This window comes from Ylistrum balloti, unplaced genomic scaffold, assembly GCF_031769215.1.
Source record: "Ylistrum balloti isolate Yb309-2 unplaced genomic scaffold, AGI_CSIRO_Ybal_v1 Utg369754, whole genome shotgun sequence".
NCBI lineage: Eukaryota > Metazoa > Mollusca > Bivalvia > Pectinida > Pectinidae > Ylistrum > Ylistrum balloti.
In genome coordinates, this window is record NW_026781956.1 from 772,709 (window position 1) to 844,797 (window position 72,089).

General features: G+C 34.9%; 3 protein-coding genes across 3 annotated transcripts; 2 read left to right on the forward strand and 1 right to left on the reverse strand.

Moving 5' to 3' along the window:
• Nucleotides 1-36,323: 36,323 nt before the first annotated feature.
• LOC132543365 (uncharacterized) lies at nucleotides 36,324-37,064 on the reverse strand. The gene has a single exon (XM_060206856.1). The coding sequence runs from the start codon at nucleotides 37,062-37,064 to the stop codon at nucleotides 36,324-36,326; it is 741 nt and encodes a 246-aa protein (XP_060062839.1).
• A 2,010-nt stretch (nucleotides 37,065-39,074) lies between these two features.
• Nucleotides 39,075-60,269, forward strand: LOC132543366 (putative mediator of RNA polymerase II transcription subunit 26). Its single transcript, XM_060206858.1, has 3 exons — nucleotides 39,075-39,159; nucleotides 40,770-42,842; nucleotides 59,971-60,269. The coding sequence occupies exons 1-3, from the start codon at nucleotides 39,075-39,077 to the stop codon at nucleotides 60,267-60,269; spliced, it is 2,457 nt and encodes an 818-aa protein (XP_060062841.1).
• Nucleotides 60,270-62,384: 2,115 nt separating this feature from the next.
• Nucleotides 62,385-70,687, forward strand: LOC132543344 (ATP-binding cassette sub-family G member 5-like). Its single transcript, XM_060206836.1, has 9 exons — nucleotides 62,385-62,552; nucleotides 63,058-63,190; nucleotides 64,951-65,220; nucleotides 65,421-65,640; nucleotides 67,639-67,838; nucleotides 68,159-68,297; nucleotides 68,483-68,668; nucleotides 69,071-69,192; nucleotides 70,518-70,687. The coding sequence occupies exons 1-9, from the start codon at nucleotides 62,385-62,387 to the stop codon at nucleotides 70,685-70,687; spliced, it is 1,608 nt and encodes a 535-aa protein (XP_060062819.1).
• The last annotated feature ends 1,402 nt before the right edge of the window (nucleotides 70,688-72,089 follow it).

Below are 72,089 nucleotides of genomic sequence, written 5' to 3' on the forward strand. Positions count from 1 at the left end.
ACACCTATTTCATTAATTGTATACCGATAATATCACACCCTGTTTTGTCATTTGCATACCGATAATATCACGTCTGTTTTTCATTTGTATACCGATAAAATAACACCTATTTGTTTTTTATATACGGTAATATCACACCTGTTTTGTCATTTATATACGATAATATAATACATGTTTTGTCATTTATATACAATAATATCACACCTGTTTTATTAATTGTATACCGATAATATCACACCTGTTTTATTTATTGTAAACTGATAATATCACACCTGTATTATTAATTGTATACCGATAATATCACACCTGTTTTATTAATTGTAAACCGATAATATCAAACCTGCTTTATTTATTGCAAACCGATAATATCACACCTCTTATAATTTGTATACCGATAAAATAACACCTGCTTTATCATTTATATACGATCATATCACACCTGTTTTATTAATTGTATTCCGATAATATCACACATGTTTTATCAATTGTATACCGATAATATCACACCTGTTTCATTTATTGTATACCGATAATATCACACCTGTTTTATTTATTGTATTCCAATAATATCACATCTGTTTTATTTATTGTATACCGATAATATCACACCTGCTTAATCATTTGTAAACGATAATATCATGCCTGTTTTGTCATTTATATACAATAATATTACAACTGTTTTATTAAACGTATGCCGATAATATCACACCTGTTTTATTTATTGTATACCGATAATATCACATCTGTTTTATCATTTGTATACCGATAAAATAACACCTGGTTTGTCATTTATACGCGATAATATCACACTTGTTTTATTTATTGTAAACTGATAATATCACACCTGTTTTATTAATTGTATACCGATAAAATAACACCTGCTTAATCATCGATATACTATAATATCACACCTGTTTTATCATTTGTATATCGATAATATCACACCTGTTTCATTAATTGTATACCGATAATATCACACATGCTTTATCATTTATATACTGATAATATCACACCTGTTTTATATATTTATTGTAAACCGATAATATCACACCTGTTTTATTAATTGTATACCGATAAAATAACACCTGCTTAATCATCGATATACTATAATATCACACCTGTTTTATTAATTGTAAATCGATAATATCACACATGCTTTATCATTTATATACGATAATATCACACCTGATATATTTATTGTAAGCCGATAATATCACAGGTGTTTTATTATTTGTATACCGATAAAATAACACCTGGTTTGTCATTTATATACGATAATATCACACCGGTTTTATTAATTGTATACAGATAATATCACACCTGTTTTACTAATTGTATAGCGATAATATCACACCTGTTTTATTTATTGTATACGGATAATATCACACCTATTTAATCATTTGTGAACGATAATATCACACCTGTTTTGTCATTTATATACAATAATATTACAACTGTTTTATTAAATGTATACCGATAACATCACACCTGTTTTATTCATTGTATACCGTTAATATCACACTTGTTTTATCATTTGTATACCGATAAAATAACACATGTTTTGTCATTTATACACGATAATATCACACCTGTATTATTAATTGTATACCGATAATATCACACCTGTTTTATCATTTGTATACCGATAAAATAACACCTGCTTTATCATTTATATACCATGATATCACACCTGTTTTATTAAATGTATACCGATAATAACACACCTGTTTTATTTATTGCAAACCGATAATATCACACCTCTTATAATTTGTATACCGATAAAATAACACCTGCTTTATCATTTATATACGATAATATCACACCTGTTTTATTAATTGTAAATCGATAATATCACACCTCTTATAATTTGTATACCGATAAAATAACACCTGCTTTATTATTTATGTACGATAATATCACATCTGTTATATTAATTGTAATCCGATAATATCACATGTGTTTTATCATTTGTATACCGATAAATAACACCTGCTTTATCATTTATACACTATAATATCACACTTGTTTTATTAATTGTAAACCGATAATATCACACCTGCTTTATCATTTGTATATGATAATGTCATGTCTGTTTTTCATTTGAATACCGATAAAATGACACCTATTTTGTTATTTATATACGATAAGATCATGCCTGTTTTATTAATTGTATACCGATAATATCACACCTGCATAATCATTTGTAAACGATAATATCATACCTGTTTTGTCATTTATATACAATAATATCATACCTGTTTCATTTATTGTATACCGATAATATCACACCTGTATTATTAATTGTATACCGATAATATCACACCTGTTTTATCATTTGTATACCGATAAAATAACACATGTTTTGTCATTTATACGCGATAATATCACACCTGTTTTATAAATTGTATACTGATAATATCACACCTGTTTTATTAATTGTATACCGATAATATCACACCTGCATAATCATTTGTAAACGATAATATCATACCTGTTTTGTCATTTATATACAATAATATCATACCTGTTTCATTTATTGTGTACCGATAATATCACACCTGTATTATTAATTGTATACCGATAATATCACACCTGTTTTATCATTTGTATACCGATAAAATAACACATGTTTTGTCATTTATACGCGATAATATCACACCTGTTTTATAAATTGTATACTGATAATATCACACCTGCTTTATCATTTGTATATCGATAATATCACACCTGTTTCATTAATTGTAAACCGATAATATCACACATGCTTTATCATTTATATACGATAATATCACACCTGATATATTTATTGTAAACCGATAATATCACAGGTGTTTTATTATTTGTATACCGATAAAATAACACCTGGTTTGTCATTTATATACGATAATATCACACCGGTTTTATTAATTGTATACAGATAATATCACACCTGTTTTACTAATTGTATAGCGATAATATCACACCTGTTTTATTTATTGTATACGGAAAATATCACACCTATTTTATCATTTGTGAACGATAATATCGCACCTGTTTTGTCATTTATATACAATAATATTACAACTGTTTTATTAAATGTATACCGATAACATCACACCTGTTTTATTCATTGTATACCGTTAATATCACACTTTTTTTATCATTTGTATACCGATAAAATAACACATATTTTGTCATTTATACGCGATAATATCACACCTGTTTTATTAATTGTATACCGATAATATCAAACCTGCTTTATTTATTGCAAACCGATAATATCACACCTCTTATAATTTGTATACCGATAAAATAACACCTGCTTTATCATTTATATACCATGATATCACACCTGTTTTATTAAATGTATACCGATAATATCACACCTGTTTTATTAATTGCAAACCGATAATATCACACCTCTTATAATTTGTATACCGATAAAATAACACCTGCTTTATCATTTATATACGATAATATCACACCTGTTTTATTAATTGTAAATCGATAATATCACACCTCTTATAATTTGTATACCGATAAAATAACACCTGCTTTATTATTTATGTACGATAATATCACATCTGTTATATTAATTGTAATCCGATAATATCACATGTGTTTTATCATTTGTATACCGATAAATAACACCTGCTTTATCATTTATACACTATAATATCACACTTGTTTTATTAATTGTAAACCGATAATATCACACCTGCTTTATCATTTGTATATGATAATGTCATGTCTGTTTTTCATTTGAATACCGATAAAATGACACCTATTTTGTTATTTATATACGATAAGATCATGCCTGTTTTATTAATTGTATACCGATAATATCACACCTGCATAATCATTTGTAAACGATAATATCATACCTGTTTTGTCATTTATATACAATAATATCATACCTGTTTCATTTATTGTATACCGATAATATCACACCTGTTTTATCATTTGTATACCGATAAAATAACACATGTTTTGTCATTTATACGCGATAATATCACACCTGTTTTATAAATTGTATACTGATAATATCACACCTGTTTTATTAATTGTATACCGATAATATCACACCTGTTTTATAAATTGTATACCGATAATATCACACCTGTTTTATTATTTGTTTTCGATAATAACACGTGTGTTTTATCATAAGATTACCGATTATATCACCCGCCTTTTTCATTAAATGGATTATTTCATATATTCTTATCTGAACACCGGTAAAAGATTTTTGTCTATCCAATTCAGAGCTTATTTATAAATGAAAGCCTTATGTGTTTGATATTTCGCGGGGATTATGTTATACCAGTATGATTTTTTAAAAAAGTTCTTTGTTTATAAACGTGATTTTGTATTTCAAGATAAAAAAAGATGACGACTATAAAAGAAAAGTGCCATTAGCGAAAAGATGAGATGTCGAATCATGAAAATCTACATGGTTTGTATATAGCAAAGATAAAAGAGGCTTTTTAAATCTGTCAGCAGGCCAATGTGCAGACATTCGATCAAATGCTTTGAGATAACATGAAAAATGCTATCTACATGCTTTAATACGTTTCAGTTAATTGATATATCGTTGATGCCCCGTACAAATGTGAACAAATTAAATATAAAGATGCTTATTAACCTATCCACAGTGGTCGATATTTGGATTGAAGATATATATTATAAAGGGTCATTTCAAGTATTAGGGGAAGCAACTGGAGATCAGTATAAAGGTGCGTGTTGAAGGGTTCGACTTTCCATTTCTAGAATTTAGAACTTAGAGTTGACTTTTGAAAGAATCAAAACTTTGCAACATTTTTTGGTGTCATTAACTCTGTGAGTTGTTACCGAGGAGTGGCCATGTGACGGTGTGTACGTCAGAAGGTACCGCCCCTACCAATAAACACGATATTTTAATTAGCGTACGAGGAGTGTGTCGCCAGTGGAATATCAAGATCTAAAAATAAAAAGGAAGGCTACTTAATTGTTTCAATTAGTGTAAGTGAACTAACATTTTCCGGTACAGTGTTTATTTTGACCATTGGTAACTATATACGTCCTAACATCAATTAAATAATGTAATATTGTTCCAAAATAAAACTTCACAGCGACAAATGTGTAACTCTGTCATCTATCTGACGAAGGCAGGCTCAGTGATTACACTTTCATTTCGAAATTCAGGCGAGAATGTTTCTGCGGAAATCTCTCTCCCAACTGATATAAAATTGCTATATCTTTGTCACCAGGTTTGACATACACCGATGAATGACCGACTAAAATGGTATTTACATGGTTTTTATGACTCCGAGAGACTTAGAATCATTGTACTGTGGGGGTTTGAGGAGGGATCATGAAGGCGGACGTTTACCTCCCACTACGACAGGAAGCAGCTGTCAGTAGGTTCAGGACAGATAAAGCACCTTGTAGTTTTACTCACGTAATTAACGCCGTTACTAAATACAACCATGTATAATGTTGTCAGTGATGAGATGTACTGAGGGAGAGTAAAATGATATACAAGGTAACTCGCTTTTAGCAAACAACGACATATGATGTGTATTTTGGTATAAATTGATTTTGAATAAAATTGAAACAATAAACCGTAATATCTCATCAAAATTAATTATTTATAATGTGTTCAGTATCGAAATAGGTTTAACCATATGATCAACTTAACGTTGTACATATAACAACCTGATAAACTTAACATTGTAGATAAAGCAACCTGATAAACTAAACATTGTCGATAAAACAACCTGATAAACTTAACATTGTCGATAAAACAACCTGATAAACTTAACATTGTAGATAAAGCAACCTGATAAACTTAACATTGTCGATAAAGCAACCTGATCAACTTAACATTGTCGATAAAACAACCTGATGATTTATCATTATAGATAAAACAATTTGATAAATTTAACATTGTCGATAAAACAACCTGATAAATTTAACATTGTAGATATAACCTGATAGATTTTACATTGTCGATAAAACAACCTGATAAATTTAACATTGTAGATATAACCTGATAAATTTTACATTGTAAATAAAGCAACCTGATAAACGTAACATTGTCGATAAAGCAACCTGATAAACTTAACATTGTCGATAAAACAACCTGATAATTTATCATTATAGATTAAAACAATTTGATAAATTTAACATTGTCGATAAAACAACCTGATAAATTTAACATTGTAGATATAACCTGAAAAATTTTACATTGTCGATAAAACAACCTGATAAATTTTACATTGTAGATAAAGCAACCATATAAACTTAACATTGTAGATAATGCAACCTGATAAACTAAACATTGTCGATAAAACAACCTGATAAACTTAACATTGTAAAGCAACCTGATAAACTTAACGATAAAGCAAAAACAACCTGATAATTTATCATTATAGATAAAACAATTTGATAAATTTAACATTGTCGATAAAACAACCTGATAAATTTAACATTGTAGATATAACCTGATAGATTTTACATTGTAGATAAAACAACTTGATAGATTTAACATTGTAGATATAATAACATCATAAACTTAACATTGTAGATAAACAACCTGATTAATCTACTGCTGTAGGTTTAAGATAGTTAGAAACTAAACATTTTATGTTATACATAATGATAAACCTTGAAATACATGGTTAACATAATGAAATAATTCCAAACTTGATCCTACAACAACGTGACAAACTTCCTGACTATCTATTGAGAACTACTACTTCTCATCAATATGCCTGGTGGTTTGTGGTGTGAGACCATGACATCACACACTTTGATTGACCTAGATTTCCCGGCCCCTTTTCTATTGTTCCCAATAGAAACATGTTGTACAGGTTATTTTAGTTTTCATGAAGACCTTGTCAAGGGTATCCTCAAATTATATTCTTGGTGTTTGAGTCTTAAGACTTAAACAGTAATCAGTGAACGTTTTCGAAATGCGAGGGCGTCACTTCTTGATATTCTTGTTTCTGCTCTCGTAAGACACTTTGACCCATTAACATTCTAGTTTCTGCTCTCGTAAGACACTTTAAATGGGCTAGTAGGGATATCTTTGGCTGCCACATGCGGTCAGGTTTACATTTGTTTTTAATCTGCTCACACACTTTTGTAGTCATTTAAACATTGGATGTCTTTGTGTGGCATTTATAGTGATTATAAATGACACAGATTATTAGGCTTATACCATATTGAAAACTAAGTAATAACAAGACATTTTTAAGCATACGTTGTCTCAGATTATAACTCTATATCCTTACCAACAGTGTAATCCGACAAGTAGAACAGCTGATTTCACAGTATATCGTCGCATTTGACTGTGTAACTTTGCATCGCGGTAATGGCAGGTAAATATAAGTATAAGTTGACTTTAATTTCTGATTATATATTCTTAAAAGAATTAAGCATCAATCTATATTCCTTTACACGACCTAAAAATCACTGACTGATTTGCACAAGAGAAACCTGACTTTGTCTGCAGACAAGACATACTAATGATTTTCTGAAAGTACATAACAAAAGAACTAAGCTTGCTCAATGACCGGGACATCCTATCTTCACTTTATCCAGTCATTCCAATGAAAATGTACTAGCTAATCATTCTTAAGTATGATGATGATTTAGATGACCCATTTATGATAAAGATAGGGACCTCCTTCGTTTATTTTGGATTTGTAAACTTTACAAGAATCAATATATGCAACATTCTACTGCTGGCTCGACCGGTTGTTCAACAAAATTTTCAGTTAAGATATTTACCATCATTCTAAACAATATCAAATCCGAGTTTTATGGATAATGTGTTAACTCGAAATGTGGAATGTTCTGTGAATTTGAATAAGAGTTTTGACCAATCTGTGACATCCTTTATTCCTCTGTAAGAACATATATTTCCTCCACTTTGTGTATTTCCATAATTAGTCCCCCTTAACGCCTTTACTTCGTGGTTATGAAAATTTCAATTTTGAAAAGAAGTGTATAGTTGTGAACTATGCTGAATGATATTTGTGGACAAGGAGAACTATACAGAGGATGGAATTAAGAACATGATAGAACTTAAAGTTGACACTGTCTTCGTTGAGTTCGGTGGTAAGGTCTTTAAACAGACTATTGGCACACCTTTGGGAACTAACTGCGCCCCTCTGTTGGCTGACTTGTTTTTGTTTTTATACAAGAATAAATTTATAGAGGGCTATTAACAATAGAGCGAAAGAGACCTTTCAAAACCCTTCAATTTCATTTTCAGATATGTTGTTGTATCTTGTCTTTGACCAACAAGACATTTATGGATATAAAAAATAGCAGTACGTACACACTGTAATACTACTTCTGTACACAGCAGTACATATACACTGTAATACTACTTCTGTACATAGCAGTACATACACACTGTGATACTACTTCTGTTCACAGCAGTACGCATACACTGTGGTACTACTTCTGTACACAGCAGTACGTATACACTGTGATACTACTTCTGTACACAGCAGTACGTACACACTGTGATACTACTTCTGTACATAGCAGTACATACACACTGTAATACTACTTCTGTACATAGCAGTACGTACACACTGTGGTACTACTTCTGTACAGAACAGTACGTATACATTGTAGTATCTACGGACCAACCGTTGATACCTCATTCTGACTCATTCACAATCCTGTCCGGCTGTCATTGATCGAGCTCCAGAGATAGACATGGCCCACATTCTGACTAAGTCGATATTCCTAGGTACACCAGGTAGAATATACAGACTTCATTGAACAAACTCATTATTAATGCATAATGTTTTAAAGAAGTATAATGTATAGACACACGAGCTGGAGATGTAATCTTCCTCTCCTCATGTCTCCTATCAACAGATTGTTCTACCTCTCTTTGTATTGTGGAGCACTCCAAACTAAACCATTCATCCTTTCTATGTAGTGATTCACTGATTCACTAATCTATCCAGAATACTAAATATATAAAGGCACGGGTTTGTGATGACATTGTTGTACATTGACATCGTACCGAACTGTCAGCACATGTTACATAATTACCAGGACGCATTATGTACTCTTACATCCATAGGTGATTTCTATGTACCACATGTCTCAACAGTACATATCACTTGACAGTGTAGTCTCCTAATTACGTTATACAAGGTGCTAATACTGAAACAAGAACACGTTATTTACGGGGAATAATTTATTCAAGTTTAGATTTTTTTCTGGCATCGACGACATGGTATGCTTTTTGACCGACCTCATTTTATGCTACTTTATTAGCTTTATGAATGTTTACTGTCATCTATTTATCAAATATTACTACTATTTTAGAGAGCAGAATAAAGTTGCTGCGAATAGATACCTCGGAAATGATAGCACTTCATCAAAATTATGACGGCAGGGCTACAAATTATGACTGCATTGAATACAAATTATGACTGCCATGACTACAAATTATGACTGCATTGAATACAAATTATGACTGCATTGAATACAAATTATGACTGCCATGACTACAAATTATGACTGCATTGAATACAAATTATGACTGCATTGAATACAAATTATGACTGCCATGACTACAAATTACGACTGCATTGAATATAAATTATAACTTCCATGAATACAAATTATGACTGCCATGACTACAAATTATGACTGCATTGAATACAAATTATGACTTCCATGAATACAAATTATGACTGCCATGACTACAAATTATGACTGCATTGAATACAAATTATGACTGCCATAACTACAAATTAACATTGACTACAAATTATGACTGCATTGAATACAAATCATGACTTCCATGACTACAAATTATGACTGCCATGACTACAAATTATGACTGCATTGACTACAAATTATGACTTCCATGACTACAAATTATGACTGCCATGACTACAAATTATGACAAATGCATATGACTACAAATTATGACTACAAATTATGACTTCCATGACTACAAATTATGACTGCCATGACTACAAATTATGACTGCATTGAATACAAATTATGACTGCCATGACTACAAATTATGACTGCATTGAATACAAATTATGACTGCATTGAATACAAATTATGACTGCATTGAATACAAATTATGACTTCCATGACTACAAATTATGACTGCAATGAATATCATTTATGACTACAAAAGCGACCGTAACAGTCTTACATGAGGTAGACTCTTAACACTTTAACATCGTTAAATTGACTTATAGCAGCTTATCAACACTCAATTGTCATCAAAAGTGACTCATACTGAAGTTAATGTCTCTACACGTTATCGTCGTTAATTGACCTAACTCCTGACGTAACAACTCTCACCGTTTTTAGTTAAACAAGGTTCGTGGCGTGTTACACCATCCTTCCTTATCTTGGTTTCGACACTGGGATTACTGGAAAATTTGGATTTACTAATATTTCAAAAATAAGACGAACAAAGATGTGCTACCATAATGACCTTCATCAAACATAATTGTTCAACTCACATGTGTATTTTATCCTAAATAAAAAACTCATTCAACCCACACAATTTATCACGAAAGCAACAATACAGGTCAGGAGTACCTGTGAGAAGTAATGGTGTAGGAACACATTTGATTATTTAATTCATTCTATGGTCAAGAACTACAGTATTCTTAGCTCCTCCTAGGAAACCACACGCGCAGCCAAATAGAGACAGCGGCCTTTCCCCAGTTTGGTGTTTAATATACATATAATGCTTCAAAACATGAGTCCGGCGCTTTTTTTCATAGAGGAAAACACATTTAAGTCATGATTGAAAAAAGTGATTCTATTTTTAGCCAAAAGCTTTGTGAGACAAGTGATTACAGAACGTATACGTGCATTTTTTTAAACTAAGTCCTTAACTGGAAAAAGGAAACAACAAACCTGCCCCATATCTTGCCTTAAAACAATACAATGTTGTATAAACAACCAGAAAAACAAGGTTTCAACTCGTCAGAATATTCTTTATTCTTCTTTCTGTTGTAAGTGTTAACAGTGAGAGGCAGATATTGTGGAAATTTGGTTAAACAAGACAGCAGTATGATTTAGAAAAGATATATTAAAGTCTGCGATGAAGTTGTCTACACTTTGGGAAAATCGTATGCAGCTAATCACAAATACAACAGATTTACGATGTCTCTATGTATGAATTACATTCACAAATGTCACACCTTACTTCAGTATATTTACAGATGTCACAACTTACTTCAGTACATTTACAGATGTCACCTATTGATTCAGTACATTTACAGATGTCATTCCTTACTTCTGTACATTTACAGATGTCAATCCTTACTTCAGTACATTTACAGATGTCAGTCCTTACTTCTGTACATTTACAGATGTCACACTTTACTTCAGTACATTTACAGATGTCACAACTTACTTCAGTACATTTACAGATGTCACCCATTGCTTCAGTACATTTACAGATGTCACTCCTTACTTCTGTATATGTACAGATGTCACACCTTATTTCTGTATATGTACAGATGTCACTCCTTACTTCTGTATATTTACAAATGTCACAACTTACTTCAGTAAATTGAACAGATGTCACACCGTACTTCTGTATATTTACAGATGTCACACCTAACTTCAGTACATTTAAAGATGTCACTCCTTACTTCAGTACATTTACAGATGTCACCCATTGATTCAGTACATTTACAGATGTCATTCTTTACTTCTGTACATTTACAGATGTCAATCCTTACTTCAGTACATTTACAGATGTCACACCTTACTTCGGTATATTTACAAATGTCACAACTTACTTCAGTACATTTACAGATGTCACAACTTACTTCAGTACATTTACAGATGTCACAACTTACTTCAGTACATTTACAGATGTCACCCATTGCTTCAGTACATTTACAGATGTCAGTCCTTACTTCTGTACATTTACAGATGTCACACCTTATTTCTGTATATGTACAGATGTCACACCTTACTTCTGTATATTTACAAATGTCACAACTTACTTCAGTACATTTACAGATGTCACAACTTACTTCAGTACATTTACAGATGTCACAACTTACTTCAGTACATTTACAGATGTCACCCATTGCTTCAGTACATTTACAGATGTCACTCCTTACTTCTGTATATGTACAGATGTCACACCTTATTTCTGTATATGTACAGATGTCACTCCTTACTTCTGTATATTTACAAATGTCACAACTTACTTCAGTACATTGAACAGATGTCACACCGTACTTCTGTATATTTACAGATGTCACACCTAACTTCAGTACATTTAAAGATGTCACTCCTTACTTCAGTACATTTACAGATGTCACCCATTGATTCAGTACATTTACAGATGTCATTCTTTACTTCTGTACATTTACAGATGTCAATCCTTACTTCAGTACATTTACAGATGTCACACCTTACTTCGGTATATTTACAAATGTCACAACTTACTTCAGTACATTTACAGATGTCACAACTTACTTCAGTACATTTACAGATGTCACAACTTACTTCAGTACATTTACAGATGTCACCCATTGCTTCAGTACATTTACAGATGTCAGTCCTTACTTCTGTACATTTACAGATGTCACACTTTACTTCAGTACATTTACAGATGTCACAACTTACTTCAGTACATTTACAGATGTCACCCATTGCTTCAGTACATTTAAAGATGTCTCTCCTTACTTCAGTACATTTACAGATGTCACTCCTTACTTCTGTATATTTACAGATGTCACACCTAACTTCAGTACATTTAAAGATGTCTCTCTTTACTTCAGTACATTTACAGATGTCATTCCTTACTTCTGTACATTTACAGATGTCACTCCTTACTTCAGTACATTTACAGATGTCACTCCTTAGTTCTGTACATTTACAGATGTCACACCTAACTTCTGCAAAGTGAACCTGAAACTCGAACTCGAACGAAAAAAAAAATTGGTGAGTGAATGACTTTTTCAATCCTGTTTTCTTTACTAGGGGCCGAGATATGTTTATACACTCCTTTCAACATTTACTGATTTTAAACTTCCAATCTGACTAAATCATTACACACTGAATCATTCAAACTATGTCATGTAAATTTTACAGAATTGTTTACTTTGATGTTGGCGTTTTATAGGGATTGTATAACACCTGTTTCGGTGTCTCTACGACTGCTATTGTAGAATGGATCGACGTACGGTTTTAGAATGGGTATTCTTGTATTGAAAAGATTAATTTCATAAAAAATTGAGAACCGATTTTATTGATAAATTAAAATAAGACATTTCCGAGCTGGCATAATATCCATGATAATGATATTTTCTCTATCGTAAATGCTTCAATTCACGTAAGCAAACATTGTTCTGTGACAATTCCTTGCACAGATAACTGTAAATTTTGATTAGGACCTGAGTATATTCAAAACACATTTATATTAAGAAACCGTTGAAATGTTCAAAAGTCAAACTGATGAAAATGAAATAATAGAACTTATTTGCAATTAAATACTGCAAACACTGCAAGAACACTGCGAGACGACGAAGAAACTACCAACACACACTCTATAAATAAATAATGTTTCATAGCAAAACAATTGACATTAAATGCTCGTAGGTTGCATGAATCTCGGTCGGGAAAACAGACAAACCTGTGAAGTAGAAATGTTTCCTTTAATCGTCTTGATTTCATGTTGTTGGCTCCTTTCAGAGCTGTACTTCTAGAACTCTGATGTTAGTTTAAATATGAAGAAGCAAATTGCCTTTATGACCACCTAACACTGGCTTTCCCTGTGGAACAATCTTTATGGTCACACCGTTACCACACTTCGGCGACTAGACTGATCGGTGCTAGTTAGGCTTGTTCGATGACATCACTATCAACGGCTTGCTTTGCAAGCACGTAGAGAAAAAAGTAATGTTTTTCACACTGTATTGAGGATAGTGGGCATCGCTATACGATTTTCTGCCAATTTGTTTAAGTACAAGGTAATTGAAAAGTAAGCCAGTTAATGTTTCGTACAGTTATACCTGGAAACTTGCTTGTCTACCAACAATAGCCCAAACATGCATTGATGTACTGAGGTGACAAAAGTTGTTTCCCCTATATGTTGGCATAGAAAACTCGGTTAAACGTTTGTTTGACAGCACTAAAGACACACAACTGAATAGAACAGTTCATTATGGCCACTCATTTAATCAAACTACATAATGTAGCTGTTTCGTCCTTCCAGGACTCATTAGTGATAGTAGGCAATCCAGTAAGAATCTGAATAAGTGTGGACACTTAAAAATCTTAGCTACATAACGTGGGCGTCTGCAATATCATGTATGCTTCTCTGTCATTACATCACTGCAAATGGTAGGAATATTGTGTTGCTCACTAGTCCCTCTCATTTGGACTAAGAAGTGGTCTTCACCGTGACAAGTCTGATGTCAGGCCATGTGACGAGAGTCAAGAACTCCACTTGGTACCTGTGGTCTGTATTCAGAACCTGATGAAAATCGGTACCTGTTGTAGACGGATTCCTGGTCATGTTTTACCGATATCGATCTGTCTTTCATGGAAACCAATGTTTCGGAAAGGCACCAGTCGCACCTACACCATTCTATAGTTCATTGTCGACTTCTGAAGTCATAACCAAGGAGGATGTTGAACTCGACTGATGTCGTTGACATTCCAGGCATCATATCAATACTTGATGTATATTATTGAGTTATAAGTCGTATATCTTTATACATTCAGCACATAATGTAAAGTGTATTTGTGGAAATTAAACCTGGTTCTCTGTAAAAGTTATATAATTAATACCACGAGACTGACGTAAAGAGTTGGTGTGCCAAATGACAAAACATACCGCATCTTCTTTTCTCCCCGAAATGACGAAAGTTGACAAACCTTAATTTTCTTCTTTTCTCCCCGAAAAGACGAAAGTTGACAAACCTTAATCCTCCCCGAAAAGACGAAAGTTGACAAACCTTAATTTTCTTCTTTTCTCCCCGAAAAGATGAAAGAAGGAGAATTTAGACTTTTGATTCTCGTCTTTTATATGGCGAAAAAAAGAATTGGCACAAATCAGCCAATGTATGTGGCAGCGCCTTGCCGACGATATGATCACAATCTCCGCCTTGCCGGATCCTCTCGGATAACATGGACTTCTGGCGGGTTCCGAGTGTGAACCTTATTTTAGATATTCCCCTATCGGCTACCCATACGTCATTATACAGTAGCGGTAGGCTGGAAACACGTGGTCGTCCAGAGCACGTCAAATACATACGAGTACCTGTAGGTCGGAGATTCGGTCTCGGAAAGTAACCAATATGTATATGTTACATTTGGATACGGTATACCTACGCCTAAACATCGCTATTTGAGCGTATGTCAGCGTTTTAGAGAATTTTGATAAATGTGTTATATGTTGGTATAAGTTGGTTAATGTGTGACAGGGCCATTAGTAGTACATACATCGAACGGATCCATTGTGCCCATCTATATATAATCCGGGGGCAATAACGACAGTCAACACTGGTCTCAATGACAATAAATACCTAGCCAGATTGCGTGGTATTTTTCGAAGGTCTGTTGCCATCAATCGTGTGCAGCGGATCACCTTCAACAATCGACGGATGAGTAAACAGAATGGCACATGCATTACCGGATGGATGACTCAGTCCACCACATGCATGTCACTCCTACGTATGCATTTTGCAATATGTTACATCAACATGCATATCATATGCTTTTCTGTTGTTGTTTTTTTTTCTAATTTAAAAATTATCAGTGCTAGGCATAATCCAAATTAAAACAATATGATAGCGAAATACGTAACACTACTTCTTTACAGCAGCGTCAACACGTTGTATCAACTTATCGCATTAAGGTTCTCTGGGACTTTATATAATGGGAAAGAAAAAATTCAATAAGTCATAACATTTATTAAATAAATCAAAATCAAGTTCATAATTATAATATCGCTGTACAGGTATTTAACTTTAAAAAAATAGCTCAAAAGATGTGTCTTGATGGGAAATAATATAGATTCTTTCTTCAGTTCGCGGGAAAGCTAAGAATAAGCATTCCTTCACCTAAAATATTTAACGTCATGTTTGTTTCACATTTATAGTATCCTCCTTGTGTAATATCTTAAACATATGTGATCTACATAATATTCTCACCAAAATAGTTGGAAACAATAAATTACCGTGTTCCAATTAAAATATTTCTTCATCTTGAAAAATATTAAAAATCATATGCATTCCCTTGTGTAAGATATCCAATATGGAATATTATAATTGATTGATATGTATTACATCACGTGAAATATCTTAATTGTGATTTATTCTCGAACTGATACATGTGAATTGGAAAGTATTTCCTGGCGAAAAATATCTAAACTAGTTGTCTTTCCTCAGGAAAATATCTGGATTAAGATATTTCATCACGTAAAATATCCGAATTGATCCGAATTCCCTCGTGTGAGATATTTAAATGAGAATGTATTAATGTGTAATTAATATCTAAATAGATGTTTTCCCACTTGTGTTTTCTTTTTCCACATTTACTAGAAGGATAATGCCCATTGAAATCGATCAAATATCTGTGATCTTCATCAAAGAATTGATATAATAGTTGATGTAATGATATACTATATAATTTATTTAAAAGTACAAATGTACCTCGTAATTATTAACGTGACGTGACTTCCGGAGCAAACTGTTTTTTGTTGAGGCATGGCAATACTATCCCTAGATACATCGTACAGATAGCGTGTCTCATAAATATGTCAGATATCATCTGCACATAAAATTTATTTAATATATCTTTTAAATGTTATATAAATCACAAATGAAAATATGATATTAACAATTACATTCTTCTCTGTTTACATAACAGGAAGCATCGGATTTTATAAACCATTGTCAAACTTGGCAGAAGTTAAAGGACACTGCCTGTTCCGAACAGACATGGAAGCACTTCCTGTCTGTCAACAAGTTTAGACATCTGACTCCTTGTCACATACAGAACAGTTCCATCAACACAGGTAAAAAACCACACTCGCTCATTTTCACGCCACACAAAGGTTAAATGTTACGCTGAGCACTCAACTGCGATAGTTTGAGGAATACTAGAGTGTCCATGTTGTTATTTAAAAGCCCGCAACAACTAAGAAACACAACTCACAAGAGTGATGCTTTACATCGAACTCATCAAAGCCTTCTATACACGTGTAGGGCGAATTATATCATTCACTGAAGTTTCAGACAAGAACGCAAATTGAAAACAAAACACTTATAATCCAAGTGTGACCACGAGGAAAGATAATCCACGTGTTACCACGAGGAAAGATAATCCAAGTGTTACCACGGGGGAAATATAATCCACGTGTTACCACGGGGAAAGGTAATCAAAGTTTTACTACGAAGAAAGATAATCCAAGTGTTACCACGGGGAAATATAATCCTAGTGTTACCACGAGAAAAGATAATCCAAGTGTTACCACAGGGAAAGATAATCCAAGTGTTAACACGGGGGAAAGATAACCCTAGTGTTACAACGGAGAAAGAAAATATGTCGGGGTTTTGTTAACATAGAAACAACGATAACAACAGGAATATATCGACATATTGACGAAGAAAAACAACAGAAAGACATCGACATATTGACGGAGAATGATTACAGAAATACATCGACATATTGACAGAAAATAACAACAGAAATACATCGACATATTGACGGAAAATGACAACAGAAATACATCGACATATTGACGGAAAATGACTACAGAAAGACATCGACATATTGACGGAGAATAATAACTGAAACACATCGACATATTGACGGAAAATAACAACAGAAATACATCGACATATTGAGGGAGAATGATAACAGAAATACATCGACATATTGACGGAGAATAACAACAGAAAGACATCGACATATTGATGGAAAATAACAACAGAAATACATCGACATATTGACTTAAGAATACTGATAAATTCCTGTCTTAATTTCAAGACAATACAATACAGCTCATTGCGTCTGATAAAAAACTTTCCCTTTCCGAAACGCAACAAGTTGGTTTGAAGAGATGAATATTATGTGGATTATATCATAAGATATGTAAGTCTTACGTCTTAAGATGATATCGTATACATTTAAAGTCTCGCGAAATGTTGTTTCAAAGGTGCCACTCATCACCACTACTCATTCGACGCATATTACAACCGATTAAAAACTCCTCATATATGTTTAACCGATTTTGCCATTTCTTAGAATATTACTCATTTAAAAGTGACACGGATCAGAATAGCCAGTTTCTTTAAATAAATTTATATTAAGAATTATGAAATTGACTGATATTGGTGTTAGACCATCAAGTCTTTAGCATTTATTTTGATCAATTTAAACTTTTCTCAGGCGTTTTCAAAAAGCAGGTTTCAATACTTTTGGTGTTTAACCTCACCGACGAGTCCTTGATAAACGAAACAGTGGTATTGTATAAAATACACTTTCGTTCAATATTTGGATCTCCTGTATCTGACTTTAACATTGTAATGAAAGGTGCTCTTCACTTGCATGTCTTATGTACTATCTTGGTGATCCGCTCCCTCTCATCTGGTAATTCATCACTGGCTTGTAATGCCCCAAGGTGAAGAGAAGAGTTTAGTTAAATGTGAAACACTGATTTCTTCACGTCTCAGAATATGTGAAACCCGATTATGATATTCTAAATGTTAGTTCTAAAAAGTGATTTCACATTGATGTCGTGATGATTCTGCAAATTTCGAAAAAGTAATTCTATTCCCACATGATGACTTAACCGTGAATGTATGAAATTAATTTTTATATATTCGGTAACTGTAACGTATAGGGTCAACGTGAATTTAACTGAAAGTGACGACTGTACGGTGTATTATGTGGGTAAACTTGTGACGACGGAACGGTGTATTATGTGGGTAAACTTTATCGAGATGTTCCGATTGTACGGTATATTATGTGGATAAACTTTATCGAGATGTTCCGACTTTACGGTGTATTATGTGGGTAAACTTTAAAAAAAACTGTGAGGACTGTACGTTGTATTATGTGGGTAAACTTTAACCACATGTTACGGCTATACGGTGTATTATGTGGGCAAACTTTATCGAGATGTTCCGACTGTACGGTGTAGTATGTAGGTAAACTTTATCGAGATGTTCCGACTGTACGGTGTAGTATGTGGATAAACGTTATCGAGATATTCCGACTGTAAGGTATATTATGTGGGTAAACGTTAACCACATGTGACGACTGTACGGTGTATTATGTGGGTAAACTTTAACCAGATTTTCCGACTATACGGTGTATTATGTGGGTAAACTTTAACACATGTGACGACAGTACGGTGTATTATGTGGGTAAACTTTAACACATGTGACGACAGTACGGTGTATTATTTGGGTAAACTTTAACCACATCTGACGACTATACGGTGTATTATGTGGGTAAACTTTAACCAAGACGTTCCGACTATACGGTGATTTTAACACATGTGACGACAGTACGGTGTATTATTTGGGTAAACTTTAACCACATCTGACGACTGTATGGTGTATTATGTGGGTAAACTACATCAAGACGTTCCGACTATACGGTGTATTATGTGGGTAAACTTTAACACATGTGACGACAGTACGGTGTATTATGTGGGTAAACTTTTAACCACACGTGGCAACTGTATGGTGTATTATGCTGGTCAATTCTATGCTGATGTGATAACTGTATGATTAATTATATGAGCTAATTGTATGTGACGACTTATGTAGAGTTGTGTGTTACATTGTGTTTGTCATACTCCGGTCCTGTATATTAATGATGCAGTGTTGTGTGTAACTCATACTCCGGTCCTGTATATATAGTGTTGTGTGTAACATGATGTAGAGTTGTGTGTAACCTGTGTGTTTGTCATATTAATGATCCAGTCCTGTATATTAATGATGTAGAGTTGTGTGTAACCTTGTGTTTGTCATACTCCAGTCCTGTATATTAATGATGTAGTGTTGTGTGTAACATTGTGTTTGTCATGCTCCTGTCCTGTCCGTTCCTGTATATTAATGATGTAGTGTTGTGTGTAACATTGTGTTTGTAGAGTTGTGTGTAACCTTGTGTTTGTCTTACTCCGGTCCTGTATATTAATGATGCAGTGTTGTGTGTAACCTTGTGTTTGTCATACTCCGGTCCTGTATATTAATGATATAGAGTTGTGTGTTACCTTGTGTTTGTCTTACTCCGGTCCGGTATATTAATGATGTAGAGTTGTGTGTAACCTTGTGTTTGTCATACTCCGGTCCTGTATATTAATGATGTAGTGTTGTGTGTAACATTGTGTTTGTCATGCTCCTGTCCTGTCCGTTCCTGTATATTAATGATGTAGAGTTGTGTGTAACCTTGTGTTTGTCATACTCCGGTCCTGTATATTAATGATGTAGAGTTGTGTGTTACATTGTGTTTGTCATACTCCGGTCCTGTATATTAATGATGTAGAGTTGTGTGTAACCTTGTGTTTGTCATACTCCGGTCCTGTATATTAATGATGTAGAGTTGTGTGTAACCTTGTGTTTGTCTTACTCCAGTCCTGTATATTAATGATGTAGAGTTGTGTGTTACATTGTGTTTGTCATACTCCGGTCCTGTATATTAATGATGTAGTGTTGTGTGTAACCTTGTGTTTGTCTTACTCCGGGTGGCCGAGTGGCCAGGTGGCGCAGTGGTAACCCACTCACCTTTAACCGCCGCGGTTAGATTCCTAGCACGGACGTGTAAATGTACTGAGTTCAATTGCTAGACGACGAGGTTTTTTCGGGTATTCCTGTTTCCAACAACAGAAAGCCCCTCGCGTGCTTCAATCTGGGCCAACAAGAGTGATTATTATAGACTTAAAGCTTATTTCGCCATTGTTGTAAAAAAAAAGTTTATATTTTAATACAAATTGATAAAGATAAATATCACATCGTGTTTCACATAAAGGACATATAATGGATGTAACTGATGAGATTCTATCCATTTTATTATCACTTAGATATGCTATACAACTACTACAGACCAATCTGTTGTTGTGCACGAATAAAACACTATCCAGTACTTACCTTAGCTGGCTGGTCAGGTCGATACTGCTCATGTGCGCCTCAGATGGGCGTTTGCAGGCACGTCCATGGGATGTCATGCTAGACCCTTTCAAAAGTACACCTGTTGCATTGTTAACAGCTGAGTGATAATATATCTTAAGTCTGTGTCACGGGAACGTAGGCGACCTTGACCATCAATACAACCGGAAGTTGCGAGGTTGCATGCAAATGCTGACATGGTGTGGTTACGACTGTCATGTGATACCAACATGATCTGCAGCATTTCGTTCTAACAACTGTTTTTAGTTATATGTCTTTTTCGTTTGAAAATCACATATTTTCTCCACATGAAGTTGCCATTCCCAGCAAACTTCAAACTGCTTTTTTTCGGTATTAATTACAGGAATGTATACAATGATACGCTTTATCGCTATTTAATTTACAGATTTCAATGTAATCAAGATTTTGCAATCAGTTCAAATACAATCTACTTCTTGTTTAGTAAATTATCCAACATTTTACCTTTGGTCATCCGGTAGCTGCCAGCATTGAAAATGCAACTAATTTCAAACTGTACGAAACAAACAAATGAAGCATTCTGACTCGTGATTATACTTTTTTATACTGCTTTACTCACAAGTGTGTTTCTGACATGGTTTACGCTCTCTAACGTATGGTTTACACTCTGACGCGTGCTTTATCCATTGTCATTGAGTTTACACTCTGACTGGTGGATTACACTCAGACACGTGTTTTACACAGTGACGTTGGTTCACACACTGACGCGTGCTTTATCCATTGTCATCTAGTTAACACTCTGACTGATGGATTACACTCAGACACGTCTTTTACCCCGTGACGTTGGTTTACACTCAAACACGTGCTTTTTCCATTGTCATCTAGTTAACATTCTGACTGGTGGATTACACTCGGACACGTGTTTTACCCCGTGACGTTGGTTTACACACTGACGCGTGTTTTATCCATTGTCATCTAGTTAACACTCTGACTGGTGGATTACACTCAGACACGTGTTTTACCCCGTGACGTTGGTTTACACTCAAACACGTGCTTTATCCATTGTCATCTAGTTAACACTTGTTATGTAACGCTGTGCTTTTGATATACATTTATATTTTAATGATGTGTTTATGTTAATATTTTTGTATATTGTAGTGATGTGTTTCTGTTGATATTTTGGTCTGTTTAAGTGATATAATGTGTTTCTGTTGAAATTTTTGTATATTTTTATGATGTGTTTCTGTTGACATTTTGGTCTGTTTTAGTGATGTGTTTCTGTTGATGTTTTTGTATGTTTTAGTGATGTGTTTCTGTTGTGTTTTTGTGTGTTTTAGTGATGTGTTTATGTTAATGTTTTTGTATATTTTAATGATGTGTTTATGTTAATATTTTTGTATATTTATAATGTGTTTCTGTTAATATTTTTGTATATTTATAATGTGTTTCAGTTGCTTTTTTTGTATATTCTAGTGTTGTGTTTTGTGATGATATTTTTGTAAATGTTAGTGAAGTGTTTCTGTTGATATTTTTGTATATTTTAGTGATGTGTTTTTGTTGATATTTTTGTATATTTCAGTGATGTGTTTCTGTTGATATTTTTGTATGTTTTAGTGATGTGTTTCTGTTGATATTTTTGTATATTTTAGTGATGTGTTTCTGTTGATATTTTTTTGTATATTTTAGTGATGTGTTTTTGTTGATATTTTTGTATATTTTAGTGATGTGTTTCTGTTGATATTTTTGTATGTTTTAATAATGTGCTTTGTGTTGATATTTTGGTATATTTTAGTGATGTGTTTCTGTTGATATTTTCGTATAATCTAGTGATGTGTTTCTGTTGATATTTTTGTATGTTTTAGTGATGTGTTTCTCTTGTTTTCTTGTATATTTTAGTGATGTGTTTCTGTTGTGATTTGTATATTTTAGTGATGTGTTTCTGGTGATATTTTCGTATAATCTAGTGATGTGTTTCTGTTGATATTTTTGTTTGTTTTAGTGATGTGTTTCTGTTGATATTTTTGTATATGTTAGTGATGTGTTTCTGTTGACATTTTTGTATGTTTAAGTGATGTGTTTCTGTTGATATTTTGGTATATTTTAGTGATGTGTTACTGTTGATATTTTTTAAATTCTAGTGATGCGTTTCTGTTGATATTTTGGTCTGTTTTAGTGATATAAAGGGTTTCTGTTGATGTTTTTGTATATTTTAATGATGTGTTTATGTTAATATTTTTGTATATTTATAATGTGTTTCCGTTGATATTTTTGTATGTTTTAGTGATGTGTTTCTGTTGATATTTTTGTATATTTTAATGATGTGTTTATGTTAATATTTTTGTATATTTATAATGTGTTTCTGTTGATATTTTTGTATATTGTAGTGATGTGTTTATGTTAATATTTTTGTATATTGTAGTGATGTGTTTTGTGTTGATATTTTTTTTTATATTTTAATGATGTGTTTATGTTAATATTTTTGTATATTTATAATGTGTTTCTGTTGATATTTTTGTATATTTAGTGATGTGTTTATGTTAATATTTTTGTATATTGTAGTGATGTGTTTATGTTAATATTTTTGTATATTGTAGTGATGTGTTTCTGTTGATATTTTTGTATATTTTAGTGATGTGTTTCTGTTGATATTTTTGTATGTTTAAGTGATGTGTTTCTGTTGATATTTTTGTATGTTTTAGTGATGTGTTTCTGTTGATATTTTTGTATATGTTAGTTATGTGTTTCTGTTGACATTTTTGTATATTTTAGTGATGTGTTTCTGTTGATGTTTTTGTATGTTTAAGTGATGTGTTTCAGTTGATATTTTCGTATAATCTAGTGATGTGTTTTTGTTGATATTGTTGTATAATCTAGTGATGTGTTTCAGTTGATATTGTTGTATAATCTAGTGATGTGTTTCTGTTGAAATTTTTGAATATGTTAGTAATTTGTTTCTGTTGTTTTTTTGTATATTTTAGTGAAGTGTTTTTGTGCGTTTTTTGTATATTCTAGTGATGTGTTTCTGTTGATATTTTTGTATAATATAGTGATGTGTTTCTGTTGATATTTTTGTATGTTTTAGTGATGTGTTTATGCTAATATTTTTGTATATTTTAGTGATGTGTTTCTGTTGATATTTTTGTATGTTTTAGTGATGTGTTTATGCTAATATTTTTGTATATTTTAGTGATGTGTTTCTGTTGATATTTTTGTATATTTTAATGATGTGTTTCTGTTGTTATTTTTGTATGTTTTAGTGATGTGTTTCTGTTGTTTTTTTGTATATTTTAGTGATGTGTTTCTGTTGATATTTTTGTATATTTTAGTGATGTGTTTCTGTTGATATTTTTGTATATTTTAGTGATGTGTTTCTGTTGATATTTTTGTATAATATAGTGATGTGTTTCTGTTGATATTTTTGTATGTTTTAGTGATGTGTTTATGCTAATATTTTTGTATATTTTAATGATGTGTTTTGTGTTGATATTTTTGTATATTTTAGTGATGTGTTTCTGTTGGTTTTTTTATATTTTAGTGATGTGTTTCTGTTGATATTTTTGTATATTTTAGTGATGTGTTTTGTGTTGATACTTTTGAATGTTTTAACGATGTGTTTATGGTGAGTGATATTTTTGTAGGTTTTAGTGATGTGTTTCTGTTGATATTTTTAAATATTGTAGTGATGTGTTTCTGTTGATATTTTGGTATGTTTTAGTGATGTGTTTCTGGTGATATTTTTGTATATTTTATTGATGTGTTTCTGTTGTGTTTTTGTATGTTTTAGTGATGTGTTTCCGTTGTTTTTTTTTGTATATTTTAGTGATGTGTTGCTGTTGTTTTTTTTGTATATTTTAGTGATGTGTTTCTCTTGTTTTCTTGTATATTTTAGTGATGTGTTTCTGTTGTTTTTTTTTGTATAATCTAGTGATGTGTTTCTGTTGTGATTTGTATATTTTAGTGATGTGTTTCTGGTGATATTTTCGTATAATCTAGTGATGTGTTTTTGTTGATATTTTTGTATGTTTTTGTGATGTGTTTCTGTTGATATTTTTGTATATTTTAGTGATGTGTTTCTGTTGATATTTTTGTATATTTTAGTGATGTGTTTCTGTTGATATTTTTGTATATTTTAGGGATGTGTTTTTGTTGATATTTTTGTACATTTTAGTGATGTGTTGCTGTTGTTTTTTTGTATATTTTAGTGATGTGTTTCTGTTGTTTTTTTTGTATATTTTAGTGATGTGTTTCTGTTGATATTTTTGTATATTTTAGTGATGTGTTTCTGTTGATATTTTTGTATATTTTAGTGATGTGTTTCTGTTGATATTTTTGTATATTTTAGTGATGTGTTTTGTGTTGATACTTTTGAATGTTTTAACGATGTGTTTATGTGTGATATTTTTGTATATTTGATATTTTTGTAGGTTTTAGTGATGTGTTTCTGTTGATATTTTTGATATTGTAGTGATGTGTTTCTGTTGATATTTTGGTATGTTTTAGTGATGTGTTTCTGGTGATATTTTTGTATATTTTAGTGATGTGTTTTGTGTTGATATTTTTGTATATTTTAGTGATGTGTTGCTGTTGATATTTTTTTTATATTTTAATGATGTGTTTTGTGTTGATATTTTTGTATATTTTAGTGATGTGTTGCTGTTGTTTTTTGTATATTTTAGTGATGTGTTGCTGTTTTTTTTTGTATATTTTAGTGATGTGTTGCTGTTGTTTTTTTGTATATTTTAATGATGTGTTGCTGTTGTTTTTTTGTATATTTTAGTGATGTGTTTCTGTTTTTTTTTGTATATTTTAGTGATGTGTTGCTGTTGTTTTTTTTGTATATTTTAGTGATGTGTTTCTGTTGTTTTTTTGTATATTTTAGTGATGTGTTGCTGTTGTTTTTTTTGTATATTTTAGTGATGTGTTTCTGTTGTTTTTTTTGTATATTTTAGTGATGTGTTTCTGTTGTTTTTTTGTATATTTTAGTGATGTGTTTCTGTTGATATTTTTGTATATTTTAATGATGTGTTTTGTTTTGTATATTTTAGTGATGTGTTTTGTGTTGATATTTTTGTATATTTTAGTGATGTGTTGCTGTTGTTTTTTTGTATATTTTAGTGATGTGTTGCTGTTGTTTTTTTGTATATTTTAGTGATGTGTTTTGTGTTGATATTTTTGTATATTTTAGTGATGTGTTGCTGTTGTTTTTTTGTATATTTTAGTGATGTGTTGCTGTTGTTTTTTTGTATATTTTAGTGATGTGTTGCTGTTGTTTTTTTGTATATTTTAGTGATGTGTTTCTGTTGTTTTTTTGTATATTTTAGTGATGTGTTTCTGTTGTTATTTTGTATTTTTTAGTGATGTGTTGCTGTTGTTTTTTTGTATATTTTAATGATGTGTTTCTGTTGTTTTTTTGTATATTTTAGTGATGTGTTTCTGTTGTTTTTTTTTTATATTTTAGTGATGTGTTGCTGTTGATATTTTGTATATTTTAGTGATGTGTTTCTGTTGTTTTTTTGTATATTTTAATGATGTGTTTCTGTTGTTTTTTTGTATATTTTAGTGATGTGTTTCTGTTGTTTTTTTGTATATTTTAGTGATGTGTTTCTGTTGTTTTTTTTGTATATTTTAGTGATGTGTTTCTGTTGATATTTTTGTATATTTTAGTGATGTTGTGCTGTTGTTTTTTTGTATATATTAGTTATGTGTTTCTGTTGATATTTTTGTATATTTTAGTGATGTGTTTTGTGTTGTTTTTTTGTATATTTTAGTGATGTGTTGCTGTTGTTTTTTTGTATATTTTAGTGATGTGTTGCTGTTGTTTTTTTTGTATATTTTAGTGATGTGTTGCTGTTGTTTTTTTGTATATTTTAGTGATGTGTTGCTGTTGTTTTTTTGTATATTTTAGTGATGTGTTTTGTGTTGATATTTTTGTATATTTTAGTGATGTGTTTTGTGTTGATATTTTTGTATATGTTAGTTATGTGTTTCTGTTGATATTTTTGTATATTTTAGTGATGTGTTTCTGTTGTTTTTTTGTATATTTTAGTGATGTGTTTCTGTTGATATTTTTGTATATTTTAGTGATGTGTTGCTGTTGTTTTTTTGTATATTTTAGTGATGTGTTTCTGTTGTTTTTTTGTATATTTTAGTGATGTGTTTTGTGTTGATATTTTTGTATATTTTAGTGATGTGTTTCTGTTGATACTTTTGTATGTTGTAGTGATTTGTTTCTGGTGAGTGATATTTTTGTAAATGTTAGTGATGTGTTTCTCTTGTTTTCTTGTATATTTTAGTGATGTGTTTTGTGTTGATATTTTTGTATATTTTAGTTATGTGTTTCTGGTGATACTTTTGTATGTTTTAATGATGTGTTTTGTGTTGATATTTTTGTATATGTTAGTTATGTGTTTCTGTTGATATTTTTGTATATTTTAGTGATGTGTTTTGTGTTGTTTTTTTGTATATTTTAGTGATGTGTTGCTGTTGTTTTTTTGTATATTTTAGTGATGTGTTGCTGTTGTTTTTTGTATATTTTAGTGATGTGTTGCTGTTGTTTTTTTGTATATTTTAGTGATGTGTTTCTGTTGTTTTTTGTATATTTTAGTGATGTGTTTCTGTTGATACTTTTGTATGTTTGTATGTGTTTCTGTTGATATTTTTGTAAATTTTAGTGATGTGTTGCTGTTGTTTTTTTGTATATTTTAGTGATGTGTTTCTGTTGATATTTTTGTATATTGATAATGTGTTTCAGTTGTTTTTTTGTATATTTTAGTGATGTGTTTCTGTTGATATTTTGGTATATTTTAGTGACGTGTTTCTGTTGATATTTTTGTATGTTTTAGTGATGTGTTTCTGTTGTTTTTTTGTATATTTTAGTGATGTGTTGCTGTTGATATTTTTGTATATTTTAGTGATGTGTTTTGTGTTGATATTTTTGTATGTTTTAGTAATGTGTTTCTGTTGTTTTTTTGTATATTTTAGTGATGTGTTTCTGTTGATATTTTTGTATATTTTAGTGATGTGTTTCTGTTGATATTTTTGTATATTTTAGTGATGTGTTTTGTGTTGATATTTTTTTTATATTTTAATAATGTGTTTTGTGTTGATAATTTTGTATATTTTAGTGATGTGTTTCTCTTGTTTTCTTGTATATTTTAGTGATGTGTTCCTGTTGTTTTTTGTATATTTTAGTGATGTGTTTCTGTTGATATTTTTGTATATTTTATTGATGTGTTTCTGTTGTGTTTTTGTATATTTTAGTGATGTGTTTTGTGTTGATATTTTTGTGTATTTTAGTGATGTGTTTTGTGTTGATATTTTTTTATATTTTAGTGATGTGTTTCTGTTGTTTTTTTGGTATATTTTAGTGATGTGTTTCTGTTGATATTTTTGTATGTTTTAATGATGTGTTTCTGTTGTTTTTTTGTATATTTTAGTTATGTGTTTCTGTTGACATTTTTGTATGTTTTGGTGATGTGTTTCTGTTGAAATTTTTATATGTTTTGGTGATGTTTTTCAGATGAATTTTTTGTATAATATTATTTGTGTTAATGAATATCAATTGAAATGTCCCAAAAAAAAGATTCTGAGTCTGTCTATAGCACTGATATTGCGACATAACAATGAAAACTGAGACTGTAACACACTGGTAGATTATACTGCGACATCATAATGGATACTGAGACTGTAACACACTGGTAGATGATACTGCGACATCATATTGGATACTGAGACTGTGTAACACACTGGTAGATAATACTGCGACATAACAATGGATACTGAGACTGTGTAACACATTGGTAGATTATACAGCGACATAACAATGGATACTGGGACTGTGTAACACTGGTAGATTATATTGCGACATCAGAATGGATACTGGGACTGTGTAACACACTGGTAGATTATATTGCGACATCAGAATGGATTCTGGGACTGTGTAACACTGGTAGATTATACAGCGACATAACAATGGATTCTGGGACTGTGTAACACACTGGTAGATTATACAGCGACATTACAATGGATACTGAGACTGTAACACACTGGTAGATTATATTGCGACATCAGAATGGATACTGGGACTGTGTCACACACTGGTAGATTATATTGCGACATCAGAATGGATTCTGGGACTGTGTAACACTGGTAGATTATACAGCGACATTACAATGGATACTGAAATTGTAACACACTGGTAGATTATACAGCGACATCACAATGGATACTGAGACTGTAACACACTGGTAGATTATACAGCGACATAACAATGGATACTGAGACTGTGTAACACACTGGTAGATTATACAGCGACATAACAATGGATACTGAGACTGTAACACACTGGTAGATTATACAGCGACATAACAATGGATACTGAGACTGTGTAACACACTGGTAGATTATACAGCGACATAACAATGGATACTGAGACTGTGTAACACACTGGTAGATTATACAGCGACATAACAATGGATACTGAGACTGTAACACACTGGTAGATTATACAGCGACATAACAATGGATACTGAGACTGTGTAACACACTGGTAGATTATACAGCGACATAACAATGGATACTGAGACAGTGTAACACACTGGTAGATTATACTGCGACATCAGAATTTATACTAAAACTGTGTAACACACTGGTAGATTATACAGCGACATTACAATGGATACTAAAACTGTGTAACACACTGGTAGATTATACTGCGACATGACAATGGATACTGAGACTGTAACACACTGGTAGATTATATTGCGACATCAGAATGGATTCTGGGACTGTGTAACACTGGTAGATTATACAGCGACATTACAATGGATACTGAGACTGTAACACACTGGTAGATTATATTGCGACATCAGAATGGATTCTGGGACTGTGTAACACTGGTAGATTATACAGCGACATAACAATGGATACTGGGACTGTGTAACACACTGGTAGATTATACAGCGACAGCAGAATGGATACTGGGACTGTGTAACACACTGGTAGATTATATTGCGACAGCAGAATGGATACTGGGACTGTGTAACACTGGTAGATTATACAGCGACATAACAATGGATACTGGGACTGTGTAACACACTGGTAGATTATATTGCGACAGCAGAATGGATACTGGGACTGTGTAACACTGGTAGATTATACAGCGACATAACAATGGATACTGGGACTGTGTAACACACTGGTAGATTATATTGCGACAGCAGAATGGATACTGGGACTGTGTAATACACTGGTAGATTATACTTCGACATTACAACAGATACTGGGACTGTGTAACACTTGTAGATTATACTGTGACATTACAACAGATACTGGGTCCGTGTAACTCAGTCTCAGCTTATACTGAGACATCCCAATTTTCATTAGTCAGTGTAACACACTTGTTGACTATACAGCAACACAATACTATTGTAGATAATTTTATATCATCACATTTAATAATTAAATGGTGTTCTGTTAGTTTGATACTCTATCCAAACATTTCAATTATATAACAAACGCAAACTCGTTTTATTCTATTAGTTATGTTTTCTGTGTATTAGAACTGGGTTCGTATGAAGACTGTCAAACGTGTTTTGTAATATGTTTTGAAATGGAATCCCATTTACGATCCTACATTTGTGTATATATGTAAACAAAATATTAACATGGCAACTAAAATTCTGAATCACAGGCTATCGGTGGCTGGAGAAACTGGTTATAGGTGGCTGGGAAGAATTGAAATAGATTATACCTTTATGTAATGATAATGCCCTAATATTTCTATACTATATATTTATTAACTTGTTCTTTAAACGTTAAGTTATATTTTTTGTTGTTTTAAATCGTTGTAAATCCTACCTATTAATTTCAATAAAAATATCGTATCAAAATTTATAAAGTTTTTATATTTCACCACAGCATCGAGCACATCACTTTAAATTTTGTTCTGTTTTATTACAGATGTGGTACCTGTCTCAACAATCCCGTGCTCTATAGTTGGAATTCATACCGTAAGTTATTTAAGAGAAAAAAACATGAACACAGTAATTGAACGTGCGTTTTTTTATCGAAGACGATGTTTCTTGGACTAGGGTCAGTTCAGTTACAAAGACGAACTGCAATGTAATAATTGTGTTGGGTTTCTTTTTTTCTATGGAAGGTTAGGTTTTATTTCTACTCTATATAATGTAGGAGACATGACCTATCTAGCCATGTTATACAATGTTTTGTATGGTAGGAGACACGAACTATTTAGCCATGTTATACAATGTTTTGTATGGTAGGAGACATGACCTATCTAGCCATGTTATACAATGTTTTATATGGTAGGAGACATGAACTATCTAGCCATGTTATACAATGTTTGTATGGTAGGAGATATGAACTATTTAACCATGTTATACAATGTTTTGTATGGTAGGAGATATGAACTATTTAACCATGTTATACAATGTTTTGTATGGTAGGAGATATGAACTATTTAACCATGTTATACAATGTTTTGTATGGTAGGAGACATGACCTACCTAGCCATGTTATACAATGTTTTGTATGGTAGGAGACACGAACTACCTAGCCATGTTATTTAATGTTTTGTATGGTAGGAGACACGAACTATTTAACCATGTTATACAACGTTTTGTATGGTAGGAGACACGAACTACCTAGCCATGTTATACAATGTTTTGTATGGTAGGAGACACGAACTACCTAGCCATGTTATATAATGTTTTGTATGGTACAAGACCTGAACGATTTAGCCATGTTATACAATGCTTTGTATGGTAGGAGACACGAACTACCTAGCCATGTTATACAATGTTTTGTATGGTAGGAGACACGAACTACCTAGCCATGTTATACAATGTTTGTATGGTAGGAGACACGAATCACCTACCAGGAGACACGAATTTTCTAGCCAATTTCTATTTTGTTATGTATTGTAGGAGAAACAGACTACCTTGCTATGTTGTATATTGTTTGAATTATTGTTGTCATATTTTAATCCGTGTTCACGAGAGGTATGACATTGACAAATGAAACAGTCATAATAGGGATGGTCCTCAGGATTTATTTGTCGCCGAGTTATCGTCTTGTTTTTTTTACCCGTTTCCGGAAGTTTATTGTGCACTTAACCTGTTTTGTCATTTTTAATAGAACTGACATATAATGAAATGTTAAACCTGTATATAAATCTAGCTGCTTACTACACCAAACACTCTCTATTAACAACATTTCCGCTGACGGATTCTGGTGAAACATTTTCATGAATAAAACATGAAAAAGCAATGTCATATCTTATTGTAATTTTCCTGTACGACCATTGTGGTTTCAGTTAATGTTCATGGCTTATTTCAAGGTTGAATAAAGACTTAAAATAGCTTCGATCTTTGTACACATGATATAAATCTTGAGAACAGTATACGAAAGTGTCGCAACAATTATCTTAAACATTGTATCTATCTTTGATATCGGCTGTAATCTATTGTTTTCATTGCTGAAAATCTTCCATTTTGTCAAAAGCGAAAGGTAAAGAGGTAAAAAATTCTAACCGAGAAAGGAGCCTGTGTTAATCTTTGCTCTCGATACAATGAAAAAAGCTATTCGGATGTCCGCCTTTTTGTTTTTGTTTGCTTCGCTATTTGTTTATAAGAAGGATGTTTTTACAGTACAATTTACAGATACTCGATTTCATAGTTTCCTATGTATGTATTTCTTGAAGTTCTGGGTAGGAATTTATAACGTCGGTTATACCATCAAAATACCATTTAGCGTCGTACACGTCGAACTTCATACGTCACAATTTAGGATATTATAGATGTGATCCTGGGGACAACCATAAAACGCTCCTATAGACATCAACGTGCATATCATGTGTATTAAATTGTTTCCAATGTCGAAATTTATCTAAAATTAATTTTGGAGTAAGAAAATCGACTGATTTTCGATATTTGATTTATGTTTATTGGAGAATCAGAAATGCTACTTTATAGAAATCGACAAATTAGTTAATGATTTTAAAAAGAAAAAAAAATGATAAAAGTTGTCTAACAAAATACCTAGTGAATCCTAATCAGTGTATTTTATCCTGAGTAAGCTTCAGACAATTACATCTATCACATAATTCGGCCATTGAATTTACCATGTAATATTTTTGTGAATATGTCACTAGTGTTATATACCCTGGAGCGTTTTTTATTGGCTATGCCAGTCTGAAAAGGGTGATGTCATAATATGGACAATGACGGTACGTCATAAATTGAAAAATGGTGTAAGTAAATTGCTACCTTTCTACTCCGCTGTTAACTCTAAAACTTGTCAAATGTAACTTGTGTTTATGTGATTAAAAGATTTTTTTTTTCATTTCATATTACATTTCATTACACGAGTCATAGAAATTTTTCATTTCTGTGAGCCTTGACGAGCAAAAATAAAAAATATGTAAGGCTCTGAGACTTGTTACAAAATCTCCAATGAAACAAAAACGCATGTGATAAAATACAGTGAATTTGTATATTAACGTTATATTATTTTTATAATAGTTATGCTAATTCACATATATTGTATAAATGAGAACATTTCTGATACATATATATATATTTTAATTTGAAAGCTGGTATATTTTTACTTATGTTTGTATTGTTTTTTTATTACTTCTACAATCATTCCATCCAAATAAATTGTGATTACACGAATACTTGTAGCTATTTGTTCTTTAATCATTGACGTGAAATGTGTCAACATTTAATCAATGTGATCACAATATGTCTAGATAGAACTCCGATTAACCACTTAGAACAATGTGAAGTAAGTAACCTTATATACCTACATCATTTATTTGAAACGATGCATATATCAAACGATATCTTCTCAAATTAACAGTTGACTTGAATGAATAATGCAAATGAAATTTATGTTTAAAGAGAACGTATATATTGATTATGATTCTATAAAATTATATATGAAAACATTTTCAAATTTATGTAAAATTGACACAACATGGTATATAAATATATGCTACATTGTACCCATGTAAAAGATGTAAACAAATTGACATACTGAATAGGTAATGCTGATATAAGGAACGAAGCTTGTAAAATAACACGTCACACATGTACACATGTATTCAATATAAGTGAGTTTATCATCTTAATAATAAATTCAATGTAAGTATCAGATAAATAAAAATGTTTTCCTTTTAAAATTTAACAAAATATATTTTAAATTTTTATCTAAATTGTGAAATTTTGTAAAGTTTATTGAAATATTTAACTTTACAAAATTTCACAATTTAGATAAAAATTTAAATATAAAAATGGATCTCGTTCAACTTGAAATGGTGTGTGCTAAGTAATTTTTCCCGTTTTTTTCAATTTATTTCTGTCTTTTAGATGCTTTCACATGTGGATATTAATACATGGAATAAAAGCAAAACGCCAAAAATTTGATATTTACATGTAAGCAATTATAATACAATTACATAATCATTTTTAAATTAAATATATTATTGTTGTTTGCTGAAAACTAATAGAGTTCTTAGTGCTGATATATATATGCTAACAGCTGATATCACTGCATCAGGATTTTCACTTATGCGTTAAACATAAATAAATAAATAGAAATAAGAAGATAAATAGATAAATCCCAACAACACCTTCAAAGCACCTAAACAGACACAGGACACAGTTTAAACACATTCAATTAAGATGTATTCAAATTATTGCAAAAATCAATGGAAATGTACCCATGCAAAGATAGAACGCAATTTAAATGTTCCCAGACAAAATACATACAAATAAGGATGTACTCAAATGCAAAACCCAAGTAAAAACAGAAAGCCAGAAAAATAGCAAATTGTTGTTAAATTGTAATCATACAAGTACACTGCTGATTCAATGCAAACCATAGTGTAAATAGATAAAGGAAACAGGTAAAGGTAAACACAATTGTCCCTACAACCAGGTATAAACAATGTACCATTAATACGGCAGATAGTTTCAAGTACCCAAACAACCTCAAACTTATACTGTAGTAGGCAGAGACGTAGCAATAACGTACACTTGTATACTTCAGCATGCACTCGAGTGAAAGTGAGTTTTCTGACGTTTGTTTTTACTTTTACTTCGCCCTTAGATCTCCCACCGGGGCTCATGGACCCTCTCTTGAAAACATACACCAGTGTACAAACACATACATGTTACTGAACGATAAATATGTGCATCGAATATAAAGAAGTACAGTTTATCGCTGGTGAGCTGAAGATACAGATCTACAATGATATGAAAACTGTATGTCTTACTGTATTTTAACTGTAGCACAAAAAACATCCAATTCGACATGGAATTTCTGATTTCGTGATATTTTATTAAAGAAGAGAATAAGTGAGTATTGCGTTGTTCAACACACCGGAGAACTACTGGCTGTCAGTCCTGTTGAGAGACATCAACCATCTGTACATTTTGTCATGGTACTCTCACGTGACATGTAAATGCACATTGTATCACTTACCGTCGTAACTAAAATTGGTTTCTTCTGTAATGTAAAAACCTTTTATTCCCATCCAAGACCTCATCTTAGCGACTGCCACGATTCCCAAATCTTACGGACCCTTAACAACCAGCAGGATGCCCATCCAACATACACAATAACCATCACGTACCTCGATTCTTTGCAAACCCGTGATCTGCTGACATAGAGAAAGTAACTAAACCTGAGAAATTAACAGAAGTGTGGGGATAAGATATTGATTTTGATCCTAAACGAGAATGTTGTGATCATCTGGATGAGTGGACGATTCTTACGTTAAATACGATGAAGGTGTCTATGTTTTTATGACCAGGACGAATCAGAAATTTCTACACCAAATACCATGACAAGGTTAAAATATTGAAGGCAGATCGGTGTAAGCGTAGCGACAGGATTGACTCCTAAGAAATCCAGGAGCAAAAACATGAAATTTATAGGATAACCATGTGTAATTGCTCTCCACCTCGACTTGTTGATCTCCACACCGGCTTGTTGATGTCCACTTCGTCTTGTTGCTCGGCTTGTTGATCTCCACACCGGCTTGTTGATCTCCACCTCGTCTTGCTGCTCTCCACCTCGTCTTGTTGCTCTCCACCTCGACCTGTTGATCTCCATCTCGACTTGTTGCTCACCACCTCGTCTTGTTGCTTTCAACTTCGACTTGTTGATCTCCACCTCGATTTGTTGCTCTCCACCTTAACTTGTTGCTCTCCACCTCGACTTGTTGTTTTCCACCTCGACGTGTTGCTCTACACCTCGACATGTTGCTCTCCACATCGACTTGTTGCTTTCCACCTCGACTTGTTGCTCTCCACCTCGACTTGTTGCTCTCCACCTCGACTTGTTGCTTTCCACCTCGACTTGTTGTTTTCCACCTCGACTTGTTGTTTTCCATCTCGACTTGTTGATCTCCATCTCGACTTGTTGATCTCCACCTCGTCTTGTTGCTTTCAACCTCGACTTATTGCTCTCTACCTCGACTTGTTGCTCTCCACCTCGACTTGTTGCTTTCCACCTCGACTTGTTGTTTTCCACCTCGACTTGTTGTTTTCCATCTCGACTTGTTGCTTTCCACCTCGACTTGTTGCTCCCCACATCGACTTGTTGCTCCCCACATCGACTTGTTGCTCCCCACATCGACTTGTTGCTCTCCACCTCGACTTGTTGCTTTCCACCTCGACTTGTTGTTTTCCATCTCGACTTGTTGCTTTCCACCTCGACTTGTTGCTTTCCACCTCGACTTGTTGTTTTCCATCTCGACTTGTTGCTTTCCACCTCGACGTGTTGCTTTCCACCTCGACTTGTTGTTTTCCATCTCGACTTGTTGCTTTCCACCTCGACTTGTTGTTTTCCATCTCGACTTGTTGTTTTCCACCTCGTCTTGTTGTTTTCCACCTCGACGTGTTGCTCTACACCTCGACTTGTTGATCTCCACATCGACTTGTTGCTTTCCACCTCGACTTGTTATTCCCCACATCGACTTGTTGATCTCCATCTCGACTTGTTGCTCACCACCTCGTCTTGTTGCTTTCAACCTCGACTTATTGCTCTCTACCTCGACTTGTTGATCTCCACCTTAACTTGTTGCTCTCCACCTCGACATGTTGCTCTCCACATCGACTTGTTGCTTTCCACCTCGACTTGTTGCTCCCCACATCGACTTGTTGCTCACCACATCGACTTGTTGCTCTCCACATCGACTTGTTGCTCACCACATCGACTTGTTGCTCTCCACCTCGGCTTGTTACTCTCCACCTCGTCTTGTTGCTCTCCACCTCGGCTTGTTACTCTCCACCTCGGCTTGTTACTCTCCACCTCGTCTTGTTGCTCTCCACATCGACTTGTTGCTCACCACATCGACTTGTTGCTCACCACATCGACTTGTTGCTCTCCACATCGACTTGTTGCTCACCACATCGACTTGTTGCTCTCCACCTCGGCTTGTTACTCTCCACCTCGTCTTGTTGCTCTCCACCGCGGCTTGTTACTCACCACCTCGTCTTGTTGCTCTCCACCTCGTCTTGTTGCTCTCCACCTCGTCTTGTTGCTCTCCACCGCGGCTTGTTACTCACCACCTCGTCTTGTTGCTCTCCACCTCGGCTTGTTACTCTCCACCTCGTCTTGTTGCTCTCCACCTCGGCTTGTTACTCTCCACCTCGTCTTGTTGCTCTCCACCGCGGCTTGTTACTCACCACCTCGTCTTGTTGCTCTCCACCGCGGCTTGTTACTCACCACCTCGTCTTGTTGCTCTCCACCTCGTCTTGTTGCTCTCCACCTCGTCTTGTTGCTCTCCACCTCGGCTTGTTACTCTCCACCTCGTCTTGTTGCTCTCCACCGCGGCTTGTTACTCTCCACCTCGTCTTGTTGCTCTCCACCTCGACTTGTTGCTCTCCACCTCGTCTTGTTGATCTCCACCTCGACTTGTTGCTCTCCACATCGACTTGGTGCTCTCCACCTCGGCTTTTTGCTCAATCAAGCGTACAATTCTACCTTTTTGAAATCGTGAACATCAGCTGCCTACGTCGGTATATGCCTTGAAAGTATCAAACAATGACAACGTCCCGATAAGCAGTATGATATAGGAAATTATTCTAATTCTGATAATTTCAATATTATAAACAACAATTTATACGATATTATAACATTTTGAAACGAAATTCATAACTGGAATCGTCGCTTGTTTTTGAAGTAACAATCGACAGTTTTTACTAGAGCAGTCGGTGGCCGTTATAATAGTCAGGTTGTATACAAGTGCTGAAAATGTAGACTGTGCCGGGGTTTTTCACATTAAGAGTCCAAAATAATTGATGAATGACGCAAAAGTTGACAATCAAAGATGGACACGAGGATTCTTCAAACGTATCATATATCTAAATTAAATCTTCGATGTGATCAGTTGTTGTTTCCAAATCGCCTGAATCAAAAGCGTGCACTTTAATTAAATTTGTATTTACGTGTTGACATAAGGAGTGGAAACTTCAATGACATTTTAGATATTGCATTCTGTTCTTATCCTTTGAAAATGTTTAATTATAAACGCACTTGCTATGTAATGAGAAACAGACGTTGTGCTGTAACGACTGTGACGGTATTGTCTTCGCAGTGTTTTTGTCTCCATCAATCGGCTTTTCCATGCAGAAATAATCTATATTCTATCAATGCAAAGCAATTTTTGATAGTAACGACAAACTGAATGAAAATCTCCAGAAAAAAATCATTAATAGACCTCGCCCAGAAATCACGTGATGCATATCAAACTTGTCATTATCTGTAGTTGAGTATACACTCATTCATGCAGATCCATGAATGGGGAGCGCGACCACGTTCAGCACGTTTGTTGGTGGGTAAAGAAGACGTAGCTCTGCCTATTGATCACCTAGCACATGTGAACTTTTCTACCTTCACGCATTGCGAAGGACATTTTTATTGCTTATTGTGCGTGTTGGCATGGCAACGATCGAACTGTCCAGTGCATGCATTCTTAGTTCGTTGATGAAATCGACTAGCGTAGTTATGAATGACTCTCCAACCGGTATGTTGATTTCCTGAGAAAAGTTCAAGGCCATTCTAACCGTCCACACATTATTGGCCTTCATTGATCTGTATATAAGGTAGCCGTTCATGTTGACTTTAGTTGGAGCTTAAACTCCATTTACTCCGATTATTCATTGTAGACACTGTAAGGTTAAGGAGGACAAAAGCAAAGGTTTTAATGTTAAGGTATTTTGTTTTCAAACGAGAATAATTTGACCTGTTTATGTTCATTATTCCTCTAAGACTATCTCCACCGGATCACTAATAAGATGGCTGGCTTTGTAACATTATACGTCTCTCTGATGTTTAAGGGGAGGTAACGCATTTAAATTACAGTCGTGTATTATAGAAAAGGTGAATGGACCTGAACACGTGATGCAAAATGCATGGACAAGTGTACAATGTCAAGGAATCGTTACCCACAACAACAACAACAACAAGAAAAACACAAGAGATTTGTTTCGGTGAACAAAAACATGTATCCCCTTTCAAGCAGATTCGTATATCTGGTGCCCTACTAGGATAGGTGTGCATGATAAAAATGTTGTTAAATTATTAATTTAATTTGATTGACATTGTGTTACAGTAAACAGTATTGATAAGTTTGGTAGCTATGGAGTAGAGACAAGTGTATATACTAAATATAGTAGTTAGTGTACAGTATGGTTCTTCATCAGAATTGACTGATAATATTAAAAAAACACACTACTTAATATCAAAACATCAAACATCACATTTTATACATATTTGATGAACAAGTGCTTTAACTTATCCTCTATTAGTTTAACTTACCTGATCAGTGTTGAAGCCAGAACACGAGACATCAAACTGATGAGACAGAACTTCTCTTGTAAATTAAAATTGCTGGGGTGACTCAACTAACCGTGAAGTCACAGAACATTTAACTGTTACAAAACTCCATAAAAAAGACTATAAGGCTGGAGTTCGACAGGGTTCCCAGTAAGGTCATTCCTTGAGTTAACATTCTATCCTCTGAACTTGATATTAAGTGAACTATCACCAGTATACTACACATGGATTAGATTATAGAGATGTACACCAACTTTCATTAAGATATCTTTGACGGTTAAAATATAATTGCCCAGACAAGAATTTATTGAGAAATTCGCACTTATATGACGTTTTATCTGGAGGTCAAGCTCACAGATACTTTACGACAGTGCACTAAAAGTCGGCTTTGGGTTATAAAGTTGTACAGCAACCGTCATTTAGAAATCTTTAAGCCCACACAAACAAATTATTAGAAAACTCATAAAAATAGAAGAACCAATGTAAGATATCTCCCACCTTTATTCAAATGAGAGAGATAAAAAAAAAAAGAACAACAGAAACAATAACAGCATCACATAACAACCGCAACAAGAAATACATCCATACAACAACAGCACCAAGAAATACATCCACACAACAACGGCACCTACAACAACAGAACCAAGAAATACATCCCTACAACAACAGAACCAACAAATACATCCCTACAACAACAGCACCAAGAGATACGTACAACAACAGCACCTATACAACAACCGCAACAAGAGATACGTCTATACAACAACAGCACCAAGAGATAGGTCTATACAACAACAGCACCAAGAGATACGTCTATACAACAACAGCAACAAGAGATACGTCTATACAACAACCGCAACAAGAGATACGTCTATACAACAACCGCAACAAGAGATACGTCTATACAACAACAGCACCAAGAAATACATCCACACAACAACCGCAACAAGAGATACGTCTATACAACAACAGCACCAAGAAATACATCCACACAACAACCGCAACAAGAGATACGTCTATACAACAACCGCAACAAGAGATACGTCTATACAACAACCGCAACAAGAGATACGTCTATACAACAACAGCACCAAGAAATACATCCACACAACAACCGCAACAAGAGATACGTCTATACAACAACAGCACCAAGAAATACATCCACACAACAACCGCAACAAGAGATACGTCTATACAACAACAGCACCAAGAAATACATCCACACAACACCCGCAACAAGAGATACGTCTATACAACAACCGCAACAAGAGATACGTCTATACAAAAACCGCAACAAGAGATACGTCTATACAACAACCGCAACAAGAGATACGTCCATACAACAACCGCAACAAGAGATACGTCTATACAACAACCGCAACACGAGATACGAAATACTATACAACAACCAACATACATCCATACAACAACAGCACCAAGAAATACACAACAACAGAGATACGTCTATACAACAACCGCAACAAGAGATACGTCTATACAACAACCGCAACAAGAGATACATCTATACAACAACAGCACCAAGAAATACATCCATACAACAACAGCACCAAGAAATACATCCCTACAACATTAGAACGAAGACATACATCCATATAACAACAGCACCAAGAAATACATCCACACAACAACAGCACCAAGAAATACATCCATACAACAACAGCACCGAGAAATACATCCCTTCAACAACAGCACCAAGACATACATCCATACAACAACAGCACCAAGAAATACATCCATACAACAACAGCACCAAGAAATACATCCACACAACAACAGCACCAAGAAATACATCCATACAACAACAGCACCAAGAAATACATCCATACAACAACAGCACCAAGAAATACATCCACACAACAACAGCACCAAGAAATACATCCACACAACAACAGCACCAAGAAATACATCCCTACAACAACAGAACCAAGAAATACATCCATACAACAACAGCACCAAGAAATACCTCCCTACACCAACAACAGCACCAACAAATACCTCCCTTCAACAACAGAACCAAGAAATACATCCATACAACAACAGCACCAACAAATACATCCCTACAACAACAGCACCAACAAATACATCCCTACAGCAACAGCACCAAGAAATACATCCCTACAACAACAGCACCAAGAAATACATCCCTACAACAACAGCACCAAGAAATACATCCCTACAACAACAGCAACAAAAATACATCCACACAACAACAGCACCAAGAAATACATCCCTACAACAACAGCACCAAGAAATACATCCCTACAACAACAGCACCAAGAAATACATCCCTACAACAACAGCACCAACAAATACATCCACACAACAACAGCACCAACAAATACATCCCTACAACAACAGCACCAACAAATACATCCCTACAACAACAGCACCAACAAATACATCCCTACAACAACAGCACCAACAAATACATCCCTACAACAACAGCACCAACAAATACATCCCTACAACAACAGCACCAACAAATACATCCACACAACAACAGCACCAACAAATACATCCCTACAACAACAGCACCAAGAAATACATGCCTACAACAACAGCACCAAGAAATACATCCCTACAACAACAGCACCAAGAAATACATCCATACAACAACAGCACCAAGAAATACATCCCTACAACAACAGCACCAACAAATACATCCCTACAGCAACAACACCAAGAAATACATCCCTACAACAACAGCACCAACAAATACATCCCTACAACAACAACACCAAGAAATACATCCCTACAACAACAGCACCAACAAATACATCCCTACAACAACAGCACCAACAAATACATCCCTACAACAACAGCACCAACAAATACATCCCTACAACAACAGCACCAACAAATACATCCCTACAACAACAGCACCAACAAATACATCCCTACAACAACAACACCAACAAATACATCCATACAGTAAAATGAAATAATACCTGAATCTGTGAATAAGATTTCGATATTTGAATACAACAGAAAGAAGAAAAAAACTGCCTAAAGTAACCTGGACAAGTGAAACATTCGAACAGCATTAGGCACAAGAAAAACACCTTAACAGCACAGACAAGAAAATATAAAAACAACAACAGGGACAACAAAACTATACAAACAACATCAAGGCCAATATTGATATACAAAGAACAATAAGGACAAGGATGACGTAATAACACGGGAACTTAGTAAATAGCATTGTAAACTACTTGAATTGATTCTCATGATCATACATCGGACAAAAGCTTGGTATTGAAATAGCGTCTTTGAAATGAATTGTGTAGTATTTACAAAGTCATGAAAGAAAATAAATTATGAAACTGTTTTGATTTTCTATGGCTCTTCGATGATGTTCAGAAAAGGGCTATATTGACTTTAGATGTAAAAAAAATTACACCGGAAGTTACGTTTACCTCGTTCTAAGTGTACATTGTTTGACGGCTATTTCGTTCTTCTTGCCAAACATCTCAGTCATATACAGCATTGACATGCAACTCGGTCATACACATGCTTGACATACTACTTGGTCATACACAGCTTGACATACTACTCAGTCATACACAGCCTTGACATACTACTCGGTCATACACGGACTTGACATACAACTCGGTCATACACAGGCTTGACATACAACTCGGTCATACACGGGCTTGACATACAACTAGGTCATACACAGGCTAGACATACAACTCGGTCAAAAGTATGCTTGAAATACAAGTCGGTTACACAAATGTCCATACCTTACTTTAGTGTATTGCAGCTTATGTATTGATTGACAAGTTGATATATGACCAAGCGAATGATATTTCTGTTGTACGACGCCTACGCACGTGATACTTCAGTATCAATCTCGGTTTACTGGGTCAAGGGTGCAGAACAGTATCGATCGATTATTCTGCAGGACCAGGGAAGCAGGAGCTTACATACATTGCAGGACGCCCTCTAGCACTTGGGACGAAGGAAGATGAAGCACAACCCCCTTGCGACACAGAATGGAGAAAAAATACAAAAATAGTTGGTCACATGGACGGACGAATACATATTACACCAATGTCTGGAAACAAGGACAGACGAGTACATAACACAATTTCTGGACACAGTGACAGCCGAGTACGTAACACAATTTCTGCACACAGGGACAGACGAGTACGTAACACAATTTCTGGACACAGTGACAGACGATTACGTAACACACTTTCTAGACACGGGGACAGACGAGTATGTAACACAATGGCTAGACAAGGGGAACAGACCAGTACGTAACACAATTTCTGGACACAGGGACAGACGAGTACGTAACACAATTTCTGGACACAGGGACAGACGAGTACGTAACACAATTTCTAGACACGGGGACAGACGAGAATGTAACACAATTTCTGGACACGGGGACAGACGAGTACTCAACACAATTTCTGGACACAGTGACAGACGATTACGTAACACACTTTCTAGACACGGGGACAGACGAGTATGTAACACAATTGTTAGACACGGGAACAGACCAGTACGTAACACAATTTCTGGACACAGGGACAGACGAGTACGTAACACAATTTCTGGACACAGGGACAGACGAGTACATAACACAATTTCTGGACACAGGGACAGACGAATACGTAACACAATTTCTGGACACGGGGACAGACGAGTACGTAACACAATTTCTGGGCACGGGGACAGTCGAGTATGTAACACAATTTCTGGACATAGGGACAGACGATCACGTAACACAATTTCTGGACACAGGGACAGACGAGTACGTAACATAATTTATGGACACAGGGACAGACGAGTACGTAACACAATTTCTGGACAAATGGACAGACGATCACGTAGCATAATTTCTGGACACAGGGACAAACGAGTATGTAACACAATTTCTGGACACAGGGACAGACGAATACCTAACACATTTTCTATTCTACGTGATTAGGGACGAATGAACAAATTAAAACATATTTTGTATAATCGTTACCCGACCTTAAAACGAAATTATACGTGAATCTCTGATATAAACAGTCGGTAGAATATCTGTTATTTGAGAGCTTGGCTGAGTCTATATTAGATGTTCTGAGAGATTCTTCCGTAACAAGTTGTCAAAGAGAGACTGTTTTTCCATTAGTTCAATAGGAAGTTTCTTTGTCATTTCATGTAATAAATTTCATAAAAATCTACATTCCACTTATTCTATGTGGGGTAAATCGTATTATTAGAGCTAAGAACAGTAGCCACTACTAGATTGGATGCTTGATTAAGTTTCTAGCCAATGGGGTAAACCGTTTTATACGGGTTCTTGAGCGGTTCATGAAGGCGTCCATTGAAAACGAGACCATTCTTTTGATAGTGGAACTTTTGGTCTTTGGAAACCTGGTAAAATGCAATGATGGAAGTTGGGAATTTTAAAATTATGAAGTCATTTTATGAGTAAGAAATCTAATACGGTTTTGATCTCGACAACCAGTAAATAGAAATCTTTAGCTGTGATCTCTTCATGGATAGCCAATCGGGAACCATCGGCACTTTCCGAGGGTTTCCGAGGGTTTCCGATTGCATGGATAGCATGTTGGTTTTTTTTATTACTTTTTTAACCATAGTTTGATCATGACGGATACTTAATATAATCAAACTTAACAAAATAGGATGGATTGTTGTTTTATCGAGGCTCGTATAAATATGTGATAAAAAAGGGGGGATGCAATTACGTCGGTAGAGACTTTCTGTGGAATTCGTATAGTCATAATACCACTGTTCCTGTGCCACCGTTTGTTATGATATCTGTTTATCAAAATGATGATAACTTTGGTGTATGGAACAGACAGTGTCGACTGGTACTGGTGTAAATCAGCCTGCATGCTGACCGGTCAGATGTTTCAACTGAAACAGTATACGACATAGTTCACTAGTTACAGTATGTACCGTCAATAAGATATCTCAGTGATATAAAAGCACAGTACATCCGGTAGTGATCCGAGGTTATAAAAGTAAAGCTGTTTTTCGAGTATAATTTGCCTCGTTTTGACTTCCTGAAATTCACTTAAAATCAATTATACTGCACTGGAATTGTATTGTCAATTATCTATCCTTCCTAACGTCGTGAATACTTAACAAATACACACCTGCTAGCATAACAAAAACTCGATTATGTCCTGAAAACTAACCCGAAACACGCATACTGATGACGCCACATGTACAAACGCCAACGCACAAACACCCTCCTTTGCGTATGTATATAGGTCACAACGTCATTTCCTGAGGGGTGACGTCACTCAACCAAAACGATGATATGGCGTTTTTACTTTCACCAAGAATGTACAGAGATTCTAGATCAATATTTAAGAGTTCATATACTGGATTCCATTCCTGCAAAAACAATTTGAATAACTTTTCGCAATCGATATAATTCCTACAGTATTTCCACTACTGAAGCTCACTTACCTGTTTTCAATATATTAAAATCCTAGCAACAAATAATTTATCTTATTTTTGCTATTGAAAAAAAAATTGAACAACAAAGTCAAAATTTTATTTCAAATAGACACATCTGGATGTACGCCTCGATATTCCAAATTAGCACACGGTATTTGATCAACGCGGAGGTTATTTTGTCAAGTCATGTTGGTTATTTACAATGACTTGATGATATTTCTGTTTCACACTATTATACATCATCGCTGGGAGTGATTGTGTCGTTCAGTTTCCCAGATGTTCTTTGTTTTATGATCAACGGCGAACAGGATATGTCAGTTAATTAACAATTGCGTGAACATCTGAAATGATAATTATGTCTCTCGTCACCACGAGTGGTAACATGTCAGGATGTCTCTCGTCACCACGAGTGGTAACATGTCAGGATGTCTCTCGTCACCACGAGTGGTAACATGTCAGGATGTCTCTTGTCACCACCAGTGGTAACATGACAGGATGTCTCTCGTCACCACGAGTGGTAACATGTCAGGATGTCTCTCGTCACCACTAATGGTAACATGCCTGGATGTCTCTCATCACCACGAATGACACTCTCAAAGTATTTCTTTCATAGAGAATAATTGGAATAAAAAATATAGTACAGTCCGTATCTTATTTGGACATAATTCATATATTTGTCGGTTAAAAACATTTTTTCATCAAAGGTAAGGTTAACAGTATTTGTCATGTAAAGGTAAATATTGTTTTATGTTAGGTCAGTGCAATAGGTATTACTGAATCAGTATTCCTGGACAAACTGACGTTAACGAATCTTTACTACAGACGAAGGGAGGCAACTCAATATTACAACGCAAATAATCCAGCTGATCTAACAAAATAGGCACCACCAAGTTACGGAAAGGCATAAAGGACAGGTAGAATAGAAGGCTGTTCGAGTTTATTCGTGTTAGTAGTTTGAAATTTTGAGCTATAATCTCGAAATTTCGATTAAATCATTCCAAATTCGACTTAATAACAAGAGGTTTCGAGATACTAACTCGAGGTTTATAAATAATGTTCATTAAGATAAAGCTAGTATATCGACATCGGTAAAGTTTAAACAGTGGGCACTGTTTACACTTTACGTGCTACGGAGGTGAAAACATCTCTGCTTCATCGAAGACACAGACATGTAAATTTTGGTCAGTCTAGGTAGATAAAGTCATGTTCTCAAAAGTGAAAAAAGTTAAAGAACAGAAACACCTGGCACCAAACTCGTCTAACGTAATACAACACAAGAAAAGATACAATACAGAGAAATACGTAAACATCTACAACCATGTAAATTGTTAAATAACAACTTACGACGTCACAAAATGTAGTCAACGGCAAATGTTTTACAAAAAGACGATCCCTTTCAGCTGACTCTAGCAGATTTAGATAAATAAAACCAAATGTGTTATTTCCTGTTAATATAACTTTAAATCATTATCAGAAGACATTATGTTAATATCAGTAACTTGAATTAAGATTCAAAATTTAAACAACGCCGTGGTAAGTTAATTATATCTGTATTATTTGTATTATAGAAATATTTGTATGTAGAATATGAGAGTGTATTATTTTGTCGAGTTTGTATACTTCATTTAGTTAAAGGAGTTAATGAAATAACTGAAAACGGATAGATATTCATCTCATTTTAGGCCCAATCCAAGAAATGGAAAGTTCTCAAAAATGAGAACCAAGGAAGTAACAACGTTACTATCGAACGTTTTTAAAGGCATCCGACTTTTCAATAGAAAGACAACATTTTCCAACGAGATCACATTAAGCATCACAAACATCTCTCAAATTAATGTAAAAAACACAAAAATGTCTTTGTTGTTTTTTTTAATTGATTGAGTTAACTGAGGTAGAGGAGTTTTGTGAAGTCCGAATTCTCAGGGTAGGATTTATCGACATTACAAAATGAAATTCATTTTTAGATAACACATCCCCGGTATATTTAAACAAACATTGTAGGACTTAACAAAGCTTGTATGTAGTGACCACATCCCTATCTGTAATGTGTTTCAGACGTGTATGTAAACAGGTGTCATGGTGTTATCTGTTAGATTTACCACATCCCTTAATGTATCAGTGTCTAGACTGAAGGACTGATAAGTATACAGCTCTACTGGTCGACCAAGGATACGTGATGTTCGAGGTCACCTTATAAACCGTGGTTTGGTGACACTTGAGGTTACCAGCTGGAAACCAGTTGACACCAACGGGATCAAGGTTAGATGACACTCGAGATCACCAGCTGGAACCGTGATATGTTAACACCTGAAGTCGCCGGCTGAACCATGGTTATGTGACATGATAAGTTACCAGCTGAACCGTGGTAACATGACACGATCAGTTACTAGCTGAACCGTGGTAACGTGACATAAGTTACCAGATGAACCGTGGTAACGTGACATAAGTTACCAGATGAACCGTGGTAACGTGACATGATAAGTTAACAGCTGAACCGTGGTAACGTGACATGATAAGTTACCAGTTCAACCGTGGTAACGTGACATAAGTAGATGAAACTCGACTTCATCAGCTGGATAGTTGTTAGGTGACACTTGGGGCCACCAACTAGACCATCGTTCGGTGACTTGCCTGGCCACTAACTGGACCGTGGTTAGTTGACACTCAATGTCACCAACTGGACCATGGTTAGCTGACAATAACCAGATAAATATTTGTTGGAAATGGAGAAATGAATACACGTGTGACTTAAGGTTCGGTCCCCGGATGATCGCTCGTCCAGGAGGTCTTTGTCTAGGGATTCCCTCACGCTATATCCACATACATATTTGTTTGGGGTAAAGAGGTAAATTGTCCCCGATGTAGCATGGTACTGTGAAGCATCGTGGAATGAGCAGGGGTCAAAATACTATTATGTTGACATGGACCCTCAAGTGAAGTCACTTTATATTTTGTTTTCAATTGATGTTCCTACAGTAAATCTTTGATCATGTTCCTCTATATACAATAAAACAAAACAAAAATAACAAGGATGGGGCGGGGAGTAGGGGATAACATTATGATGGCAATGGTTACACTATTTTCTTACTAATCAACGTTTTTCATCAAATTGTTTTATAATCACCCTGATTCACTCATATAAACACATACAAAACCAAAAATATGTCTGGGAAGGGGCTCACTATTATGGTGAAATGAACCTCGGTTCACTTTACCATGGACTTCACTTTATCATACTACACCGGTTCATTCTTCTCCGTGAGGTCTTTGCCTGGGGTCAAAGCACATGCTTTCAGGATTGACTCGGGTTCAACTCTAGCCCCCTTTGTTTTGTCCCTGAGGTCTAAACCTTGAGATAGTGGAGATACCCATCCCATAGATAAAGTTACATTTGTTTGAATGAGGAAATGAATGCACTGATACCGCCAGATTTGACCCGTAGACATTACAGACCTTCTTTGTCTTTTCTTAGTTGTTGTAACAAGTACACTTATTGTCACACCATTAACATTTGCTTTGATCCAGTAGGACCCTGTAATATTACGGCACCATTCCTCAATAAATTCATAAAACTGACTTAGGTATTAATTTCCAATTAGCAAAAAAGGATTCCTGAATATTATAATTCACTTTCCTATTATTTTCTTTTTTCTATGTAATAAAAATGACCCCGGATCCTTAGTCTATGTTAAAATGGACTTCAGAATACCATGACACTATTCCCTGGGGAAATAACCAAGTTACGTAACTACAGGCCTATATTTAACGCCGAAAAAACAAATTTAATTCCACCTATGTGCAGGTTTATGTTCAGGCCAATATAGATATCATCAAAGATCACATACAATATTGGACATAAATTCTTGTTAATGTTAAAACCAATCCTTTCATCCTTTTGTGACAATGAACACCAGGAAATGTTTGTCAAAATGACAATCGATCTGATATAATTGAGGATGGGACAGAAGAATATAGGAACGTAGAAGGAGAAGGTTATGACGTAGAATGTGATGAAAGCAATTAAGATGACAACAGGGATGATGATATTTATATTTCTCCAGGGAAAGAGAACAAAATCCTAGTATTTGGAAGCAAGCAGAATTAAGTCATTTCTTTACTTTTACATGGGGGTTAAAATAGTATTATAAAAGTTTTAAAAAAAGGTGACCAGCTTATTGGTCATCAATGCTTATCAATATGGTAGACTTTTAACGGTAAAACAAATGTCCATACGTCAAATTTCAAACTGTCACTCATTCCCATCCATTTTCAAAGTTCTTTTATTGCGCATAACCAAAACAACGACATATAAGTTAAGGGTCAATGTATCTGTCACCAGAGGTCACAGGCCAAACAAATCTTTATTATCAATAAAAAAAAATGCAAAGTTATGTCAAAGGTCAATATATCGGTCACATCAGGTCAAGGAAGTCATCAATGTAAACCAATAATGCATGTCTTTAATTTGCACATCTTGAGACAAAATAAAGTTATGTCAAAGTTCGGTATAAAGGTCATCAAAGGTCAAAGGTCAAATAAGTTATCAATATCAATTATGATTGTATACTTTTCATTTGCACGTGTAAAGTTAAAAACAAAGGACCACCAGCCAATCGTGGAAGCAATATTGTATTTTCGATCACAACAGAAGTATCTGAACGGGGTCCATTTTCAACAGTCTCTTTTCAGCAGGCTACCCATGGAAAACGGACCCTCTTCCAGGGTTCGTTTCTACAGCAGACTCAGTTTTTCACGGCTAGCCGGTTCCTTTTTCAACGTTGAAAATGGCCTCCAGATCCGTTTTCAGCAGGGGTTAATTTTCAACATTGCATCCGGAGTTGTGGTTACAATCAAAATGGAAAGTCTGATAAGCTTACGTTTAATTTATCCCCGGGGTACATGTTATCGTGCTCACTGTAGACATCGTTTCTAAATCTGGGTAGAATTGTGAAAAAAAAACCTTTTGTACACGGGTTGTTTACATGTACAACGATCCACTTTTGAACCAGTGTTGTTTACCTGTTCAGCAATACACTTCTGAACTCTGGAAATTCTTTACCTGTTTTGCACCAAACCATTGAACAAATTTATTTCATTTTTGTAGTAATATCCTTTACCTATTTTCCCTCCAAAGAGGATTCAAACTGCACGCGATTTCTACAATCCTCTCCATTTGTCCAAGGTGGACATTTTGTACAGGTTCCTTGGACATTTGAGTTTTTTTTCTCCTGTACAAAGAAACAACTGTGGTGTATTTTAAGTAAAATGTGTCCGCTTTACTGTTCCAATAAGCAATGAAAAAAAACATGGCTGGAGTTTGATATCAGGGTAGGCAGTGACTGAGTGTCTGTGTAGCCCAGCACAAAAAGTTGTCAGCCTGACCTCTGCATGAGGGCTATCAAGTCTCAACAGAACTAAAATGATAACGTGTCAAATTTCAGAAGTTGAGATTTTTTGCTCGGGCGTCCCGTCAGTGGAGACTAGCCTCTCTCCTGTTTCGCCTTCAGCTCTTCCCTTCAGGAACCAATATATACTGGCTAGAAATGTGGTCGTATTTATACTAGAATTGTTGATAAACTGATAAAGTAAAATTACACATTACCTAACAGGTAAATATGGATTGAATAATACACCAGTTATTGACATGGTCTTACACACAAATGGCAATAGATCCGACTGTTGACAAGATAAGAATACACTGACCTTCATACAGACTACTTAGATGGGCCTTGGGTAATGACATATAACCAGGGAACGAATTTATGTATGAACACGTGTATATCAGCAACGACAGAATGAAACATCTGACTTATGTCTAACAAAATTTTGAATAATTGCATCTTACAAACAAACCGGTACTTGAGTTGTGTAACGACATCTATCTAATTGTTCCGATTATGTCAGAGGGAGTGAACACGTGTTCTGACTTCTCAGTGCTATTGTAAGAGGATCTAACAACAATAAACAGACAATGATTGAGCTTGACGACGTTCTATTCTCCAAACAGGAAATATCGACAGGTACGTAGCCTCTAGTTCTCGTTTATATGTATTCAGTCAGGCGTTGTAGTCAGGTGTTCATTAGCTTAGTGTGTTATCAGGTGTTCATAAGCTTAGTATGTTATCAGGTGTTCATTAGCTGTAGTGTGTTGTTATCAGGTGTTCATCAGCCAAAGTGTGTTGTTATCAGGTGCTCATCAGCTGAAGTGTGTTGTTATCAGGTGTTCATCAGCCAAAGTGTGTTGTTATCAGGTGCTCATCAGCTGAAGTGTGTTGTTATCACGTGTTCATTAGCCAAAGTGTGTTGTTATCAGGTGTTCATTAGCCAAAGTGTGTTGTTATCAGGTGTTCATCAGCCAAAGTGTGTTGTTATCAGGTGTTCAATAATTAGTTTGTCTTGTTATCATGTGTTAAATAATGTATGTGTTTTGTTATCAAATATTCAATAATTGGCGTGTCTTGTCATCAAATTTGTGTTCAATGCATATTGTTCCTTGTTATCAGAAGTTCAGTAACAAATTGATCTCGTTATCACATGTTCAAAACAAATGTGTTGTTTCAGGAGATCATTAACTCTTGCTTTAAGCAGAACTTGATGTGTCTAAATAACGTGTCTTGTTAATCTAGTGTATCTAGATAAGGTATCTTGTTAAAAAGTGTTGACATGAAGACATATCGATTGTCTTTTTATCAGATAATATAAAACAAGGTATATACAAAGGTGTTACCAGAATCAACATCTATATCAAAATAACAGATTTACTCCGAGACTCGTGGTCAAATATCAGATGTTTTCAGATTCTTGTACAGCTTTCCCCTTCATCGACAATAATTACCACAGACAACACATCAATCCAAGTGACACTGCGTTATCAGACTACTAAGGTGGTCAGTATTTATAAAACATGACCAATTACCAACTCTTCCTTCTACACGTGTAAATCTTTCTCTATAACTTCGTCAATATGTATCCTCCAAACTCCGGTGTCGTATACCCGTGATCTCAAGTCCTCGTGTTTAACTTATATAGCACATTGACACAGTGAATCGTTGCTATCTAAAAACAACACGTCATTCATTTGTCTGGATGGCTCGGAAAGGTCATTGAAACCTATTTTGATTACATATGATATATATATGTCTTCGATAACCACAGCCTCGAAATAAACAAATAGAATAGAGGAGCACTACATGTGTTCACGTATATGTTAATGAACTTTCCATCAAACGCAACGTCAAAAATATCAACCAGAAATTTAACCAATTTGTTATTGCGGTAGTCAAACACAATATGCAAAACTATACTTTTGATACTGTCTTCGTTTCTTGGAAAATAAATCAATGAATGAATGCATTCCTTAAGTTTTGGACGCGGAACGGTAATGACCAATGTTAAGTAATAATACCATGTTTTATCATTCAGGGATGATCGTTATCATCTAGGTTCGTTAGTACAAGTAAAATGTGTTCCGACAAGACTTGTCCCTGTTTGCTGTTTTCCAGGTAACTTTATTTTTTGAAAATTTATATGTTGTTTGACTTAAGGGAGGGAAACTTTTGATAATTGTTGTTTTACTTTAGGGGAGTAGACTTTTGATAATTGTTGTTTTACTTTAGGGGAGTAGACTTTTGATAATTGTTGTTTTACTTTAGGGGAGTAGACTTTTGATAATTGTTGTTTAACTTTAAGGGAGTAGACTTTTGATAATTGTTGTTTTACTTTAAGGGAGTAGACTTTTGATAATTGTTGTTTAACTTTAGGGGAGTAGACTTTTGATAATTGATAGAATTATTTGAGACTAATTTATGACATCTGACCATAACCTTATGGCACCAAGTACAGATAGATACCAACCGTAGGTAAAGCCGTGTCTCTCACTATCAACGTCAAAATATAGCTGGTCATAACTCGTGTTGTGAATGTTTACTTTCTATATCAATGTAAGATATCAGTTTCACACTGAAACAGACATACACGTACGATAACAAAATCGGTCGGCCCTGTATTACGACACATGAGACAGCAGTATAAAATGTCGACTTGTTTGGTATAGAATGACGAGTTTTTTGGCAGCTGGTTTTTAGTGAATCATGGACACAGAACATGAACGATTAATCGTTAAAGAGAAAGGTAGCGAAAATACACATCATTGATTAATAACTGTTGGTTTAAAAATATCTAGAAATTATTTAGTAAGTTTTGATGTGTTAATTTTTATGTGTTCCTGACGAGTAAATTGCGGATAAGAATGCTCATACTTTCGGAACACCAGGCTCTGTTATCTGTCGGAAGTGGAACATTAATGTTTTTAATCATCCATGTCTTCAATGTATATGTCGTGGACTTTCGAAACGTATTGTCTCCTTGTATGGACTAATATGTATTGCTGACTTGATGCATTTTATTGTATGTGTTTCTGCTGTGGTATTTTGTGTATTATGTGTTGATCGTTTGAATGGCATATTGTGTAATATGTTTTAATGGTGTTGTGTATTGTGTAATATGTGTTGATGGTGTAGTGTGTAATGTGTGTTGATGGTGTAGTTTAGTGTGTAATATGTGTTGATGGTGTAGTTTAGTGTGTAATATGTGTTGATGGTGTAGTTTAGTGTGTAATATGTGCTGATGGTGTAGTGTAGTGTGTAATAAGTGTTGATGGTGCGATATATTGTTTAATATGTGTTGATGGTGTAGTGTAGTGTGTAATATGTGTTGATGGTGTAGTGTAGTGTGTAATATGTGTTGATGGTGTAGTGTAGTGTGTAATATGTGTTGATGGTGCGATATATTGTTTAATATGTGTTGATGGTGTAGTGTAGTGTGTAATGTGTGTTGATGGTGTAGTGTAGTGTGTAATATGTGTTGATGGTGTAGTGTAGTGTGTAATATGTGTTGATGGTGTAGTTTAGTATGTAATATGTGTTGATGGTGTAGTTTAGTATGTAATATGTGTTGATGGTGCGATATATTGTTTAATATGTGTTGATGGTGTAGTGTAGTGTGTAATATGTGTTGATGGTGTAGTGTAGTGTGTAATAAGTGTTGATGGTGTATTGTGTAATATGTGTTGATGGTGTAGTGTGTAATTTGTGTTGATGGTGTAGTGTAGTGTGTAATATGTGTTGATGGTGCTATATATTGTTTAATATGTGTTGATGGTGTAGTGTAGTGTGTAATATGTGTTGATGGTGTAGTGTAGTGTGTAATATGTGTTGATGGTGTAGTTTAGTATGTAATATGTGTTGATGGTGCGATATATTGTTTAATATGTGTTGATGGTGTAGTGTAGTGTGTAATATGTGTTGATGGTGTAGTGTAGTGTGTAATATGTGTTGATGGTGTAGTGTAGTGTGTAATATGTGTTGATGGTGTAGTGTAGTGTGTAATATGTGTTGATGGTGTAGTTTAGTATGTAATATGTGTTGATGGTGCGATATATTGTTTAATATGTGTTGATGGTGTAGTGTAGTGTGTAATAAGTGTTGATGGTGTATTGTGTAATATGTGTTGATGGTGTAGTGTGTAATTTGTGTTGATGGTGTAGTGTAGTGTGTAATAAGTGTTGATGGTGTAGTGTAGTGTGTAATATGTGTTGATGGTGTAGTGTAGTGTGTAATATGTGTTGATGGTGTAGTGTAGTGTGTAATATGTGTTGATGGTGTTGTGTAGTGTGTAATATGTGTTGATAGTGTAGTGTAGTGTGTAATTTGTGTTGATGGTGTAGTGTAATGTGCAATATGTGTTGATGGTGTAGTGTGGTGTGTAATATGTGTTGATGGTGTAGTTTAGTATGTAATATGTGTTGATGGTGTAGTTTAGTGTGTAATATGTGTTGATGGTGTAGTTTAGTGTGTAATATGTGTTGATGGTGTAGTGTAGTGTGTAATAAGTGTTGATGGTGTAGTTTAGTGTGTAATATGTGCTGATGGTGTAGTGTAGTGTGTAATATGTGTTGATGGTGCGATATATTGTTTAATATGTGTTGATGGTGTAGTTTAGTGTGTAATATGTGTTGATGGTGTAGTTTAGTGTGTAATATGTGTTGATGGTGTAGTTTAGTATGTAATATGTGTTGATGGTGCGATATATTGTTTAATATGTGTTGATGGTGTAGTTTAGTGTGTAATATATGTTGATGGTGTAGTGTAGTGTGTAATAAGTGTTGATGGTGTATTGTGTAATATGTGTTGATGGTGTAGTGTGTAATTTGTGTTGATGGTGTAGTGTAGTGTGTAATTTGTGTTGATGGTGTAGTGTAGTGTGTAATATGTGTTGATGGTGTAGTGTAGTGTGTAATATGTGTTGATGGTGTAGTTTAGTATGTAATATGTGTTGATGGTGTAGTTTAGTATGTAATATGTGTTGATGGTGCGATATATTGTTTAATATGTGTTGATGGTGTAGTTTAGTGTGTAATATGTGTTGATGGTGTAGTTTAGTGTGTAATATGTGTTGATGGTGTAGTTTAGTGTGTAATATGTGTTGATGGTGTAGTTTAGTATGTAATATGTGTTGATGGTGCGATATATTGTTTAATATGTGTTGATGGTGCGATATATTGTTTAATATGTGTTGATGGTGTAGTTTAGTGTGTAATATGTGTTGATGGTGTAGTTTAGTGTGTAATATATGTTGATGGTGTAGTGTGGTGTGTAATGTGTGTTGATGGTGTAGTGTAATGTGTAATATGTGTTGATGGTGTAGTGTAGTGTGTAATATGTGTTGATGGTGTTGTGTAGTGTGTAATATGTGTTGATGGTGTAGTGTAGTGTGTAATATGTGTTGATGGTGTAGTGTGTAATGTGTTGATTGTGTAGTGTGTAATATGTGTTGATGGTGTAGTTTAGTATGTAATATGTGTTGATGGTGTAGTGTAGTGTGTAAGATGTGTTGATGGTGTAGTTTAGTGTGTAATATGTGTTGATGGTGCTATATATTGTTTAATATGTGTTGATGGTGCAGTGTAGTGTGTAATATGTGTTGATGGTGTAGTGTGTAATATGTGTTGATGGTGTAGTGTAGTGTGTAATATGTGTTGATGGTGTAGTGTAGTGTGTAAGATGTGTTGATGGTGCAGTGTAGTGTGTAATATGTGTTGATGGTGTAGTGTGTAATATGTGTTGATGGTGTAGTGTGTAATATGTGTTGATGGTGTAGTGTAGTGTGTAATATATGTTGATGGTGTAGTGTGGTGTGTAATGTGTGTTGATGGTGTAGTGTAGTGTGTAATATGTGTTGATGGTGTAGTGTGGTGTGTAATGTGTGTTGATGGTGTAGTGTAGTGTGATTTGATTATGTAATGTAGTGTGTAATATGTGTTGATGGTGTAGTGTGGTGTGTAATTTGTGTTGATGGTATAGTGTAGTGTGTAATGTGTGTTGATGGTGTAGTGTAGTGTGTAATATGTGTTGATGGTGTAGTGTAGTGTGTAATATATGTTGATGGTGTAGTGTGGTGTGTAATGTGTGTTGATGGTGTAGTGTAGTGTGTAATATGTGTTGATGGTGTAGTGTGGTGTGTAATGTGTGTTGATGGTGTAGTGTAGTGTGATTTGATTATGTAATGTAGTGTGTAATATGTGTTGATGGTGTAGTGTGGTGTGTAATTTGTGTTGATGGTATAGTGTAGTGTGTAATGTGTGTTGATGGTGTAGTGTAGTGTGTAATATGTGTTGATGGTGTAGTGTAGTGTGTAATATGTGTTGATGGTGTAGTGTGTAATGTGTTGATTGTGTAGTGTGTAATATGTGTTGATGGTGTAGTGTAGTGTGTAATATGTGTTGATGGTGTAGTGTAGTGTGTAATATGTGTTGATGGTGTAGTGTAGTGTGTAATATGTGTTGATGGTGTAGTGTAGTGTGTAATATGTGTTGATGGTGCTATATATTGTTTAATATGTGTTGATGGTGTAGTGTAGTGTGTAATATGTGTTAATTGTGTAGTGTAGTGTGTAATATGTGTTTATGGTGTAGTGTAGTGTGTAACATGTGTTGATGGTGTAGTGTAGTGTGTATTATGTGTTGATAGTGTAGTGTAGTGTGTAATATGTGTTGATGGTGTAGTGTAGTGTGTCATATGTGTTGATGGTGTAGTGTAGTGTGTAATGTGTGTTGATGGTGCTATATATTGTATAATATGTGTTGATGGTGTAGTGTATTGTGTAATATGTGTTGATGGTGTAGTGTAATGTGCAATATGTGTTGATGGTGTAGTGTAGTGTAGTGTGTAATATGTGTTGATTGTGTAGTGTGTAATATGTGTTGATGGTGAAGTGTAGTGTGTAATATGTGTTGATGGTGTAGTGTAGTGTGTCATATGTGTTGATGGTGTAGTGTAGTGTGTAATGTGTTGATGGTATAGTGAAGTGTGTAATGTGTGTTGATGGTGTAGTGTAGTGTGTAGTATGTGTTGATGGTGTAGTGTAGTGTGTAATATGTGTTGATGGTGCTATATATTGTGTAATATGTGTTGATGGTGTAGTGTAGTGTGTAATATGTGTTGATGGTGCTATATATTGTATAATATGTGTTGATGGTGTAGTGTATTGTGTAATATGTGTTGATGGTGTAGTGTATTGTGCAATATGTGTTGATGGTGTAGTGTAGTGTGTAATGTGTTGATTGTGTAGTGTGTCATATGTGTTGATGGTGTAGTGTAGTGTGTAATATGTGTTGATGGTGTAGTGTGTAATATGTGTTGATGGTGTAGTGTAGTGTGTAATATGTGTTGATGGTGCTATATATTGTTTAATATGTGTTGATGGTGTAGTGTAGTGTGTAATATGTGTTAATTGTGTAGTGTAGTGTGTAATATGTGTTTATGGTGTAGTGTAGTGTGGAACATGTGTTGATGGTGTAGTGTAGTGTGTAATATGTGTTGATGGTATAGTGTAGTGTGTAATGTGTGTTGATGGTGTAGTGTAGTGTGTAATATGTGTTGATGGTGTAGTGTAGTGTGTAATATGTGTTGATGGTGTAGTGTGTAATATGTGTTGACGATGTAGTGTAGTGTGTAATATGTGTTGATGGTGTGTTTAATAATATGTGTTTATGGTGTAGTGTAGTGTGGAACATGTGTTGATGGTGTAGTGTAGTGTGTAATATGTGTTGACGGTGTAGTGTAGTGTGTAATATGTGTTGATGGTGCTATATATTGTTTAATATGTGTTGATGGTGTAGTGTAGTGTGTAATATGTGTTGACGGTGTAGTATGTAATATTTGTTGATGGTGTAGTGTAGTGTGTAATATGTGTTGATGGTGTAGTGTAGTGTGTAATATGTGTTGATGGTGTTGTGTAGTGTGTAATATGTGTTGACGATGTAGTGTAGTGTGTAATATGTGTTGATGGTGTAGTGTAGTGTGTAATATGTGTTGATGGTGTAGTGTAGTGTGTAATATATGTTGATGATGTAATGTAGTGTGTAATATATGTTGATGATGTAGTGTTGATGTTTCAAAAATGATGTTTAATGCCCAAGAACACAAATAAGTACTATTGCAATGCGAATCTGTCGAAATATCTTCTAATTTGTCTTTTACTCGTGTAGGGAAGCCTGATGGGGTGTGGAAAGGATACAATTCCATGATCAGTGCTTACACCGAGTTAGACTGGCGGAACAGCCCTTTCACTTTGAACCTCAAGGATATCAGCTACACTGTGGGAGAGCGTCTGGGACAATGGTGGCAGGGTGCATGCTTCAGACCTGTGAGAAAAAAACGGGTACTGGACAACCTCACTGTCCAGTTCGTCAGTGGTCAGCTGACAGCTGTCCTTGGCAGCTCAGGTACGGCTTGTAATCATCTGGTCAACTTGGAAACCTTGGGTACAATGAATCACAATGGATAAGACAGGTATATCTTGTCACGGTGGATAAGACAGGTATATCTTGTCACAGTGGATAAGACAGGTATATCTTGTCACGGTGGATAAGACAGGGATATCTTGTCACAGTGGATAAGACAGGTATATCTTGTCACGGTGGATAAATGGGGGCACATTTTTACATTTGATAAGACAGGTATATCTTGTCACGTTGGATAAGACAGGGATATATTGTCACGTTGGATAAATGGGGGCACATTTTTACATTTGATAAGACAGGGATATCTTGTCACATTGGATAAGACAGGGATATCTTGTCACAGTGGATAAGACAGGGATATATTGTCACGGTGGATAAATGGTGACACATTTTTACATTTGATAAGACAGGGATATCTTGTCACGGTGGATAAGACAGGTATATCTTGTCACGGTGGATAAATGGGGACACATTTTTACATTTGATAAGACAGGGATATCTTGTCACGGTGGATAAGACAGGTATACCTTGCCACGGTGGATAAGACAGGGATATATTGTCATGTTGGATAAATGGGGACACATTTTTACATTTGATAAGACAGGGATATCTTGTCACGTTGGGTAAAACAAATATACATTGTAACTTTGGATAAAACAGGTATTCTTTGTCACATTGGAGAAGACAGATATACCTAATCACATTAGAAAAGACAGGTATACCTTATTGCACTGGATAAGACATATCCATCTTGTCACATTTGATTAGACAGATAAACTTGTCACATTTGATTAGACAGATAAACTTGTCACATTTGATTAGACAGATAAACTTGTCACATTTGATTAGACAGATAAACTTGTCACATTTGCTCAGACGTCATATTGTCACAATGGATAAGACAGGTATACCTTGTCACGTTGGATAGGACATGTCTGCCTTGTCACATTGGATTAGATATGTCAACCTTCTCACAATAAATGAAACGTGTCTTGCGATATTGGATAAGACTGACATTTCTGAATTCTAAATCAAACTGAGTAATTTCAGTATGATGTTTTGATAAATAAGGACGACATCAAATTAAAAACTTGGGCCAGTAGGTGAAATAGACTCTGTTATAGCAGTTCACTTAACATGTTAATATATAGGCAGAATTTGTAAGCTACCTCACAACAGGATGTCGTACTACACGCCAGCGAGTTCTTCAGATTTAACTTGTTAGCTTGCAAATTAACCTTTATTTGATCTCAGCATGAAACATTTGACCAAGCCTTAACACATCACACCTTCTAATGACAAACCGGAGGTAAGCAGTCTGGAGGTCTAAATATAACCGTATTGTGAAAACCATCCTGGTCTTGGTTCAGGGAAACTGCTATACTGCAATTGTAACATAGGTACATTTAATTTACAAAGGACATATAGTTTTAATATCATCACTGGCAGTGAAATCAGACACCGAATCCCAATAGATAAACTCTACAACACCATCACATGACATGTACGTCACAAAATTCCGGTGCAGTGTTAGAGCGATTGTGATTTTATAATTTATGTAAATATTGCAGTTCATATTTGAAATTTAAAAATCTCAACACACATTCTTTAATGAAGCTACCACATTAGCGTCAGAAAATGGAAAATGGTGTTCTACATTGAGCGAGCCAATTAACGTCGAATTTTCAGAAGTAAGGACAACGAACACCGTGTCTATAAAAGCTTACGGGCCATTTCCGTTGTAATGCGTCAAAACTTCGTCCTCTGTAAGAACATGCACCGGGATCACGAATGCTATGCTCTTTACTTCAATAATCCATTGACATTAACCTTTAATAAGACCACTTCTCATCTGATTCTGGTCAACTTTCCATCAGAATGTCATAAAAATATTTACCAAGAAATTTAAAATGACTTTTTGAACAGCTGTCCTATTGACTAGATTGATTAATGTAAGTTAGACTATGTGGGTCCTCACTGTGTAACGTCTGTATGTATGTTTTACTGATAAGGTTTGAATGACAAATGTTTGTATACGCACCCCTATCTGACATGGTGCTGCAATGTAACTCTCACTAGTATATTCTTTACCAGGTTCTGGAAAGACGTCACTACTTGACGTCATAGCACACCGTACAGATGGCGAAGTGACAGGCAAGATGACACTCAATAAATTTGAATGTACAAAGGATTTTGTACGACAGACAACTGCCTACGTGATACAAACCGATCGCCTGTTACACACACTGACAGTTAGAGAAACACTCATGTATGCTGCGCTCTTACGTCTTCCTAGCAAGACAACCGAGAAGGAGAGAAACGATAAGGTACATCGCCGTTGTCATATCATGGTGCAAGCTGGATAGACTTCAGTTGTTCCACATGAACACAGTTATAAAAAGCAGTTCGCCTAATAGCATCGTCACTGTGCGATGCGACAACTTGTAGCTAGGTGGGCTTTTAGTCCTCTCTATCAGTCGTAACCTGCCTGGCTCGTTCTAGTGGCACTGTTCACAATATACACGCGTTCTTCTGAAATAATCACAAATAAGGAATTAAAACTCTGTTAATTAATGGGACTAGTGTACCACCCTATATGAATTTTGACTTTGTCACATTGAATTTTTTTCAGTCGCGCCCCAGACCTCAACATTTAGGTCTTTAGCATCACTGACGGGTCCTAGAGGGACCAAGTAGCTGTAGGATGTAGTTTGCTTCACTGTTTGGCTTTACTGTGTCAATTCGTCTCAAAAGGCGCATACAACATGAAAGATGTTATTTATTAGTCTGTCTTACAACTGACATGTATACGTTTGTCTGAAATTATTTTAGGTAGACACAGTTGTTCAGAGAATGGGTCTGAACCCTGTGAAGCACTCCAAGGTTGGTGGCCTAATTGACAGGGGAATCTCTGGAGGGGAAAAGAGGCGCGTGACCATTGCTATCCAGCTTCTACAGGATCCAAGTAAGACTTGTGTTCATCACACTCTGTTCCTTATCATGTCGTGTCAGGTGAGGTATTGAAAGTTTCCAGCAGTATTCATTTTCAGAGTATTTCAGTCTGTTAAGGACTCAATTCGAGCTAGTCTCGATACAGTTTTAGTAGAATACATCTTTCGAATTTCATTTATACACACTGGAACTAGATCGTGACAAAATGTGGTGCTTAGGGAGGAAGACAATATTCACAAGTCTAAAGCAGATGCATCAGATATCAGGTTGAGCTGAAGGCACGAATCGTTATTTTTTTTATATTAATTGAATTTAAATTTAATTTAAAACATGTGGATGAAAACTTTGTTTATAAAGAGCTCTGTAAATTGAATACATCTAAATGTACGGGACTTGATTGTTTGCCAGCTAGATGTCTCAGAGATGCTGCACCAATTATTAAAATTCACCTCACTTTTCTTATTAATGTGTCAATATCAGAGGGTATTGTTCCAGATAATTTAAAAATAGCCAAAGTCAAACCACTTTTTAAGAAAAAGGATAGACTTAATGCCGAAAACTACAGACCAGTTAGTATTCTAAGTGTAGTATCTAAAATCCTCGAACGCGCTGTGTATAGCCAGTTAGAAACTTTCTTGGTAAGAAATAACTTTATAAACTTCAGTCCGGTTTCAGAAGCAAATATTCTACTGACACATGTTTAATACATATGCTAGATCACATCAAATCTCAGTCTTCCAAAGGTTTGTTTACAGGTATGGTATTGCTCGACTTGCAAAAAGTCTTTGATACAGTTGACCACAATACTCTATGTGATAAGCTCCCTGTTCTCGGAGTGGAATCATTAAAATGGTTTAGACCCTATCTCTCGGGACGGAAACAAATTGTAGATATTAATGGAGTAACATCTGAGTCATGTAAGATAAAATGTGGGGTACCTCAGGGGAATTTTATTAGATCCTCCTCTGTTCTTGATATATGTCAATGACATGCAAGTCTGCATTGATTCTAACTGCATATTGATGTTGTATGCAGACGATTCTGCTATACTTTTTTCCCATCTAAACCCAGCAGTAATATCACAAAAAATGTCTTTGGTGTTAGAGTCCTGTCAAGAATGGTTAGTGGATAACAAGCTTTCTCTACATTTAGGTAAAACCGAAAGTATTATTTTTGGCCCTTAAAGAAAATTGGATAAAGCAACAAATATGAATTTAAAATATTTTGTAATAATCATGACATTGAAGTTATGAAGTGTATGAAATATCTTGGTATAGACGTTAACGATTTACTATCAGGTGAAGAAATTGTAGATTCCGTTGTTAAAAAGGTAAATCAACGACTAAAAGTTCTCTACAGAAACGAGCAATGTCTATCGTATAGGTCGAGGAAAAATCTTTGCTCGGCATTGATTCTTTGTCATTTCGACTATGCCAGTTCTGGTTGGTATGAAGGTTTGTCAAAAAAACTAAAACATAAATTACAGGTAGCACAAAACAAAGCCATAAGATTTATTTTGAATGTTCAAAATAGGCACAGTATAAGATGCAGTGATTTTTTGCGTACAAACATGTTAGACATTAATTATAGGGTTAGTCAAATCAGAATGAATCATATGTTTAATGTTTTCCATGAAAAGGCTCCAAGCTATTTCCTTTAACAAGAATTCATGTCTACAAAATACTCGATCCTCAGCATATAATTTCAGTCTCCCATCAGTACAAGGTAAAGAATTTACAACATTCTACTTGGTTTTTCTGTCTGTCCCTGTAGGTATTCTGCTACTGGACGAACCTACCACCGGACTAGACAGTTATACAGCGCGTCACCTAGTCACTAGTCTCGCCGAGCTCGCTCACAAGGGTACGATTGTCATCCTCTCTATCCATCAGCCTCGATCTGACATATTTGGACTATTGGACAAGGTGGCGCTGATGAGCACCGGAAGCATGGTATACTACGGCAACACCAACAAACTGGTAGAACACTTTACTCTGGCCGGGTACCCTTGTCCACAATACGCCAACCCACTAGATCACTATGGCAAGTTCTTTTAGGTTATTTGATGCCCGTTTTAAGACTGTACATGCTCTTACGTAAATGTATTTAATGTTTGATCTTCATAGAGTCACACGTAGCTGCTCTTTGAAAGATCTTTCTTTGCCGCAGTGTTATTAGCTGCTCTTTTCGGTAATTTTCTGCCGTCTTTGTTTTAATTATTTTCACTGTTTTCCCCAATATAGTTGATGTGGCAAGTGTAGACCGCCGAACAAGAGAACGGGAGATTTTGACAACACAGAAAATCGACAAACTTGTACAAATATATAAAGATTCACTTATATTTGACGACATGCGACAAGAAGTTTCAAAATTATTGAAACATTCACATAAAAACGTAAGATCCATGGCCGTTAGTCGACCAAGCAAACCAGGAGTGTTTCGGGTGATGGGCACGCTGCTGAGGTACGTAGTTCTTTACGTAGCGTTATTGCCATCTGTTTAAATATATATATATATCATTACCACTGTCTAATGGAGTAACATAGGAAAGCTTAGCCAAGAATCAAGCTAAGCGAAGATAATAAGGACTTATGTTATGAAGCCCAATAGGCGACCGGAAAAAATCCAGAGTAAAACAAAGAAAAGTCAAAACCTAGACGGGAAGGTGCACTTGCCCCATAGTTCAACACATTTCAAAATTTCCATATGTCTGATAAGTTTAGTACAAAAACAAGTACGTTCAGATATCCTGAGCCGTGCCACTATTTGCATGAATATAAACGTGACAGCTCAGCTCAGGGGCTAAAAGTCACCAGCAGTGTCTGCTACCTGCAATGTCAAAGATTTTACGAAAGATGAAGAAGCGAATATCAACTTTTAATGCAAATTTAGGTAAGATGTAACAAAGCCAAACAATGGATTTACCGCACCATACAACTGTTTTGTCCTTCTGATGCCAAGGCCCTAAATTATAAATCCTAATAAGCGACTTAGCAAGTGTTTTGGTGCTGAGGTTCGATAATAAAACAAATTTCATAATTTTCATATATCTGATAGTCAACATTAGGCGTCAGTGAATATTTTGGACTGTAACACGTGACTGTTTCATATATCTGATAGTCAACATTAGGTGTCGGTGAATATTTTGGACAGTAAAACGCGACAGATTTCCATATTTAATAGGCCAGACCGTTTGATAATCTATGATTAAGATGACTTTTTGAAATTTCAATAATAATAAATTGTATTTGTAAATATCAATTGTTGCATAGGCAAACCTTTAAGCGGCAATTAAATGGATAGGTGTTTAAACCAGATTCATGTAACTTATTTCTGGTTCATGGATATGAAAACAACACTTGGTTTTTAACTAGATCAGAATAATATGGCGGTTGTACCTACCTAATCAAGAAATGCAGGAAAACGAGTGTTTCCTTTTGATTTCAAACAAATGATATACATTGATAACATCCTTCCAAGATGAGTTAGAGGCATTGCGTTGCAAAAGCGATGAGAATGCAAACAGAGTGTTGATGAGTGTGTGTTTGTGCTTGCCTCCGTTTAAAGGGACATTTTGATGTAATTTTGACACAATTATAAATAAAATTTTAACTTATCATTGAAAACTGATGGGTTTTTTCCTTATCGTTGATTTCTTTCTTTCAAACTACATTCTGTCTCAGAGTTTTTGAATATCTCTTGATAATTTACTGACCATTTGATTGGTGTGTCGGTATACTTGTCTAAGTAAGGAGGGGGCTCTCATAGCCTGTAGTCCAATTCCTTTCCGTTGACAATAAAATATTCTGAAGCGAAAAAAGATGATTGTGATAGTATATTATTACATGACGCAAAAATCTTCCGCACTTTTCATGACCTATAGGAATACATCAGGGCGTTTTCTAACTGTTTGAAGACGAAAGTTCTTTTTACAGTAGCAATACCAAGTAATCTTCCATCCCATTTTATAGAAATCACTATTGACGAAAACGTCTTACTTTTTACCATTAACTGCTGAATTCTTGGCTCATGTTGCTGACGAGACCACCAGACACATTGGACATTTTGCTTAAAAATTCACCAAGGCGTAAGTCATTTTGCCGGAGAGATTACCAGACATCAGGCAATTTGTGGCATAGACCACCAGACAAAAGACGTTTTGCCGTGGAGATCACCAGATAACATATATTTACTGGATATGTATGGTGTAGTACCAGAGGTTTTAGGGTGGTAACAGCCCCCAAACTTTTACTGTAGGGCCAAGATTTCATGTAAGTTACAATTCCCCACTGAAGTGAACACCCAGGTAGGTGTTTTCTCACTGAAGAATTTTAAGTGGGTACTTTTAAAGGCAAAAACGGTACTGGAGAATTCATTATTGTCATCTGTATGTCAAATATTTGGGATCAAGGAAACACGGACTAGATTAAGCTATTTAACGTTGAACCCCTTTCGTTCCAGTCGATGTTACCGACACACAGGGAGGGACCGAAGTATCTACTCTAGCCGTATGTTCCTGTTGTTTTCCTTTGTGCCTTTCATCTGCCTCTTTCTACTGCAAATGGGCACAGACCAGCGAAGCATTCAAGACCGCGTGGGGCTTATATACCAGGGGACAAGTGTTCCCTCCTACATGGGCCTGATGAACGGGTTCTACCTGTGTATGTATACCTTTTCTGCTAACTAACTACCTATAATACCTTGTTGTCAGATCTATCCAGTTAATGTTTTCCTCGTTAGTAATTTACCCCATACAAATAACGTTATTAACATGTTACAGTTGAATTTTACAAAAGATATGTATGTGAATTGCGCCTTTCAGTTATATATCCATAAGCACAATATATAGCGAACGATGAGTAAAACTGTGACATCATTTCGTCCTTCTTGGAATCTTTCTACTTTTCATCCTTCTCTGACGAAACTTGTACTACCGAGAATGCGCCTTTTGAGACCTGTTCTCGTTGATGTTTAATTTCAGTCCCCCCATTACGGGACCTGTACTACCGAGAATCCATGGATGGTCTTTACTCTTCCGTTACCTTCGTCATCTCCTACGCATTGTATGTTGCCCCCTTCCACGTGTTCAGCACCTTTCTCTTCAGCATCTCTGTCTACTGGTCAGTGCATGTCACGTGATAAGTACATTGCGATACTAAGTTACAGACAAATGCTACCTTTTACTGTGATACGGTGATAAAATACCGACTTGCTTCTGCAGATGATAACGAATCTTTAAATTTTTGACATTGGTTATAAACACAATCTAAACCAAAAACTTTAAAAACAATTTTTTTTCCAACAGGGCGACAGGCATGTACAACGATTGGATAAAGTATGCCGTTTTTAATGCCGTTCTCACTATTCTCCAGTTTGTTTATGAGATGCTAACTATAGGTGCTATGGGATTTTTCCTAGACCCACGCCTAGCAATCAACGTGACTACTCTCATAATGACGTTTGGCTACCTGATCTCTTCTGGACTCATCAGGTACTCAAAGCATGACGTAGCCGTTGGACTTAAAATAGTAGACTAGTATTTTTAAGATACTAAGCCGATAACTTGTTATAATAATTTTTCTTTTGTCATGTTTTCCCGAAACCCGAAACCAACCTTACGACAATATATTACTTGTAAAGTATAACCAAGAAATTCGACCTCGTAAATCCTCTCAGTTTCCATGCTTCCCCCTCCCTCCAACATCAGGTTTCAGTCTGTAGCTGACATTAAGCTTGTGAAAACTCGCCGTCTCCTTCACTTTGCATTTTCTACTCTATTTATACTGAGTGTGTTATCAGTTGGAATATCATGACACACATACATAGTATATTTCATTTTTTTTACCTGATCTTGTTAAAACTTTTGTATAATTTGTTGTTGTCATGGTAACAGGCGCATGGACAACATGCTGGACATACTACAGTGGTTAAGCTACGCCGGAGTACACAAATACGCGTCACAGATAGTTGTCGTCAATGAATTCCAAGACCTGGTGTTTGACTGTACTAACTCCAGTGAGTATACTGTTGGTAATTTTCGCTACCAGATAAAGTACACATGTAAGAGAAGAGCGAAAAGACTTAAGAAAATCATACCAAAACTGTGTTCCTAGTTAAATTATCCGTCATTTTAACTGAAGGTAATCGTTCTTTCATTGAACCTGCAGTGATCATCAAATTATACCAAGGTCAACTGTTCTAATTGTGACATACGAACTAGGTGTGCAAAGAATAAGACACTTTTAGTCACCGACGACACCCGTCATATCTTGGCCAACTAATGGCTCAGAAACAACGCATTAATTAGTATTATAACGTTACATATCATCGTCTTTAGTGAATATTATATTTGTGCAGTGAAAAACGAAATTTTCTTGTTTCAACCAGACATCCAGATTGGCAGTTACGTAGACAAATTTGTCCTCGGTTTCAAATTAAGAAGTGTTTACATGGACATTGCTTTTCTGGGTCTGTTTAAAACACTGTTAAGTATAAACTGTAGTATACTTACAAAGGTCGCTGAGTGTGAGGTAAACAGATTGTCACTCTAGATTTCGGCCTGGTCATTCCTAACGATAGGTCTAGACCAACAAGTATTTGAATCAGATAATAAGCCTTAGTATATGGTACTTTGCAATATGCATGACTAAATTAAAGGTTATAAAGAGTCTTCCACATATTGTGAAAGTCCTAAGAATCCTTAGTGCTAGATATCTATATTTCAGAGTTTCACCGTAACTCTGATTGCCACTGGCATATTCTTATCGTAGACATAAGACTTTATAAATATGCATTACACATAATCTTTCTGGTTTGGTGTAGTTGATAAAGAATGATATATTACACATTTTCTGTCGTTTCTAAGGCATCAACATTTCCGATTGTTTCCTTAATGCCTTACTGACAAGGAGGAAACATCTGCATTATGTAAAATTGTAACAATACCCTTACAAAGCCTACATTTTGGCGAGGTTAATATTTTTGCTATTTTCACTTCAGATTATTTCTAAAATAACCTTTATTTTACATCATCAGCTGTAATGAGAAGTTGTTACACATATGTATCTAATATCTCCAACATGTTAGATAATGATATCCCAATCTCGTATAAACTTAGCTTAGTTATTTCTTTAACATGGTTCAATTATTGCTCTCGTTAACATGGTTCAGCTGTTTCTTTAACATGGTTCAGCTGTTTCTTTAACATGGTTCAGTTGTTTCTTTAACATGGTTCAGTCTTTCTTTAACATGGTTCAGTTGTTGCTCTCGTTAACATGGGTAAGTTGTATCTTTAATATGGTTCGTTGACATTATAATGAAGTAAACATTTATATTTGTAGCTACTGACCCCTGTCAGTATCGAAATGGAAGTGCCTTCCTAGACGCCTATTTCCCTGGCGGGGAGGACACAATCACCCGTGACGCTGGAATTCTCACTGGTTTCCTCGGTTTCTTCATCCTCCTCCCCATAGCGACGTACACATTCAGGGGTGGGAGGAATCTACACTAGTATCATTACATAACGAATGTTATGTGGATGAAATGTGATGAAACAAATGAAGGAATTACTATGACAATATATAAAGAATGTGATGTGGATGAAATGTGATGAACCGAAGGAAGGAAATACTATGACATTATATAAAGAATGTGATGTGGATGAAATGTGATGAACCGAATGAAGGAAATACTATGACACTATATAAAGAATGTGATGTGGATGAAATATGATGAACCGAATGAAAGAAATACCATGACATTATTTAAGGGTAAAAACTTAGTCGTCAAGGACTTTTCATTCAGCAATGGGACCCCCATCCATAAAAACCCAAACAAAACAAAAACACTCCCATCTACATTGACTTTTTAGTTCTCTTTCACGAATAATGTGTCATATAAAGTATGCAGAGTTAAGTCCTTGATAAGGATATCGTGAATCACAATTTCTATGTGTTGACCTCACGACTTTAAAATAAATACCTGTGGCGCAGTGAATGTTCACTGGCATTTCAGATCAGCCGAGGTATCATGGCTTCATCGGACGTGAAAACATAGATGAAAAAGAAACCTGGTTTCTTTCTCAGTAAGATTACTACGTGGTACCTAAAAGTTGATAAAAGCATTTTTGTCACAAACTAAAACTAAACCACCTAGTATTTACTATTTGGTTTACATCATGTATCAATTGATAGCTTGTTTATTCATTTTTCACTGTGAATATTCATTTCGATATTTATTTTTAAAAACAAAACTTTTTGTTCCTTGTTCGTTGAAAAATTAAACACCAGTCATCAATATTTTCGTCTTCTAGATTTGTTGAAATGCTGCATGTTGTCAGTTAAAGGCGACTGAAGATATGGCTACTGTCACGGAAAGTTACAGAAAATGAAAGCTGCAGGAAATGGTGGTATAACAGTAGCACAGCAGGAAGTTATACAACAGTAATTCAACAGGTATGTTATAAAACAGTAACACAACGGGGACGTTATACAACAGTAACACAACAGTAAAGTTATACAACAGTAACACAACAGGGAAGTTATACAACGTGTTAATACAACAGTAACACAACAGGGACGTTATACAACAGTAATTAAACAGAGACGTTATACAACAGTAACACAACAGGGAAGTTATACAACAGTAATTCAACAGGGACGTTATACAACAGTAACACAACAGGGACGTTATACATCAGTAATTCAACAGGGACGTTATACAACAGTAACACAACAGGGAAGTTATACAACAGTAATTCAACGTGGAAGTTATACAACAGTAACACAACAGGGATGTTATACAACAGTAACACAACAGGGACGTTGTACTACAGTAACACAACAGGGACGTTATACAACAGTAACACAACAGTAATACAACAGGGACGTTATACTACAGTAACACAACAGGGA

Coding starts and splice junctions, on each gene's coding strand:
- LOC132543365 (XM_060206856.1), bottom strand. CDS start 37,064: ATGTGGAGATCAACAAGTCGAGGTGTAGAGCAACACGTCGAGGTGGAA.
- LOC132543366 (XM_060206858.1), top strand. CDS start 39,075: ATGGCAACGATCGAACTGTCCAGTGCATGCATTCTTAGTTCGTTGATG. Junction 39,160..40,769: donor TATGAATGACTCTCCAACCG/GTATGTTGATTT, acceptor ATACAACAACAG/CACCAAGAGATACGTCTATA. Junction 42,843..59,970: donor AATACATCCCTACAACAACA/GCACCAACAAAT, acceptor TTACTCGTGTAG/GGAAGCCTGATGGGGTGTGG.
- LOC132543344 (XM_060206836.1), top strand. CDS start 62,385: ATGACACTCAATAAATTTGAATGTACAAAGGATTTTGTACGACAGACA. Junction 67,839..68,158: donor GATGAACGGGTTCTACCTGT/GTATGTATACCT, acceptor GTTTAATTTCAG/TCCCCCCATTACGGGACCTG. Junction 68,298..68,482: donor TTCAGCATCTCTGTCTACTG/GTCAGTGCATGT, acceptor TTTTTCCAACAG/GGCGACAGGCATGTACAACG.